Source organism: Cannabis sativa, chromosome 7, assembly GCF_029168945.1.
Source record: "Cannabis sativa cultivar Pink pepper isolate KNU-18-1 chromosome 7, ASM2916894v1, whole genome shotgun sequence".
Classification (NCBI taxonomy): Eukaryota; Viridiplantae; Streptophyta; class Magnoliopsida; order Rosales; family Cannabaceae; genus Cannabis; species Cannabis sativa.
In genome coordinates, this window is record NC_083607.1 from 55,701,277 (window position 1) to 55,769,129 (window position 67,853).

The 67,853-nt window shown below is 30.8% G+C and overlaps 3 protein-coding genes and 3 long non-coding RNA genes across 6 annotated transcripts; all 6 read left to right on the forward strand.

Moving 5' to 3' along the window:
- The first annotated feature begins 23,847 nt into the window (after positions 1-23,847).
- LOC115706657 (uncharacterized) lies at positions 23,848-29,025 on the forward strand. The gene is made up of 2 exons (XR_004009616.2): positions 23,848-26,209; positions 28,659-29,025. It is a non-coding gene; the product is annotated as an uncharacterized LOC115706657 (long non-coding RNA).
- A 2,644-nt stretch (positions 29,026-31,669) lies between these two features.
- Positions 31,670-33,858, forward strand: LOC115697226 (L10-interacting MYB domain-containing protein-like). Its single transcript, XM_030624153.2, has 3 exons — positions 31,670-31,679; positions 31,999-32,324; positions 32,422-33,858. Exons 1-3 carry the CDS (start codon positions 31,670-31,672, stop codon positions 32,620-32,622), a joined length of 537 nt encoding a protein of 178 aa, XP_030480013.2. The 3' UTR covers positions 32,623-33,858.
- Positions 33,859-47,381: 13,523 nt separating this feature from the next.
- On the forward strand, positions 47,382-48,248 carry LOC133039758 (uncharacterized). Its single transcript, XM_061118703.1, has 3 exons — positions 47,382-47,588; positions 47,690-47,864; positions 48,190-48,248. Exons 1-3 carry the CDS (start codon positions 47,382-47,384, stop codon positions 48,246-48,248), a joined length of 441 nt encoding a protein of 146 aa, XP_060974686.1.
- A 5,577-nt stretch (positions 48,249-53,825) lies between these two features.
- On the forward strand, positions 53,826-55,264 carry LOC115698180 (protein BZR1 homolog 4-like). The gene is made up of 2 exons (XM_030625365.2): positions 53,826-54,375; positions 54,473-55,264. The coding sequence occupies exons 1-2, from the start codon at positions 54,136-54,138 to the stop codon at positions 54,854-54,856; spliced, it is 624 nt and encodes a 207-aa protein (XP_030481225.1). The 5' UTR covers positions 53,826-54,135; the 3' UTR covers positions 54,857-55,264.
- A 4,219-nt stretch (positions 55,265-59,483) lies between these two features.
- Positions 59,484-60,560, forward strand: LOC133039900 (uncharacterized). Its single transcript, XR_009688848.1, has 2 exons — positions 59,484-59,749; positions 60,386-60,560. It is a non-coding gene; the product is annotated as an uncharacterized LOC133039900 (long non-coding RNA).
- Positions 60,561-63,909: 3,349 nt separating this feature from the next.
- Positions 63,910-64,986, forward strand: LOC133029238 (uncharacterized). The gene is made up of 2 exons (XR_009683387.1): positions 63,910-64,175; positions 64,812-64,986. It is a non-coding gene; the product is annotated as an uncharacterized LOC133029238 (long non-coding RNA).
- Positions 64,987-67,853: the final 2,867 nt, after the last annotated feature.

Here is a 67,853-nt window from a genome sequence, read left to right on the forward strand (position 1 = left end):
AAATTAATTGGAATTTTGAGAAATTCACTGCGAATTTGTTTTCATTCTGAAATTGGAACCCAAATTCTACATCCTCTGCTTCAATCATCAAAACCCTAAAATTGTACAATCAAAATATCTGAAGAAATTTTTATTTTTTGAGAAAGAATCTGTTATTATAAATTAAAGAGAGCCGTTTACAATAACAGAAAAGATAGCCGATCAGGGTCATTCCTCAAGCCAAATATAATCATTATCCGCACTAAAGCATGTTTCGCTAAACCACGAGCAGCATGATTAGCATTTCGTCTAACATGACAAACACAAGCTAAAGGGAGATTGGATAAATGATAATGAATATCTGCAACAAAATCATAAAAATAAGACTTAATGGGTCTTGGATTGTTAATTGCATCAACAAGAAGCAGAGAATCTGTGTTAATGAAATCCAATTATAGGTTCAGACTCCGAGCAAAAATTAGACCATAAAACATGGCCTTAGCTTCCATTTCTTGAGGCCTATAGCAACCGCGCACTAATTTTGACTTTGCAGCATTGAAACACCCAGAAGAATCTCGAATAATTATGCCTAAACCAATTCTTTTTTGGGAAGAATCAAAGGCTGCATCAATGTTCATTTTGAGGCAATGCACAGGAGGAGGTTGCCACTTAATTGGAGCTGCAACACCAACCAAATGAGAAGCTTTCACACCAGTAGAGTAAGAGTGTGCACCAGTAGCGGATTGTACAACACCAGTAGAAGTAGAAAGATCTGCTACACCAGGAGATGGTACACCAACAGCACTATGACCTGCATCAACAGCTTGATAACTTGCAGCCGAGTTGATTTTAGCAGCAGCATTTTAGAAATTGTGAAGATAAGTTAATGCCTTGGAATGGATTTCAATTAATGTTTGAGGTGATTTACCATGAAGAATATTGTTTTGATCATACCAAATAAACCACATAATGCAAAAAATTATTTCCAACTCAGATTTGTTATGAACTTGTGAGAGGTGAAACAAAAATTCCTCTGGTTTTAAACCACTAGCAGATATCAGATTAAAAAGAAACCCCGAATGAAGCCACACTGATCTTGCATGTTTGCAGGTAAACATTGCATCCAAAGAAATTAATCCTTCACACAAATACAAATATTAAATATATATCTTATTTTAAATCTTTATAATATCTATTTATATAAAGTGTTCCTATATAACTAAAATTCTTGGTTTATGAGAAATTTATGGGTGACTTTTTATTTTTATTTAATAAAATAATAAAATATTATTTATATATAATAAAATAATAATAAAACCAATCTCATTAATATTTGAACTGATATTTAAGATTCTGATGTTTGTTTTCTTTAATCTTATACTTTTAACTGAATTTAAATGTCTCAAGTATATATATTATATAATGACATATAATTTACTCTCACTGATTAATCTTTTATTGTTCCCCATAAATATAATAGTGTGCATTCTTTTTTATTATTATTATAAATTGTTGTCGTTACATATTGAATTTGTATTTGACTTGACTAATCTAAGTGATAGTGTGGTAGTGGCTTTCTTGCAACAATGTACTTGAGGTCGATAGACGATCAATGTGTGAGTAAAGAGCGAGTACAAATAGTATAGGTATTCTTTCTTTTCTCTTTATCTCTTCATCTCCTATCTCTTTGAATTATATTTGTATTTATAATTTTTATTAATTTATTGCAAATTTCAGTGATGATAACATTAGGTTCGAGATGCTTGAAGTTGTATTTTGTTGAAAATACAATAAAGAATAAGAAAAATTGTTACAAATGTTATAAAGAAGACATTTATTTAGTGAATCAATTATAATTTGTGTGGAAATCTCAAATTTTGAGTTATATATATACTTTCTTTCCATGTATAGTTATTCTTCATTAATCTAATCCTTATATTTATAATGATTATATTTAGTACTATTCATGAAATCTCCATTCTCCCTAAGCAATACATAGTTTATTTGTTTCTATAATTTTGTGCTAATTTTATTTTATATTTTTTATGTGCCAATTATAAAGTGGTAATATATATCTCATATTTTCTTAAGGTAGAGTTTATATTCAATTTCATATATTGGCTAATTGTTGGTACTATCTGGTTCTATTTTTTCGTAATTTTTTGTCTTATTAAACTAATTATTATACTTTAAGTTACTCATTGAGTAAGGTAAAATAATTACCTTAACCTCTGAAATTTATACTTAGTTATGAAGATTTTGACAACAAAGCTCAATACAATTTAAGTAAAATCTTATTTTCAAGTTTAGCAACAAAATTCAAAATGAAGAAAAAAAAAGGTTTGAGCATGAATTTAGTGAAGCTATGAAAATTCAAAACATATACTGCTAAGATATTTTTTGAAACAATAATAATCAATTCTTATTTTTCAAATTAAAACAATAATTCAATTAAAAAATTATGATAATAAAAAATTAAATTAAATTTAAATGTAAACTATACTTAAGATATTTTTCAAAAAATATATAACTTTTATTTTTTCTCAAATTATCTTAAGAATTATTTTAGAATATGTATATATTTTCACATTATATATGTATGACTAAGTTTTTAAATTAATTAATATAGCATATTATTATTAATAAATTAACTACGTTAAATAATAGGTATGGTTATATATGTAGAATATTATTAAAACAATTATTCTATAGATTTTAAAATAAATATCAATAATAATTATTATAATCTATAAAATTGATTGTTATATCTATTTTCTACCTAAAGTGTGCTTATATAACAGAATTCTTAATTTATGAGAAATTCATGGATGACTTTTTATTTATATTAAAAATAAAATGGTTTATTAATAAAAATAATATAGTTTATGAGAAATTCATGGGTTACTTTATATAATGAAATAAATAAAATAAATCTCATTAAATCTAAAAAAAATACAATTGGGTTTTTGCTTTATATATTATATATATATTGCTAAATAATTGTTTTTTTTTGGGTCGATCAGGTTATAATTGTTTGCCTCCACATCTAAATCTGAATATATAAAATGTGGCTATATAAACGAATTTTGGTTTATGAGAAATTATTGACTGACTTTTTTTAAAAATAATATTATCTTTTTTTATATATAAAATGTGGCTATGTAACAGAATTCTTGGTTTAATATTATTATTTATTTTTCTGTCAAAATATTAACAGAATATTCTAATACTTGACAGAATATTCTGATTAGAAAACGTTAATTATAATTGATTAATTTTAGATAAATAATCCTACCAAAATTTAATCTAACAAATTTTTCTCTCTAGAGCAAAAATCCCAGCCTCCAACATATAACGTTTACCAGTTTATAACCTTAGTTATAATTTCTTAAGTTATATTTTATAATTTTAATTTTCATATTAAAATTTGAAAAATACTAATGAAGACAACATGCTACATGCTATTATACAAAAGTATTGCATTTATATATCCCACGATGTTTCAAAAATACTTTTGAAAGTTCATATTTAATTAATTATTAATATGTAATAAAAGATATTAGTTATTATATTATTACTTCAAACAAAGGAAAGTTCTAGCGGTGCTTTTACTTTCTAATCATCTCTTGGTTTCGGGCAGAAAGTCATATTCATGTGTTATGTGTACGTTAAATTTTTGTTAATAGGACAGGGAAGAGAGTATAGTCTTACAAAACTTGAAATGTGAACCTGAGTTGTCAGCATATACATAACCTCAATTTTGGCTTCTTTAACCAGCTGCCACACACAAGTTACTTACTCTAAATTTATAACCATTTACAATTTTTTAACACTCAAAAAGTTACCAAGTTTGTTTTCTATAGCTCTACTTATTAAGGTAGAAAAATATTTTCAGATTGACTCCTCTATTCCGTTTATTAAATGAATTATTTTCAAGTTGACACATTAACTTAAAAATGACACAATAATGACCTACTACAAAGTATACACTTATATTCATTCTATTTATTGAGAATCAAAACTTCAATCTTCTCCACTAGATTAGCCAGACACACACAATATTATTTGGACATAAACACAGGACACAATATTATAACTCAAACTCATAAACACTTAGTCGAAACTTGAACGAATAATGCCACTCTTTTAATTTTTAATTAAGACTGTATATGACTAGGCAATTTTGGTTATTGTATTATCATTGCTGCTACATAGTTGATCATTTTTAGATTTTTGATGTGAAATTTTGTATTGTGAGCTTTTTACAGTTTCTAATAGACTTCAATGAGTAATAGATTTATATAATTATACTTGGAATAAATTTTGATAATGTTGTTTGGTAGATTCCTATTTTGTTATTAGGTAACATAATATTATTATTCGTTAGGTCTGTCACAATTATTAGAATGAATCAATTTAAAATCCTTTCACTATATTGAAAGGTGAGATTGACTTTAATATGAGCTTAATTATATATTTTATTTTGTATATCTATTCTTTTATTTGAAAACAGGTGAATAAATGACTACACTATATACAACAATTAAGGACATCACTCTAACTACAGAAAGTTGGAAGAATAAAATGAGAGTGTTAGAAAAATTTGAAAAGCGGACAAATAAGAGTTCACCACTCAAATATCAAATACTTAATGTTAGCAGACAAAAAAGTATACAATCAGTTAATTTACTGTTAAAATTGTCAATACTCTACTAATAAATGCTATATTTTTCGAATTTTTCCTGTACACTCGTTGCAACAAATTATTATTTCATAAATATATATTTTTTTTTAAAAAATGAACACAGGGTAATGATGTTGAACCTAATAACTAATAATATATATATATATATTATTTTTAATTGTATTACTTTTTAATAACGTAGAAAAAAACTAACATAAAATTTAGTATACGTGCCTCGCACGTAATTTTTTACTAGTAGTAATATATATACATATAATTTCAGTTATTTGTGTTTTGTTATTATGTAGATATTATTTTAAATAATTTATTTCAAACTTATAAACTTTATAGAATTAGAATTGGAGTAGGATTCAGATAAAAATAATAATAATAATAAGAATTAAAGTAGGATTAGATTTCTCATTTTTAATTATAAATAAGTAATACTTTCACTAATTCTTTCTGGTGACTAAAAATTAATCTATTATTGCATTATTAATCAAGAATTAATAAGTGCTACTATTAGGAGAGAATAAAGAAAGACAGACTAAACATCTATTATACAAACACACCCAGAGATATCTTAGTGTTAATTTTAGAGAGAATAGAGTCTTTGACTGATTATTTGCGATTTGGAGCTATTTGTTCAGAATGTTGTTGTGTAATGAAAGATAATCAAGTTCAACAAACCGAAACATTACATAACCAAATATCGATATCATCAAGTTTCTAATTTTCAATTTGAAGTTTTTTTTTCTTTTAATTCAGTTTGCATGTCGAGAAAAAAAGCTTGGAAAAAAGTATTTATTTTTTATTTTTTTTATAATCATCTCAAAAGGTTTGGTTTAGCTTGTTGTTAATCCAAAAGAAAAAATGTGAGGTTTAGCTTGTAGTACGGAGATGGCAGCGATGGGTGTAAAGTGCGTGCTAAGATGGCACGTTACAAGCTAAGTGATACCCATAAGTTGGCCAAGTGGTGATCAAGTGGTGGCGCATGTTGTGCTGCATGCTGGTGGCATGCTAATGCTTAGTTTATACGATAGTGGTATTTTCGTAAATATCTTCAATTTTGTCCAGAACGGGACGGGACTTGGTATTCGCCATTTATTTGGGTCTACAAATACAATGGTGCAATCGGTTTGGCGAAACTATGTGATTTGGTATATGGTTCGGCCATATGTCTACAGAGCCAAAATTATATATGTTCCTGGTAGAAGGCTAAAAGCTCAGAATGCTCTTTCAGGGGTACCCTAGTGTCAGCTCTGCATCACCCCTTGCACCTTGGTGCTAAGTGAGCTACTACTGGTCAGTGGGGCTAGTAGGACGGGCATATGAGGACCACAAGGGGACTCATAGGTCTCCATGAGTTAGAGTACTCATGGACATTATCGGGCCAACCCGGTAGTGCGTTTAAGAAGCTGCCAGAGGTTAACGGGTACGTTCTCTTTGGCTTGTCGATATGCCGCTTGCACGGGACGTGGCCCAAACCTACTAGAGACGTTGTGGTGCGCCTTGGCCACGAGTTTCAACACGAGATGACACGGATAGTCATTCGTGGGCTAGTTTGCATATGCGCATGAGATGGATGCACCATGTTGGAAAGAGACAGAAGTCTAGCGTATGCTGCTAAGTTTGGTGGCTTGTCTCGAGGGCCTACCAACATGCGTGGAGGCATGGTGCCTTGAGGATTGGTCCATGGACGTATGGGAGTCCTTGGGCGACGAGGGAGATTGTTCGGACAGTATCGAATGGGGCATGATAGAAGCGTTGGCACGTTAACTTGGTGTTGGCATCTTGCCACAGATGCTACCTTGGTCACGAGTGACAGGGTGAGCGTCGGTGTTGGATTTGCCTTATCATAGTGGGAACCTACGGACAGTGCGAGTATCTTGGCTATAGAGCCTCAATGCAGCGATGCACTCATGGATGCTTGCGAGCATGACTCGGCGGGAGTCGCGCGAAAAATGAGCTCGTTGTTACTCGGATGGTTCAAAGGCTAACCTTGGCTTAGAGAAGTCAAGGTTCCGCACGGGTGTTTCGCTGCCTGAAAAAGGTGAGCCGATGACAATGGGCATAATTTTCTCTTGCTTTTTTTTGAAAATTGTACAATAAATAACTTAATAGGATGCTACCTAGCCCCTTCTAGCTAGAAATTAATACAATTATTACTATTATAAGTAAGTATATATAATTATTATCATTATTATATGTTCATAGTTATGTACATAACATCTTGATATCTATCTTATTGCTTAAGATCCCCTTGTTCGAAGTAGTAGCCATGTCTGAGATAGTGAACGAATTTTGGCAAAAGTATCTTAACCAACTTCATCTTCATCCTCTCAGGATCAAGGTACTGTTTTTTCTTTAAGTTTCACCAGTTAATTCTGAAACTTATAATTAATAATTTGATTAAGTATTGATCATCTTGATTAATTTCAGGCCATCACAGCAGGGATTTTGGTGAGATGCAGTGAGGTAATAGCCCAGAAGATCTCTAGGATCAAAAAGCTTCAACTAAGAAGATTACTTCTTATGATAATAATTAATTAACTATTTCCTTACTTATAGGAAGGTACATTCTACACTACACTCTATTGCTTGAAAATTCCTTTTAATCACACACTTAATATAAGTGCACCTATGTAATCTTGGATCTAAAATAAAGATCCTTGAAATTTATGGTTTAATGTAAATTTGAAAATCTCAAGACATCTTATCATTGAGTCTTCTCTTTGATTGTATATTACAATAGGTATGATTTCTCTTTAATTTATGATCTGAAATTACTTTTGTTGGAATCATGTCATTGAAAGGAAAAGAGATGATCTTAAGGCTCATTTGAAGGTTGTTCGCTCTGTACAATTTGCTGAACCCAAAAAGAGGAAGGGGAGGTTGGTGGAATATCTTAGATGTTTGGCTGTGTTTTCAGTTTTCAATTTTTAAAATTGTGTTTTTAAAAGTGAGAATAGAAAACGGTTTTTTGTTATTTTAAAAATTTAATGGTGTTTGGCACAAATTTTTAAAAACTGTTTTTTAGATTTTTTCTTACGAAAAAAAATCAATATTTTAGCACCATACCATGACATTAACCCATCCGGGTCTAGGTTCGGGTATAGTTTCGGGTCTAAGATCCGAGTATGTGAGCAAAATATAAAATATAATATGTTAGACAAAAAAAATTGTTTTTGAAAATTGAAAACAGCATTTTGATGTGTTCTGTTTTCTAGTTTTTTAAAACTCAATTTTTAAAAAACAGTTTTTAAAAATTTTTGTCAAACGACTCCTAATAGTTTTTAAACTGTAAAGCCAAACAGCCTCTTATTGTTTCTTTGCTCTAAATTTTACAAATAAGAGTTAATCAATTGGTCTTTTCTTTCAATATTTTCTTTATAGATAGAATGTGCATTTTTTGGTATGGTAATAGCAAATGCACTCTTCAAGTCAGTGCCAAACTCCAAAAGCCTAACAGCCAGATAATTCTTTGCATAAAATTCCATAGTTTTTACAGCCTCTATTTATATGAAATAACAAACTCTTCAATAACGAAATTGCAAAGTAACAGAATAACAACTTCTACAAATTAGTATAGGCTATTCTTCAGCTCCTCTCCAGCCTAACGAAATCCTTCAGCCAGCTGGGTCTCATCCGCACCCTCTTCTCTTTCGGCTCCAGTTCCTCTTCTGCGTGAGAAGGGCTTGCTGTTTCCCTTGAGCTGATGCCAGCCGAAGTCTCCTTTTTCTCAGCCATCACACTTGGGTCTTCTTCCTGAATCCAACCGTGGATCTGCTCTTTTATGCTTCCCTGGTCCAGCTGAATTGGGCCTAGCTCTTGGGCCGAACTTAAGTCCGTAACATATGGTTCTATCAGTTGGTCATTTTTGTTTAGCAACTATGTTGACATGCATAATTTTGTGCATGAACTAATTTGTTATCAATGATATATACATGCACGAATGGTTTTAAGACTATTGCAGTGATACATAGAAGTTCGGCCTTGTGTATGAATATGTGGGAGTGGGATTACCATTATCTATTCTTACTTATATGTATAATTATAAGCTTCTGCGCTTTGTGTTAAACTTCTTTTTCAATAAAAACATTTGCATATGATCAGTGGAGTGTGTGCAATTATCCTTTTGATTTTTACCTTCAACAGCAACACATTTGGGTTTGAAGACGAACCACAATTCCATCCTCAAAAACTGTAGCTTTGCCTGCAACATTCTCGATCAGATGAAAACAAGTGTAATCTAAACTTGAAAAATCAATTAACCAAACTCATTGAGAATGTCTCGGAGACCAATTCATTGCCGAGAACCCTCCTTCATCCATTTATCGTCTCACATTAAATCAATTGGAATTTTGAGAAATTCACTGCAAATGTGTTTTCATTCTAATATTGGAACCCAAATTCTTATCCAACACATCCACATCCTCTGCTTCAATCATCAAAATCCTAAAATAAAAATATCCAAACAAATTATTAATCCTTCCCACGAATACAAATATTAAATATATATTTTATTTTAATATACATACATATAATTTTAGTTATTTCTATTTTTTTATCATATAGATATTATTTTAAATATTTTATTTCAAATTTATAAACTTTATAGAATTAGAATTGAAGTAGGATTCCGTTCAAAATAAATAAATAATAATAATAATAATAATAAAATGAATTGGAGTAGGATTAGATTTCTCATTTTTAATTATAAATAAGCATTATTTTCACTTATTCTTTCTCATTCATTTATTATTGCATTATTAATCAAGAAATTAATAAGTGCTAAAGAAAGGCCGACAAAATATCTATTATACAATGGATTTAGTTGGTAAAAACCAACGACAAAATATCTATTATACAATGGATTTAGTTGGTAAAAACCAATAAATTAAGCAGTTTGTAGATTGGACAAACACGAAGATATATCTTACTGTTAATTTTAGAGAGAATGGAATTATTTGCTATTTGGAACTGTTTGTTCAGAATGGTCTTCTTTGATGAGAGATAATTAATCAAGTTTAATGAACCGAAACATTACATAACTAATATCGATATCATCAAGTTCCAATATTTCTAACTCCTTCTTCTGAAAGCGATTCTACTACTAATTCTACATGGAATATTTATAATATTACCAATAATAAAATTTTAGAGTCAAAAATTGTTATGCCTTATGATAAAAGATTTTGTAGCTTTTCAAAAGGTTAGGTGATTACTGTAAATAAAGATTGGACGGTAACACTATATAAACCTTATTCTATGCTTCAAGGGAATAATAATAATACTGGAGATCATACCTGCATTATTCAACTCCCTACCTTATTTCCTTCTGGGTATGATAATGATGATGTTGTCGATGATGATGATGTTGCTGCCAATGAAGAAGAAGAAGAAAATGATGATGATGATGATGATGATGATGATGATGATGATGATGATGATGATGATGATGATGATGAGGAGGAGGAAAAGGAGGAGGAGGAGGCTAATATATGTTTTACGAGGATACTGATGATCCAAATAATATCTACTGCTTAAGTATTTACAAGGCTTTACTCACAGAGGATCCTCTAGCAAATTCAAATAAGGAATGCATCCTTCTTGTATAATATTTAGTGATATGAAGGAGTTGGCTTTCATTAGACTTGGAAATAATAATAACTGTGTGACATAACTTGGACTAAAATACAACTTACAAACTATTTTAATCCAGATGATATTCTGTTTTATAACGAGTTATTTTATGATGTAATAGTCCATGGCACATTGATATCTTTTAACCTTAGAGACTCTTGTGTCAACTCAACCATAAAAGAACTTGGTCATAAGATTTCATATATCCAAACTCTTATTAAGATTTAATACATTTAATTAAAACACTAATGCATGCAATTATATTAATTTTCCTAATCCAAACTCTTACTAAGATTTAATACATTTAATTAAAACACTAATGCATGCAATTATTAATTTGCCTAATCCAAACTCTTACATTTAATAATTAGTAGTAACATTATTAAAGATTATAATTATTAGTAACATTTTATAAAAGAATAATGTACCTGAGAGTTTATGTAATAATCATGTGGGTGGAATGATGTAGGATCGTAGGGCTTAAATTTCCTCCCACATAGAAAACAATTTACTTTATTTTTGCTCGCCTATGTTTTATAAGGGCATCTTGGGCATCTGCCAGATTCAGGACTGAGAATAAAATGGATAAAAAGAATCATAAATACATCAATAAAGAGTAGGAGTTTGCGTCGGTTATTATACGATGCTAAAATTTAAACCGATGACAAACTTTAATTTTTTTTTTAGAAAAATTTTTTATGCGTCGTCTACCAACGGACGCTAATAATGCTTGCGTCGATTGGAAATTGACGCAAATACTATGAGCGTTTAATAAAAACAGTCGCTAATTAATTAGTTTTTTCACAAAATCCCTAATTCTAACTTAGACATTTCATTTTCAGAAAACCTAATATCTCATTGCTCTCTTCTCTCTCGCGCCCAAAACTCCATGATCCTCTCTTTGCCTCAAGCTCGATGAACGAAGACTCTCTTGACTAGGCCAGCGGCGCACCACCGAATCTTGAAGGCCATTTCAACCTTCTCCACTCTATTTCCCTCTCCGTTGGATCTCTCTCCCCTTCGCCTTCTTCTTCGCAACCCGTAGCCCAAACAACCACCACCACTAGCCCTACTTCTCCTTGTTCGAAGTAGTAGCCATGTCTGAGATAGTGAACGAATTTTGGCAAAAGTATCTTAACCAACTTCATCTCTATCCTCTCAGGACCAAGGTACTGTTTTTTCTTTAAGTTTCACCAGTTAATTCTGAAACTTATAATTAATAATTTGATTAATAGTATTGATCATCTTGAGTAATTTCAGGCCATCACAGCAGGGATTTTGGTTAGATGCAGTGAGGTAATAGCCCAGAAGATCTCTAGGATCAAAAAGCTTCAACTAAGAAGATTACTTCTTATGATAATAATTAATTAACTATTTCCTTACTTATAGGAAGGTACATTCTACATTACACTCTATTGCTTGAAAATTCCTTTTAATCACACACTTAATATAAGTGCACCTATGTAATCTTGGATCTAAAATAAAGATCCTTGAAATTTATGGTTTAATGTAAATTTGAAAATCTCAAGACATCTTATCATTGAGTCTTCTCTTTGATTGTATATTACAATGGGTATAATTTCTCTTTAATTTATGATCTGAAATTACTTTTGTTGGAATCATGTCATTGAAAGGAAAAGAGATGATCTTAAGGCTCATTTGAAGGTTGTTCGCTCTGTACAATTTGCTGAACACAAAAAGAGGAAGGGGAGGTTGGTGGAATATCTTAGAGCTTGTTTGGCTGTGTTTTCAGTTTTCAGTTTTTAAGATTGTGTTTTTAAAAGTGAGAATAGAAAACGGTTTTTTGTTATTTTAAAACTTTAATGGTGTTTGGCACAAATATTTAAAAACTGTTTCTAGATTTTTTCTTACCAAAAAAAATCAATATTTTAGCACCATACCATGACATTAACCCATCCGGGTCTAGGTTCGGGTATGGTTTCGGGTCTAAGATCCGAGTATGTGAGCAAAATATAAAATATAATATGTTAGACAAAAAAAAATTGTTTTTGAAAATTGAAAACAGCATTTTGATGTGTTCTGTTTTCTAGTTTTTTAAAACTCAATTTTTAAAAAACAGTTTTTAAAAATTTTTGCCAAACGACTCCTAATAGTCACTACTACAATCTAAGCCTTTAGCTTCCCTTTTTTCAATCTAATTTATAAAAAGGGAAGCTAAAGGGGGTAAAAATATCTGCATTGACATTTAGAGGCGGTTTTTTGGTAAAAACCGTAGGTATAGAGTGTATATATATCTATGCCGTCGGTTGGGGGTTGGGAAAATTCAGGGTTTTTTTATATAACCCTATGGCGTCGGTTATTAGGTATTAACCGACGCCATAGGTGCCACCTTTATTCGACACGTGGCACCTATGGCGTCGGTTAATACCTAATAACCGACGCCATAGGGTTATATATCAGAGTCTGTCTGCTTCGTCTTCCTCACTTCCTCATTTCACACCTTGTTGAGCACGAAGAACAGCCACCCACAGCAGCCCCAAACCCACGAAAAAACCCTCGCCAACCACCACTAAAACAACCTCATTCTCCCTCATTTCTTAACCATTTTACCCCATTTTTGTCTTAAAATCTTCTATTTTCTATACCTAAACCTATACTGTAAAAAAGTTTAGTTTTTTTCCCCTCTATATATCAAACCGAACCTATTACAAAGAAAGGTGGTGGGTATAACTCCGGCCACCGATTTTAGCGGAGAAAACGTTGAGTCTCAACGTCCATTAAGGTATAAATATGCTTTCTATTCATTTTATTTATGTACATTGGTATTATTTCGTTTTTGTAAATTTTTTTAGAATTTTTTTATTTTATTAATATTATATTGTGTGTGTTCTAGAGGTGGTCGGATTTTTGTAGCATTTTATCGCCGGATTGCGTTTATAAGGTAAATATTTATTAACTTGATATATAATATATATGTATATATTTTGTGTTTTATTATTGAATATGTGTTTATATATATCTTGTGTGTATATACTATTTGTGTATTTTGTGTATTTGTATTGTATATATATTTGTTGTGAATGAGAATGAGAGGTAGTAGGAATTTAATTAGTTTAGAGATAAAGTTTTTAAAATAATGGTAGTGTGAATATATAATTGATTATATATGTATATATATTTATATGTTATTTTTTAAAAAATTAACTATTGAAATTAGTAACTAGCTAGTAACTTGCTACTTTGTTTAATAACTAGTAAGTAATTTAATAATTAAAATTTTAAATTGGTTGTATATTGCATTATGTTATTGGTTGTGTGCTAATATTTGAGGGTCGACATATTTCGGTGTTGATCGAATTTGCAATAGGTATATCCATCCACTAACCTTTTGTTAGTATAAATAATTATCAATGCATGCTTAGTTGAGTTTGAATATCTTAAATATTCATCCGTAGTGAAGTAGGTTCTGCGAATACATGTCTTTGCGGTCGGATGGGTGGATAAATTTTGTATTGTTTATGTTAGTTTCTTTGTTACGTATTGTTATATTTGTTTTGTTTGTTACTTTAGGCACTTTTAAAATTTTTGGGAACGTCCAATTACAGGTAGTTATGCTGCCAAAATTTCAGTAGAGTTTGGATCAAATTTTATTATAAAAAACATAAATGTTAAAGGAAAAGTACATAACATAAATAACTAGGTTATTACTCGCTAGTTGTAAGAAATTAGGTGACATAACACATTCATATTTGACTCAAAACATGTTCGTGTTAGTAGGTCTTTATATTTGACTCAAAACATGTTCGTGAAATTAGGTGACATTTGTTTTGTTTGTTACTTTAGGCACTTGTCTTGTATAATCTAATTGATGTGTCTATGCATTTATTATACTTAGTAGGTCTGTATATTTGACTCATAACATGTTCGTGTTAGTACCATGATTATCAATGTCAAAGTTCATATTTGAAAGGTTCTCAAATTTTGTTTATTAATGGTATTAGGAAAATGTTATTAATAGATTTAAATTTTTTGGAAACGTTCAATTATAGCCGTTATGCTGACGAAATTTTGGTAGAATTAGGATAATATTTGATTTTCGTTTCTCTTAAACTTGGTTGTTAGGATTTTATCGGAAGTGACTTTATCGGAAGTCAAGTACATAATTTTTTGGTATAAGGTATGTTTTCTTTAACTTACTTTTGTAAGAATATTTTTTATATATATTTAGATAATCCTTAAATACTTAGAGTAATTTTCGAATAATATTAATACATAGGATAGATATTGTTGAGTGTTAATGATGGATATAGTAAGCTAAAAAAAAAAACAAAAATATTGGGATAATATACTAATTATTATACAAAACATAACTTAAAAAATTATAAAAATAATAATAATATACTAGAAAAATACAACCCCCTATTATAAAATTTAAATGTATAAAAATATTAAATTACATAAAAATTAAAATATTACACATTATTTTATTATTCAATAAACTAATTATTATACAAAACATAACTTAAAAAATTATAAAAATAATAATAATATACTAGAAAAATACAACCCCCTATTATAAAATTTAAATGTATAAAAATATTAAATTACATAAAAATTAAAATATTACACATTATTTTATTATTCAATAAACTAATTATTATACAAAACATAACTTAAAAAATTATAAAAATAATAATAATATACTAGAAAAATACAAACCCATATTATAAAATTTAAATGTATAAAAATATTAAATTACATAAAAATTAAAATATTACACATTATTTTAATATTCAATATACTAATTATTATATAAAACATAACTTAAAAAATTATAAAAATGATACTAAAATACTAGAATACAAACACATATTAATTATAAAATATAAAATATTAATAAAAAAATACCTAATATACAAACATATAGAGCAATGTAAATTTGTATTTATTTAACTTTTTAATTTAATTTTATTTATGCATTAATTTAATTTAATTAATAATACAAAAATAAATTTAGATTTTTAATAAATGTAAAAAAAAATATATTAATGAAAGCTGAAAAAAAATTTAGAAAACCCCTATGGAGTCCGTTATTTTATAAAAACCGACGCCATATGTACCCCTATGGCGTCGGTTATTTAATAATAACCGACGCCATAGGGGTCCTATGGCGTCGGTTATTTCATAATAACCGACGCCATAGGGGTACATATGGCGTCGGTTTTTATAAACCCTTTAGCGTCGCCCTGATCAGCGTCGGTAGCGAATTTCGCGAAAACCGACGCTGAAAGGGCTTAAAAACCGCCTCTAAAGGGGGTTTTTGTAGTAGTGAGTTTTTAAACTGTAAAGCCAAACAGCATCTTATTGTTTCTTTGCTCTAAATTTTACAAATAAGAGTTAATCAATCGGTCTTTTCTTTCAATATTTTCTTTATAGATAGAATGTGCATTTTTTGGTATGGTTCTATCAGTTGGTCATTTTTTGTTTAGCAACTATGTTGACATGCATAATTTTGTGCATGAACTAATTTGTTATCAATGATATATACATGCAGGAATGGTTTTAAGACTATTGCAGTGATACATAGAAGTTCGGCCTTGTGTATGAATATGTGGGAGTGGGATCACCATTATCTATTCTTACTTATATGTATAATTATAAGCTTCTGCGCTTTGGGTTAAACTTCTTTTTCAATAAAAACATTTGCATATGATCAATGGAGTGTGAGCAATTATCCTTTTGATTTTTACCTTCAACACCAACACATTTGGGTTTGAAGACGAACCACAATTCCATCCTCAAAAACTGTAGCTTTGCCTGCAACATTCTCGATCAGATGAAAACAAGTGTAATCTAAACTTGAAAAGTCAATTAACCAAACTCATTGAGAATGTCTCGGAGACCAATTCATTGCCGAGAACCAGGGCCGGCCAGAGGGTGGGGCAGCCGGGGCCTCGGCCCCAGGCCCCATAATTTTGGAGGCCCCGAAAAAATTAAAATTGATATAATTACACATTTAAAAAATATATAATATATAAATATTTAGCTTACAAAAGAATATGAAAAACACATAGCACAAATGGTAAGTGAATTATTTATTAGTAATGAGGTCAAGGGTTCTATTCTATCCCTTCCTCAGTTACTTTTTAGACTTAGTTATTTGTAAAAAGCTGTATAAAAAATGTCTTTTAGTTATTTGTGATAGGCCTATAACTTAAAGTATTCATATTAGACTATATAAAAAATGATTGAAGTTCTTGATACTATTAATAATATATTTATTATTTATTTTTTAAAAAAATATATAATTTAAACACATTTTTTTTAATGATACTATTAATAATATATTTATTATTATTTTTTAAAAAAATATATAGAATTTAAACACATTTTTTTTCAAATGTGTTAAAATATATGGTACTTTAATAGAGATACTCTTAGTAATTAAATATTACTTGATCGAGTTAGCTTACGTTGTAAAAAATTATTTATTACATCGAGATAAAGAATTAAAATTAACATTGTGTCAAAATTTAATTAAAATTTATTTTAATTTTATAAAAAAAAAAAAGGCCTCATTTTAAATTTTGCCCTAGGCCTATCATCACCTTAAGACGGCCCTGCCGAAAACCCTCCCTCAATCAATTAACCAAACTCATTGCGATTTGGAACTGTTTGTTCAGAATGGCGCTGTGTAATAAAAGATAATCAAGTTCAACGAACTGAAACATTACATAACCGATATCGATATCATCAAGTTCCAATGCTTCTAATACCTTCTCAAAGCGATTCTACTGCTAAGTCAAAAGTTGTTATGCCTTATGATAAACCATTTTGTAGCTCTTCAAAAGGTTGGGTGATTACTGTAAATAAAGATTGGACAGTAACACTATATAAACCTTATTAATTCTATGCTTCAAGGGAATAATAATAATACTGGAGATCATACCTTCATTATTCAATATCATACCTTATTAGACTTGAAAATATAAATAACCGTGACCTAACTTGGACTAAAATACAGCCTACAAACTATTTTAATTTAAATGATAGTCTGTTTTATAATGAGTTATTTTATGCTGTCACAGTCCATGGCACATTGATATGATCTTTTAACCTTAGAGACTCTTGTGTCAATTCAACCATAAAAGAACTTGGTCATAGGATTTCAAATATCCAACATTTAACTAGTAAGAGATATTTTATATGGACTGAGATTGCTCCTTAAATTGAAAAAAAAATAATAAAATAAATTCTTTACCAAAAAAAATAAATAAGATGAGTTTGACTTAAATATTTTTTTATATAATATAAAAAAAGATACTTTTTGATGTATTTTTTTTTTTTTTGATTAAGTAGCTAAATTAAATATAAAAATTTAAATTTTTCTTCTATTATTTGTTATTGGATCAAAATGGTAATACCCAAGTGTTCCATATATAGATATATTAACCAAAAATGATTTATGACCAAAAAATTAAATATATTAACAAAGTAACAATGTACTAACTTATCATAAATTGTTTGATTTACGATTAAATAAAGGGGAATCAAAAGATGGAACTATAGTTTGTAAAATATTACTTAGAATTATAATAAACTATCAATTATTCTCCCACATCAACAACATCATAAACTACTACTACTACAACCTATATAACATCATTCATCTTCTACTAGGACTACTATTACTTATCATATATTTTTACGTGTACAATACAACATATCCTCCAGAGGTTTGAAAGTTTTTCCGCATTGTGAACATTTTGTTTTGCTCTGCATTTTAAATTGAGAACCGATCACACGAAGAAAATATATAAATAATTGAGAAATGAACTAAAAAAGTGATTAATATATATAATAAAACGAAAATGAGCAAAAAGACATATCTAGAGGTTTCGATGTAGGAAAAATACTACCATTGACATTTTAGAACACATGAACATGAAGCACATGATTTGATTTTGTCGACCACTTGTTCGGAAAGGATTTATATAAATGCCTAAATGGTATGTATTTTTTAGTAAAGGATATGCATTTCACTTAAATTTATGCAATTTTTTTTAGTGTCCTTTGACAAAGTCAATAAACATATAAATGTTAGATTTTTTTTTAATACAATTTCCTTTTATAAGAGTAATTATTATATACAATTTCCTCCTATTTATTATTATTATTTTTTTTTAATAAAAGATCTACTTATTTTCTATCTTCTTTTAAAATATTTATTATTTAATAATACTACCCCACATCACTTCTTCAGATTTTTTTAAATAAAATAAAAAAAAATAAAAAAACTAAAAGGCTAAAAGGCTTTCAAAATAGATAATTTAGTATTTATCATTCTCTTACTATTTTTACAAATAAAATGATTTCTTTTAAAACATTTATTATTTAATAATACTACCCCACATCACTTCTTCAGATTTTTTTTAAATAAAATAAAAAAAAATGAAAACTAAAAGGCTAAAAGGCTAAAAGGCTTTCAAAATGGATAATTTAGTATTTATCATTCTCTTCTTCATTTTGTATTTTACATTTATTACATCAATTACTATTTTTACAAATAAAATGATTAAATTATATTTTTTTTTTACTATTTGTACAAATAAATCTCATTAAGATAAAAAGATAACATGTATTATCAATTAGTGGCAGTTTTACAAGAATAAATTGAAGAGCAGTCCACATAAAAGAAGAGTGACTGATTTCAAATAATAAATAAAGGTATTTTATAAAAAATGACATATACATTTTAATTATTCAACTTGAATTCTAATTGTCTTCTTTCTCCTAAATAATAAATATTATATATATACAAATAATTGATAAAATTTTAACTTTATATGTTATTATTTGTATGGTTGCATATATAAATTGAGTATCTTCCCTAAAGTGAAAAAAATAATTCTACTAATAATTTTTTTTTTATTTCGGGTGATAGTTAATGATATAATGAATATAAAAATATATCATATGCACATTTTATATGGGAATTATTTCATAAATATACAAAAATGATAAATTTTATATTTTTATGAATTTACTTCTTTCTTTTTACATTTTTATGAATTTTTTATGGATTTTTCTTACAAAATTGTAGAGTACTATTTTTTTGCTGCTTTAAAAAAAATGTTGTTTGACGTTGCAAGAAAAATAATATTTTTTTTATAACTATACAGAGTGTTGTTTTTCTATTGTTTCAGAACAATGTTATTTTGACGTTATTGTTATGGGAAAATAACGTAAAAATTACATTTTTTCTAGAAAAAAAATTCTAAAATAAAAATTTGTAAAAATGTCAATAAAAAAAGTCCGTAAAAATATATTAAAAAAAATCTACTTTTAAGTGTATTTTGTAAATTTCTTTATCATATATTTGGCCCCCCCAAATTTCTTATCCTGGCTCCGCCCCTGGTCATCAACAATTCTTCTTTGTAACGCACTAGTTAGAAACTAATTAACAATAGTAGGAATAAATGTTTCTCTAACTTATGCATTTTTTTCTTTTTATTTTTAGGAGTAATTTGATTTATAAGTAGATACAGTTGGATTGGGTAATTTATATTTAGTAGGTATAATTGGATTAGATGGGGTAATTTGGAATGAATTTGAGACACCAAGGTACTTAGCACTACTATGAAGTGGCATTGGGTAGCGGTTTCGTATAATTTTTATTAAATTAAAATAAATTAGTTAAAATATTAAATTTCATCAATAGCAATATTATACCTCACAAAGCTACTATGCACCATAGGTTCCTTTTAACATTTTTCTTTAGATTGGGAAAATACTATTTTACCTTTACAATACAACTAGTTTGAATTTTTTTTTAATGAATCAGCTGAGAAATTCATTACTAAACTTGATCTTATACAACATGTATGTACCTTCAAATAGGTTGGATTTTTTTGTGTTGGCAAAAGTTCTAATACCAGTGTTGATTTGCCAACCCTTTTTGTCAACACATCAGAAATAAATTTCATTTTACCAGCGCAATACCAAATATTTGCCAGCACAAAAATGTGCTGGCAAAAGTGACATTTCTTATAGTGTAGTGATAGGATGAGTCATTCTCTGCTATATTACTGTTGAAGTATTCTAATACTTAAGGTGTTTAGTTTCAGTTTTAAAAAAACATGTTCTGGAAATTTTGATATTTAGGTTAATTGATGGAATGCATAAATAAGATTCTTGTAAACAAAAGGCAACCCGTTAGAAATTAGACCATTAAATTTTAGTAGAAAACATGCATGACCAATCATTCAAACATAACATCTAACATTGATCTATGCATACGAGAAAAAAATTACACATGAAATGCATTTTACATTACATTAAACTAATACATCAATTTGCAAATGAGATGTGGAATAGGCCACAAGGCATTTGCCTAGTGACACTTAAATTCTTAAGAGAGAAGGTAAAGAGCATTTCAAGGAAATCATATTGTGGTCAATGTGGTGTGGCAAAAATCTGGAGTTAAATGAGGAAAATATTACAAGAAAAAATGAACCCACTTCAATCAAAAGTAATGTGGAAAAAGGGGACAAAGCTTGAGCTTCTCATATGTCAAAAGATGATCCTAAAGAAAATGTTTCACAAATTCCTCAACAAATCTACCAGGGAAGCTAATTACAAAGCCACCTCAACCCTTTCGCCAAAGATTTCAAAAGCATCATCAAGATGACTAACTTTTCGATTACTTGATGTTCTGAAGGAATTTCACATTAATATACCATTGGTGGAGGCTATGGAACAAATGGACAACTATGTGAACTTCTTAAAGGAGATTTTTAATAAGAAGTGGAGGTTTGATGAGGTTGAAACTGTGGCCCTAACTGAAGGGTGTGGTACAATGTTAACGAGTAAAATTCCTCCCAAGTTAAAGGATCTGGGTAGCTTGACAAATTTCTATTAGGGGTGGAGATGTTGGGAGAGCTCTTTTTGAGAGCTATTATCAATTTTATTCCATGCACATTTTCAAAAAATTAGGAATTAGATAAGCACGGTCTACAACTATCACTTTGCAATTGGTGAATCATTCCATGGCCAATTTGGATGGTAAGATTGACATTGTCTAGTAAAGGTGGATAAGTTCAACTTTCGACAAACTTCATTCTTCTTGACTATGAGGAAGTTAGAAAAGTTCCAAACATCTTGGGGAGCCCATTTCTTGCTACTAGGAGGATGTTGATAGAAGTTGAAAAATGAGACCTTACTATGAGAGCTCAAAATGAGCAAGAAACTATTGGGTTTTGTGCCCTAAATAAAACTCATTTCAATATAATCAAATTTACTTACTAATAAAGATCAGAAATAACATTTTATGTTGCATGGTTCACATGATTTATTTCATGATTATATACATATAATGTATGAATTCTATTTAAGTCCAGAACCTATGAATTTGTTAATGATTATAGTGTTGTCAGCACAGTGTTGATTATATGTTCGAAAGCTTATTTCCTGATTTGTCAGTTCACTAGATTTAGACTGGCATGGTAATCAGCGATAGGTATTCTTACACCTTGGATAAGTGGTATGTCCTTTCCAGGGCATTAGCAAAGTTTACCAGTACGGATGTATGGAGTATACATCGGAAGGGACCGATATTGAACTTTGATTAGATATATTAAAATTTACTGTAATATCTGTTCAATTCAATATCACATGTTGATCCTAGATCAAATGATCTAAATCCTGATATGGTTAGGTTCGATCTCAAGAGTATTATACATGTTTTTTGATTTGTTAGTTAAGCCTACTTTCTGGTCAGGGTGATACGTACATTTTGGGAACATGATAGTATAATTGAGTGGGAGCGCTAACATAAATATGGAGTCTATAACTTCTATAGGAATTTAGAAGTGAAACGATGATATCCTTCGAGCTTGGCTAAACAGAGATAAATGGTTGAGATCTCATTTCACTTCGCTGAAATATCATTTATACGGAGCCAAGTATTTTAAGGATAAAATGGGTGTAACGGTAATTTAGTCCCTATTCAATGTAGATCATCTATTAGAGGGTCATTGATCAAATTAGGATTATAACAATGGATAATTAATAGCGTATCTATATCGTGGAACATATAGAGCGTTCTATATAAGTGAGAGTGCAATTCCAAGTTCTAAGAGTGGATTCAATAAGGAATTAATAAGTTAGGAAATTTACTTGGTAAATTCGGTTCGGCTTATTGGAAGCTCGGTTATATAGGCCCATGGTCCCCATACTAGTTGAGACCATACTGCTTGTAAGACTCAGTGAATTGATTTTGATTAATCAATTATAATTCTAAAATTAGACTATGTCTAATTTATGAATTTTCACTAAGCAAGGGCAAAATTGTGAAGAAAAGAGATTCTAGGTTTTATTTGTTAATTAAGAGACTTTATATGTCTAATTAATAAATATATGAAATGACAATATTATTTAATAATTAATTTTTAGTTATTAAATAATTAGAATTGGCATTTAAATGGTTGAATTTGAAAATTGGCGTTTTTGAAAAAAATGAGATGCAAAAATGATAAAACAGCAAAATTGCATAAGTGAGACCCAATATCCAAAGCCCATGGCCGGCCACACTTAATGGCTTTTATCATTTATTTTTTTCATTATTTTAATGCCAAATAATTCTAACCTAAACCTAGGTGGTTACCTATAAATAGATAGTGATGGCTCATATTCAGACTTGACTCTGTCAGACGAAAACTGAGCCTCTTTCTATTTACCCTAGCCGCCACTTTCCTTCTCTTTTCTTCTTCTATTTTCAAACCTTGAGTGAATGAGTGAGTGCCCACACACATCAAGTGGTATCTCAATCATAGTGTGGAAGATTGTGAAGAATCCAATCAACAAGAAGGAGAATCAGCATCAAAGAAGGAGAGAAAGAGATCCAGGTTCAGATCTTGGTGATGCTCTGCTACAGAAAGGAATCAAGGGCTAGAGATCTGAACGGAAGGAGTCATTATATTTCGCTGCACCCAATGTAAGGTTTCCTAAACTTTATATGTGTTTATTTCATTGTTTTAGAATTCATATTAGGATGTTAATGAAACATACATGGTAGTAAATCTAAATCCTGGTAAAATATTTTCAACAGAAACATTCAGAATCTTTCACCCTATACACTCTCAAAAGGCATTAGGACAGTATTTAGCAATTGAAGTCATACTAATGTGGTAGAGGATTCCACATTTCAAAATCGCAAGAGAGTGAGGAAGAATCTTTCCCTTGATGAAGTTGTTAAAGATGGAGAGCCATAGAAAAGTACAGTTAAGGAGTCATTTCACCCTCCAAAGCCACCTAAAAAGAAGAAGAAAAAAAACTTAGTAGAAAAATTCGGTCACAAATATTTGAAGAAAAAAAGTCATGAGATAAAATATCCTTAAACACACGATATTTTCTTATTTTTGTAGTCTCGCGTGAGATTATGTAAATTTTCCTTATTTTTATCACTTTTCTTGTTTTTTTTATTTTTTTTGTTTCATAAATACTATATTTTAGTTTAGACATTCACAAATTAAGAGAATATTTTTAACATAAAATATATCACAGTAATTCTAGATATGAGCTTAAGCTTTCACTTTTTCCAAACTTGGCACAAGGCTGTTATTCTTCGTGGGTTTCTGAGGTGGAAGAATCGAATTTTCAAGCAAATTCTAAGGATACTATACTTGGAGCAGATTCAAAGCGAACCTGGTAAGAATTCCATCCACAAAATTGGATTTTAATTAGCTGATAAAAATGGCGGTCAACTTATTTCTAAGGTTGATTTGGAAGAGGTAGAGATTGAATCTTTCTCTTTTGCAAAACTTGGTTATTTATTTTTTTTTTTTTGGTGTGAATCCCTTATTTCAAGTTTTGAAGGTTTCATTAAGAGAATTTGGACAGAATCATTAGAATGCATTATGGCTTCACATTGGCCAGCTTTCAACTTTTCATGACGAAGCAACTCCTAATTTGATTCTTGAGATGAGAGTACTTCATTGTGACAAGAAACATGTGCTATTACATCTCTGGTGTAGTGATCTTCGTACGATTAATTTTAGTGTGCTCAATTCTAATTTGGATTTGATTGAATGGGTTGGGGCTTCAGTATTGGAGGAGAAATACCCTTAGGTGGCATTTGGTTGGAGGTAATGAGATGGAATAGAAAGGAAACCATTTTTATTCTATTCCTTGTTTGGTTGCATTTTAAAGTATTGGAATATCATTCCAATGGAATGGCCTTTCCACCATTTTAGTGGAATAAATATTCTATTTTGAAATGGAATGAAAGACCATTTCAATGCAAGATTTGAAAAAAAAAAAATAATTATTTTTTTTATCAATTTTTTTATGCATTTTAAATTTTATTCTATTCCATTCCTATTCCAATTCCCATTTCTATTTCCATTCCTATATTTTCATTCCTCCCAACCAAACGGCACATTAGTGCTCTTGTTAGCACAAATGAAAAACCTACTGTGATTTATAAGGTAGATCAAGGATTACATTTGCTCGAGTATTTATTAAAGTTTAGATTTCAGATGAGCTGCCCAGATCAATTAGTTTCTTTAATGACCATATTCAATTGATGAAACAAGCTATAAAGTATGAATGGCTCCCATGCGTGTGGTATTAATTCTTGGTCGTAGTGTGAGAATTGGCAATAAAAAATTACTAGGTCCTGGTGTGACAATTACGGCTGCAAGTAACTCCTATGAGGTGCTTCAGGAATAAGTGGTTGCTGCTTTGAATTTTTCTAAAGTTGTTGTAAATGGAAATGGTGCAATATATAAAAAGAGATTAGTAAACAAATATCTATAAATTCGAGTTTGGTGTGCTTTTTGAAACAAAAGTTCATGGAGATAAGGTTAGTGTTATGATGAAAAATAATGTGTCTGATTGGGATTTTCTAATTTTCTTGTCTTTGCAAAATTATGCTATTGAGCTTTTTTACAATAGATTTTATCTTCATTTTTCAGCTTATTATTGCAAGAGGTAGTATAACACACTTCCTTTTCTTCTATTTTTTTTCATTTTTGGGTTTTGTTCTTTCTTTCTCTGCTTAATCTTTTTTATTCAACCAATATAATTTGTAGAAAATAATAGAACATTTTAATATAAAATAAAATAGAAGAAAAGGTATTTTTAAAATGAAAAGAAAAGTAAGAAATGATTTTGAAAATTGGGGAAAATTAGATTGATTAGATTTATAAAATAATCATATTAATATCAACAACTAAAACAAAAAGATTAATCGTAAGATAACAACATAGTTATTTACGACTAGCTTGTAATTACATGTAATTTTTAATTAAAACAAATATAGTATAAAGGGATTAATATATATGTATATATTGAAAAAAAAAATATAGTAATAAGTGAAGATGGAATATTCCTATCTAACATAAACGTTAACAAATAAATAAATCCAATAATTAAACCCAAAAAATTAAACCATCTTTTTATGAGGAAATTACACATGGGATTTTAAAACTTTTTATGAAAGATATGGCAGTTTTATGTTTGTCCATTTTTTATGGCATCTTTTGATTTTTAAATTGTTTTATGGTATTTTTTATGTCATATATGTGTAAACTTAATTTTAAATCCCATATTTAATGTTTAGAGACATTATTACACAAAATTGAAAGCTATTTCTTCTCCTCCATTCAAGCATTGTACTTCCTCACTCCTTAACAGTCTACTTACCCAAATCTATTCACCAGCAACACATCCAGCGATCGGCGGCGACGACCCACACATTCGGCGACCGGCGGCGGCAACCCACACATTCGGCGACCGACGACTCAAATGGACCCTAAATATGAGATCTCTACCAACAAAACCCCAAAGACTCGAATAGATTCCATGGCCGTTGGAGATCTAAATCTACACCGTAATTGGAGCTCAACCGCTTGGTCCCGAACTCGTACATATTCTGAGGTGAGCTTCATCTTTCTTTTCGAATTGATTTTGTAGATTCCATGCTCATTTTGTACTCTTCATCCCCTAGTTGTGTTGTTTGAATGGCAGATTTTTTTTTCTTTCTTTTTAAAGAAATGAAAGATCTATATATGGGTATTGCTTTAATTTTTGTGCCTAAAAAATTACAATATCAGTTTGGTGAATGGCATATCTTTTTCTTTCTTTCGTTTTAAAAAATAGAAGATCTATATGGATATTATTTTATAATTTTTGTGAGAGTCAAGATCTATATGAGTGTTTGGTAATTTTGGTAATAAGATGAGCTTCCATGTTGAGAAGAAACAATCTCCACTTGTCTTATGTTGGCAGCAGAAGGAACTAATCTTATTCTCAACTATTTTTTATTTTAAATTTATCATATTTTTTTATATGATGGAAACTGATTTTACAGATTTAGCAATCACAATAGTTAGAAGGCAAACATTACTCTCTACTTCTTTTATTTTTACGAAGTGTTTCATCTTTTAAATTAAGTTTGGATTATATACATATGTGTTGTTGTACTTGATCAAATTTACTATACGGTTTGATTATATTTGTAGTCATGCTTTGTTACATCTATCTTTATATAATGGGAAAGTATTGTCGTTTGATCTTATTTGGTTCTGTTGATTAGGAGAGCTAATGATGACATTAGCTTCTTATATGTTTTTGTGCAAACTGGTTTTAATATTTTTATTTTTGGTGTTATGTTAATGGTGTTTCTTAAAAATTAGTTTCAATCTTTTTTTTAATCAGATTTGTCAATGTATTATATTTTTCTTTCAAAATTAAGGTGGTATCATGATATACAACTTTACTATAAATTTTTGTTATGCTTGTTGATTTTTATAAATTTTATCAATGTTATATGTAACTATTTGTTGTAAAAATTGATTTTATTATTGTTCTCTGTTTGGTTTGTCAAATAATCTGATGAAGTGAGGAAAGAAAAAAGGGGTAATTTGTATTCAAACAACTTCATTATGATGTCAGACTTTTGGTACTTTTAATAATTGTTAGTTGATGATTTGGGATTTTTTTTTCATTTCATTTTTGTTATGGTTTTGTACGAGTTCACAAGTTTTGTTATGGTTTCACAAATTTTTGTTATGATTTTTCATATGGTCAAAACTGGTTTTATAGGGTTAACAAGTTCGAAACTAGTTTCACAGTTTCGAAATTGGTTTCAGCGGGTTCATAGGTTCGAAACTAGTTTTACATGTTTTGAGGTGCTCCATTTTATGATATTATTGTATATTTTTTATTTTCATTTTCTTTTTTTATGATTTTATTTCTAGGTTCGAAACTGGTTTTGATTATATTTTGTGATTAGTATTTTGTTATGCATGGTGTATTATTTTGCTTATATTTGTAATTAGTATTATTTTTTTTTTTTTGTGTATTTTTTCTTTTTTCATTTGGTTGTTTGGTAAAACTGGTTTCTGTTAATTTTGTTGTTTAACATTTCAATTTTATGATAATTTTTCATAGGGTCGAAACTGGTTTCACATGTTCACATGTTCGAATTTGGTTTCACTATAATGGGGTTGCTCCATTTTATGATATTATTGTATATTTTTTATTTCAATTTTTTTTGTATTATTTTGTTTCTAGATTCAATACTAGTTTTTATGTGTTAGATTTTTAATAGGTTGTTTGATATGGCTGGTTTCTATGATTTAATTTTATATAGATTTGTTAAAAATTCTTTTGTGGCATGTCTTATTATTTTATTGATTTTCATAACTGGTTTTTTTAAGTAAGTTTTCATAACTGATGAAACTAGTTTAAATTATTTTTATTGTATATCATTTATGTTTTGTTTCATAATCTTCAATGTTGTTGTGTGACGATATTAGTTTTTATTTGCTATTGCTTTCATAATATTCATTGTTGTTGTATGATGAAATTGGTTTCGATTTATTTTTTGTGGTTTTTTTCGAATTAAATGTATTCCTCCAATATAAATGCAATGGAAGTCGTTGCTAAAGATTTTAAGTGTTCACTTTGAGGAGAAAGTAAATTGATCCAAGTTTTAAGGATTCATCTTTGGTATATTGTCATTTCTTTTTTCTGTATGTTCATTTTTTTTTTCAATTTATCTTTTCATAATTTTATATGTTTATTTGCATGAAATTATTTTTTTAGGTATTTTATGTTTGTTCAATTTCTTAGTTAATTATTTATAGTTTTTGAAACTGGTTTTGTTTAATAGAAAACTGGTTTTTTGTAGGTGTCTTATTAATGTTCAGTTTCTTAGTTAGCTATACTAAATAATTGATTTTCGTGTTTAAATGGTAGGTTTTTTTTTTTAAAATGTAATTGAAGTTTAAGTGTTTTTTTTTTTTTTTTGTGTTTTAAAAAACTGGTTTCATTGTTCAGATTTGTAATTAGCTAATAAATGTAATTGGTTTCTGTGAGACAGATTCTAATGGCTAACTCCAGTGACGACTTTGGCATCAAGTTGACAAACTCTAGTGACAGCGATAGCTCCGAAATTTTTTTCGATAATTTTTTCCAGTAACGATGCCGATTTTGACGACTTTTTTTTTGGCACCGTTAGAAACTCCAGTGACTTTCCGTCAATGTTAGCAAATTTCGACTACTTTTTTGGCACGACAATAACTCTTGTGACTAGGTTGGTGGTCAAGTCTTAGAGCTTCTAAGAAGGATGTAAAATTTATATAAGTTTTAGTTTTTGTATTTGTTCTTTTATTAAGAAACTCGTTTTTGATTATATAGAATTAATTGGTTTATTAAAATATTGTCTTAATAAAATTATTTTAATATTATTTCAGTTTTTATAAAAAAATATAATAAAAAGAATGTTCAGTTGACATCAATTTTTTATTCCAGTATTTTATTTTATTTTTTAAAAAAATACAATTTTAAAGTTTTTTATGGCATTTCTCTTTGTATGTAATAATTTTTCCCATATTTTAAGTTTTTTTTGAAATAAATGCCATATTTTGTACACTTAAGTTTTTATGCCATATATATCATAACTTGTATTTATTTTTCCATATTTTTGTAAATTTAAAAAAATATCTTACCCACATATCTCTCTAACAACCCTTTTTGAAATTTTTTTACGCTAAATTCAAATTTCAGAAAATAAACCCAATAATTAAACCAAAAAATTAAATAATATTTACTATTAACTTACATATCTCTCTAACAAACTACAATTTTTGAAATTTTTTATTTATTTAATATTCTATTATATAACAGAATATTCTTAATTAATTTTTAAATACATTATTTTCAAATAATATCTCACAAAAAAACAGATGACATTCTTGCGATTCTTTTTTCACGATTTTTCTACCTTCTCCCTCAAACCTATATTTTGATTCTTCTTTCTTCTCTCTCTCAATCTCTCATATCGATATGAGGCAGCCATTTCTTAAATTTCTATTAAATATACATATGTATATGTTTATTTATGTAACTATTTGATTCGACCAATGCTAGCTCCTTTTTATTTCTTGTCTTCTTCTATGTATTATATATTTTAATTGACTACTCAGATGATAATGATTTTCACACTAATAATAATATTGTCATATTCAACCTGGAATCGCCAAGTTTACATACAGAGGGTTGTAGAGCGTTTAAAATGGTTTTCAAAAATATCATTAATAAATCTATTCAAGACGATGGTTTGGTAAGCTATATTTTATAATTTTTATTTTCTTTCTTTTCTAATATGAGAATAATGATGTAAGATGGGTGTGCATAGCATGACCTGGTTCTATCAGGGAAGAAGTTATTGTCACAAACAAAACTGGCTGAAGAAGACGCTGAGAGGAATGTGAAGAAGAACATCAGGAGGGAAAAACACTTGGTAAAATGACCTTTGTGTACATTACATTTGTATCTGTTTTTGTTTTGTGTTATTAATCTACATGTCTAATTTTATAGATGAGAGAAAAGGGACATGAGATACCAGCAAATTATTTGGATGCACTTGAAAAGTTTTAATTGGTGTTACAAAAGGAGGTAGTGGTTTCTTACTATATATATAGATATATGCAGTAGTTCTCACTGTAAAGATTTATTACGTTGTTTCTCTTACTATTTATGTATTGTATTGGTGGTGTTTTAGCGTCATGCTGTTTAACTCATGCTTTTAAATTTTAGGGTTGTATTTGGCTAAACAAATTTGGTTAGTATATTATCATTGCTGCTACATAGTTTATTATTTTTAGCTTTATAATGTTAAATTTCTTTTTGTGTACTTTCCAGAGCTTCTAATAGTCTTCAATGAGTTATATATTGGTATAATTAGACTTGAAGTAAATTTTAATATTGTTGTTTGGTGGATCTCTATTTTGTTATTATTTTAGCTAGAACTCTTTTTAAATTAAGTGTGTTTATTATGTGCAATACTTTCTATTATTAGCTAAGAGAAAAGAAAATAATAGAACATATTGATGAAATATTATAATTATATATGTGTTACTTATTTTATATTATATTACAACATAAGTTTTTGAAAAATATTCAAAATTATTTTTATAAAAACATCATCAATTTGTTAAAACTATCCCTGAAATTATTAACAAAAGAAAATGAACAATTCAATTATAAGCACACCGAAAAAAATGAAAGTGTGAACTACGAACACTATTTGACCATAAAAACTAAAAAAATATATATTATTATGTCCTCATTAAACTTTAGGAATTATTTTTCTCAAATTTTTAAATTTTTAAACAATATTTTTCTTTATTTTTTTAAAAATTTATAAATCGTTTTCTAACTTTATAAAATTTTAACATTATTGTTTTTGATACATCTTGCTAATATTTCATGTCTAATTTGCTTCTCTTAAAACTTTATATAGCATTTTTATTTAATTTTCTTTTTAAAATAATTTTATGTTTTTAGTATTGCTTATTTAATAACATTCATAAATTAAAATACAACTAATTATATAACTAAAATACAAATTATGTAAAAAATAATTAAATATATAACTAAGTATACGTACATTGTACGTAACATTTATCTAGTATATATATAAGTGAAAATGATTTGTTGAGAGAATGTATAGGAATATATTGCTTAGTGGGATGATAATGTAGAAAATGCGAGAAATGTTAGTATCAATTCAACGTTATGTTTTTTTTTATATAACATATATATAAATATATATTTATTTTATTGTAAACACACAACACAAGTGTAGCTACTAGCTACATGCACACTACTCTTTATGGGACATTTTCCCACTATTTCTAGCTTTCTTCTACAAATTTTTTTAGCTCCACTATTTTAACATTATGCTAAATCTGTGTAACAATACTTATAAATTTATAAAAGTGAGATTTCTTTCCTAACACACGGTAGCTTGTCCTTCATTTTCTTGAAATTTTTGGTTGTGTTTTGCTTTGTCTCTCTCTCTCTCTTCATTATAGTTTAGAGGGGGATATGAAAGTGGGTGAGGTTTAGACATCTTTTGGGGGGTTTCAAGTTGCCCTATTTGGATCTAAGTGATCCAACTAAGTTTTTGTAAAATTAAAATTAACATGATTAATTAGGAAACTTGGATATTTTTGCTTTTTGCTTGAATAAATTTTAGTGTCCTTTTTTTGGACACTCTCAACATTATTGTTTATCCAAATTAAACTTTATGCATACATATTATACTTTTGTTGTTTTCATGTTTAAATTTAAATATTTATTGAAATAATATGACTTCGTAGCATGTTTATAGAACTTTATGAGTATTATTAGTGGCTCAATGTTAATTTGATTAGATGGATACAAAGAATTCAGACACATTGAGGATCATGCTTCTTGGCTCGAGTCTATTGAATCATATTGTATTGGCCTTTTGTATGAAGAGGCCAAAAAAAAATTACAAACAACAACCTTGGACAAAAAAAGATGGCTAAAGATAGAGAATTGCATATTTAACAAATTTGGAAAGAGGTATAAAATAGATAAATTGAAATCAAAATTCAATCGATTGAGAAAGGCACATCAAGAATATTCTCATCTTTTGCTACATACTGGAATGAGATGGGAACCTAAAACTTGTACTGTTACAGCAACTGATGAAGTTTGGGATGCTTATCTAAAGGTATTAAACTTATATTATAATGGTGTTGTTGATTATCTGTATTTTTAAATTCATTTTATATACTAATACTAATGTTGTGTTGTTTTGGATTTTGTAGAAATATCCAAATGCAAAGAGATATCGAAAAAAGGGATTGCCACATTATGATATGCTTGGAGAAATATTTAATAACACAACAGCCACTGGTGGGATGAGTTACGCCTCCACTCAACCTCCGCCTACTTCAGTTGAGGAATGCCAGCAAGAGCGTCACTTTATTGGTATTGGAGCACATATTGATGTTGATGTTTGGTATTGAATGTGATGGTAAAAATTTTGGAGAGGAAGAAGAAGTTATTGGTATACGTCGTCGAGCTACTTCTGCTCCACCTGATGCACCCAGGCCAAAGGAGAAAAAGAACAAAGGGGCTAACTCTGCTATGGAACATGTGATGGAGCAACTTGCAAAAAGTATTGCTGCTAAAACTGAGGCATCACTAGTACGAAGTGAGAGTATGCGTAAGTATATTGATTAAAGGGAAAAGAGAATTAACGAAGAAGCTAACAATATCACTGGTTCGATTAATATAGAAGATTGTAAAAACATTTTAGATGGTCTTCCAGATCTAGATGACAAAAGGTACCTGAAAGCATTGTGTGAGTTTGTTGCTTTCAAATTAAACTGTTTTCAAATTCAGTTAAACCAATCACATATTCTAGGGGTGTTCGCGGTGCGGGTGGTGCAGTTTTCGACTATTTTTTCAAACCAACCTGCACATGCGGTTTTCCGCACCGCGAAACTAAAAAACCGCAAAACCCGCACCGCAAAAAATGGTGCGGTGCGATGCAGTTTTTGCGGTTTGGACTATCACTAAATAATTAAATTATCACAAATACAACAAAGCTTGAGCAAGACTTGTCAAAAATACCATAAGGCTTGAAAATGAATATATAAAAAAAAGTTTCAAGTTTTAACAATACAATAATTAGTGGGCATAGGTTGGGCCTTCACATATTGGACCTAAATAAATATAAAAATTGGTATTTTTATAATATGCGGTGCGGTTTGAACTGCATATTAACAATTCAAAACCGCAAACCGCAAACCGCACCGCACCGCGCAGTTTAGGAAAAATTTAAACCGCGACCGCACCGTAAAGAATTTCAAACTGCATTTTTTTGCGGTGTGGTGTGGTGCAAGCGGTTTGAGCGATTTGATGAACGACCCTAACATATTCTGATACTGTTATATTTTCAAATTCTGTACCAATCACAGATTTAAAATTTAAAAAATTTAAAAACAGTTTACAAATGCTGAACCAATCATATTTTCATAAACATATTTTCAGTCACAATTTTCATATTTTCATTTCAGAATCACAATTTTTAAAAATACAGTTTTCAAATACTGAACCAATCACCCCCTAAGTTTCTGCTCTACAGTGTGGTGATTGTTAAAATAAAAAATTAGCCTCCTTTGCTTAAAAAAAAGGTAAACACAACTCTAAAATAAAAATTATATTTGGAACATTTCTTAATTTATTTGTCGCACTAATTATAAAAAAAAATACGAAATGACAAAATATTATTATTATTATTATTTTGTGAAGAAATTCTTACAAATTGAGTTGTGCTAGCATTTTCGACAATAACAAGGCGCTTATAGAATGTTATTTTGTTATTTTTTTTTAGAAAAATAATCTCATTAAAACCTACCTTAAGAGTAAGTCCAGTAGAAAAACTCTTAAGATGGAAAAGAGTGTGAGGAAATGTCATTAATTTATAAAATTCTTTTTGCAAATAAGCAGGGTAACTATGCCACCAACATAGAAAGGGTTAACTTTGCCGACGAGTGAGCAACACTGTTGACAACCCTAGCACAATACAAGAAAGAGAGTAGAAAAATTGTAACAGAAAGCAAGTATATCTCCAACAATACAATCTAGGTAAGATGATGAATAGACTTAATAACACCATTAGAATCTGATTCCATAACCACAAAATTGTACCAAGGCGAACCGCTAGCTTCATTCTTGAAAAAATACTCAAAGCTTCAACGACGACATGAGGAAAGCAACCAGACCAAGTCCATGATAATTTAGCATTGTTGAAATGATTCTCAAGAAAGCCAACCACCAAATAAACAAAAGACTATTAATTCTACCTTCTCATTAACCAGCTTTTCAAACATAGTAGTAATAGGCATGCATGTAATCCAAAACAGGTACTGAAGAAGATTATGGATAATCACCTAGCAAACCATATCACAACTTCAGAGACAGACAACTTCATAGAGCATGGTAGGATGACTTAGGACCCAAAAAGCAGTATGAATACTATATTATATCACTTTCCTTTATTTTTCTTTTGTTTCATAAATACTATATTTTAGGCTTAGACATTCAGAAATTAAGAAATATTAAAATGTTGGATATTATTTTACCAGGATCTTAGATCTACTCACAAGTATGTTGTTTAACACCCTAAATATGAACTTTCTAAAACGATAAAATAAACACATATAAAGTTAAGAAAACCTTACATTGATGCAGCGGAATTAATGTCTCCTTCCACTCAGATCTCTAACCCTTGTATCCTTTCTGTCGCAGAGTATTATCAAGATCTGAGCCCGAATGTCCTTCTCTTTGAGTTTGATCCTTCAGAGTCTTCCAATCTATGATTGAGTGACTACTTGCTGTGTGTGGGCACTTACTCTCTCACTAGGGTCGAAATTTAGGAAGAGGAAAAGAGAAGAGGGTTTCGGCCAAGGTATAGAAAAGGGGAAGGCTCAGTTTTTCTGAAGAGAGAAATTTCTGACAGAAAAGGTTATTGAAAACTTGTGTTTTGACTGAGCCATCACTTTCTATTTATAGGCAACTACTAGGTTTAGGTTAGGAATTATTTGGCATTAAAATAATGAAAATATCAATTTAAAATTCCACAATAAGTGGCCGGCCAAGGTGTAAGTAATGGGTCCCACTTGATTTTACAGTTTTAACAAATTTTATTTCTATTTTCTCAAAAACGCCAATTTTCCAATTCTAACATTTTAAATGCCAAAACTAATTATTTAATAACTAAAATAGATTATTAAATAATATTGTCATTTAATTTAATTATTAACTAGACATATAAAGTCCATTAATAAATAAATAAACCTAGAATCTCTTTTCTTTACAATTTCGCCCCTGCTTAGTGAAAATTCACAAATTAGACATAGTCTAACTTTAGAATTATAATTGACTAATCACGAATCAATTATTGAGTCTTACAAGCAGTATGTTCTCGACTAGAATGGGGACCATGGATCTATATGCGGAGCTTCCAATAAGTGAACCGAATTTACCAAGTAAATTCCTACTTATTAATTCTTCGTTGAATCCACTCTTAGAAATTAGAATTGCACTCTCAGACTTATATAGAGCATATTATATGTTTAACGATATAGATATGCTATCTCATTTAACCATTGTTATAATCTTATTGTGATCAAAGATCCTCTATATAGATGATTTACATCGAGATGGGATAATTTTACCGTTCTCACCCCTCAATGTATTTTGCCCCTTAAAACACTTAGCTACCTGTAAATGGTGTTTAGTGTTCTAATAATTAGTCAGTTAAACAAGAGCTCATCCATTTATTTCTATTTGCTAAGCTCGAAGGGAATCATCACTTGACTTCTATACACCAGTAGAAGCTATAGATTTCATATTTATGTTTAGCACTCCCACTCAATCATACTATCATGTTCCCAAAATATACGTATCACCCTGACCCAAAAGTATGCTTAACTAATAAATCAAAGAACATGAATACTCCTGAGTTGAGCCTAAGCATATCAAGATTTAGATTCTTTTAATCTTAAGATCAACTACTGATATTGACTTGGAAAGATATAACGGTAAGTTTATAATATCTTAACTAAGTTGCAATATCGGTCTAGTCCAATGTATACTCCATACATTCGAAACTAATATACTTTACTAATGTCCTGGAAAGAACATAACACTTACTCCAAGTGTAAGTATACATCATCGCTGATTATCACATTAGTATAAATCCAAAACACATGAAACAGGGACTTAGTCTTTTGATTCATATGATCACAATCACATTCCACTGTGTTGATGATACTGTAATTGTGAATAAACATATGATCTGGATTTAACTGATTTTGTGTGTGTGAATGTAATAAACATATTAAACTATTAGCATGTAAAATTCATGCAAACATTAATCACTTCAAATTTCTTATATTGATTACTAATCAGATTGTAAAGAGTTTTATTTAAGGCATAAAAACCAACATAAAATATATCAGAGTAATTTTAAAAATACATATATATATTTACAATTTAATTTCTTTCATAATAAACATGTATTAATCATTTTTTTTTAATTATTTTATGAATTCTAATCTAAAAATAAAATTAATTTATAATTATATAAAATTAGGCATTTAATTTGGTTAATACTCGAAATGAGCTCATATAAGTTTATTTGCTTTTAAACCGTTGTCTGTCTTAGTAGTGATGTTAGTAAAATTATTGGCGCGTTTATTCTTGAGTATCATTCTCCGCGAAGATTTACTACTCTGGCTTTTGGACTTGAACAATCAAACAAAAGAGGTTGAATTCCAATCTAGTAGGTATGTCGTGATACATTTACGTCAAGTTACATTTATGAGATTTTCTTTAATGAACATTAATTGATTCTTCTTTATTTCTTGTAATTTTTAGTTATTGAAGATTCTCCCTATCCATTTAGGGTTTTATCTTGATTAAGATTTACTACTCTGGCTTTTGGACTTGAACAATCAAACGGAAGAGGTTAAATTCCAATCTAGTAGGTATGTCGTGATACATTTATTTCAAGTTACATTCTATTATGTTTCCACACATTAGCAATGTGGGACTCTCTTACATCCCCTCAAGATGGTAGCTATTTTATATGCTCACCACCTTGGACAACTCGATCATAAGCGGCTCTTTTTTAGCTCGATATCCCTGATCACAAGTGGTTCTTTTGCTCTACTTTTTGGATTGGTATTTTTGAATTTTTGGTGGCTCTCTTTTTTTTTCGCTCACTATCTCCGAATCACAAGTGGCATTTTTTGACTTTTGGCTCTTGGATCAATTTTTTTTGGATTTTCGGTGGTTCCTTTTTTTGACTCTACTTTGATCGGTTTCTTTTTTTTTTTTTTTGGTTGAATAGTCACTAGAGATAAGATTTACTCTAATCACTCTGAGATTTTCTTTAATGAACATTAATTGATTCTTCTTTATTTCTTTAGTTATTGACGATTCTCCCTATCCATTTAAAGTTTTGTTAATATTATTCTTCAGTTCGATTGGGACTAATATGCATGATAGTTTTTTCTTGATTTCTTTTACAGGCTCGGCTCTGCTCTGCAGATCAATACATACAATTTAATTTTCTGGTATTACCTTCTTTGTGTATTGACATTTAAAAGTTTGTATAATTGTGATCTTTAATTATTAGTTTAAGTGTTGTGTTTTCTTTTTTTGGCCCTTGAATCAGTGTAAAATGGAATAAGTTAATCAAGGTAACCATAACGACAATGGTGTCCACCCAACACTTAACCTCCAATGCAGCTTATGTTCTTTGAAATTTGACGATGAAGATGACTTGAAACAACATCGGACTTCCCATATTATAGATTATATTGCTCTAGAAAGGTAAACATATATTAAATTCCATGTACGAGGCTTTTCAGAATATTTAAATTGTTTCTCAGCCACAACTACTCAATGAAAATTAACAAATAAAATTTTGTAATGTAAACTTGACAAAAGAAAAAAGATGGAGTTAATTTATATACAATAGAGCATAATTAACTTTCCACAAACTATAGAATTTGGTTACTGTTAACATGAGTACACAAGTTTCCTCAAAGTGAAAAAACCAATCCAAATTATAGACAACCTCAAAAGACACATGTGGACAGAAACTTGGATTGATATGCATGCTTCAGTGATGATGGAACCAATTTTATGGATTTAGTGGTGAAGAGGATTATAGATTTTTTTTTAGATCTGTGTTTGCCCTGTTTTCTGGGTATACTTACTGCAATTGGTATAGTTTTATTTGTTCAATGCCTTAATAGGTTTAGTATGCAGTTTTTGTGTGGAACAATATGTGAGTTTCTGTTAATTTTTCAGGACCCTTTCTTTTGATTAAATGAGTTTTTTTTTTATTCATAAGTGATTGTAGTTATTGTTATTCTATTTGCATAAACCCAAAGAAGCAATTATGTTGAACTAATTTCTAATGGAGAGTATCGGGAGGAAGTGATGTAACTGATGAACTAGATCCAAGCTTCATAAACTTAATGACTACTGAGATAAAAAAGAAAGTCAGAATTGAGTAACTGTTACTTTAGAGCTATAATCCAAGATTAAAATAACTAAGAACCCCAATGAGGAATACTAATAAAGAAGTCAGAAGTCAGAACAAAGCATAAATAAATGTTATGTAACACAAAAATAGAGAAGATTCAAACACCATTAAAATATTTTTCTGGTTCAAGTCAAATGTTATCTTTACAAAAAGAATCTTAACAATATAAATACATAATTCAGAGCACAAATGAAACATCACATTCGTTCACCAATTTTCCATGATCAGAAGGAACAATTACAAAAAATGAAAGGAGTTCAAAGGTGAGAAAGAAAGGATTAGCCAAATGAAAAGACATATACAGTCACAACGACCTAAAACAGAGCAAACAAGCAATCAAACCTTAAATTGGATTGAAGGGAATATTTAATTATATATAAATAAGCAAAATAAAATGAAATTAAAGTCAAGTCGTAGTAAGTAATAGAAGAAGCTCAAGGCTGGAGAAAAATTGCAGAGCAAAGAAAATAAAGGCAGAGCACAAAGAAACAGAGGATAGCCAAAAGAGCTTAACCAGAAATGGTTAGCAAAAGATCTTATTTATATTGCACAAGATTAGAAAGCAAGAAAATCATAACAGAATCTTTAACAAACTAATTACAAGACTAAACTATCTTAACCGAATAACAGAACTGCTAATTAAGGCACGTGTTCTGGTTTACATCCCCCCTCAAACGGAATGGCGACATTGCCATATGTAGTTTGCCTTTGAGATAGTTGTAGCGATCTGTAGTTAAAGATTTAGTAAGAATATATGCAGTTTGATCAAGAGAAGGAACAAATCGAACTGCCAGCTGCTTTGTAAGAATAAGATCACGAACAAAATGCAAATCAATCTCGATGTGTTTGCATCGAGCATGAAAAACGGGATTGGCAGCCAAGGTTGTTGCACCCTGATTGTCGACCCACGGAACAGGAGGTTGGGACAATGGAACTTGAAGTTCGGATAGAAGATGAGTGATCCATTTAATCTCAGCTGCTGCATTAGCCAAAGCGCGAAACTCGCTTTCAGTACTAGACCGAGCCACCACTTGCTGTTTCTTGGCTGACCACGAGACCAAATTTTCACCAAGAAACATGTCATACCCCCCCGTTGATCTTCTATCATCCACACAACTAGCCCAATCAGCATCACTATATCCATGAAGAGTGAAATGGTTAGAAACTTGAAGCTTTAACCCGTATGAAATAGTCCCTTTGAGATAACGAAGTAAGCGCTTGCATGCTTCCCAATGAGTGATGGTAGGTGCATGTATAAATTGACTCAATTTGTTGATTATGAAGGCTACATCAGGCCGAATGAGACTAAGATATTGTAGAGCCCCAAGGGTACTCCTATAGAGAGTAATATCACTAAACGGATCTCCATCATGCAAGCTGAGTTTCGTGGTAGAGCTAGCTGGATTGGGACAAGATTTAGCTCCGTCCATATGTAGCTTGGTTAATAAATCAGCTATGTATTTGCTTTGACTGAGATACATGGAGGTAGCATCCCTGTAAATCTCCACACCAAGAAAATAGTGGACAGGTCCTAAATCTTTAAGAGAGAAAGCAGTGTTGAGATTAGTGATGATAGAGTCAATAAGAGAAGAATTAGGACCAGTTATTAAAATGTCATCCACATAGACTAGAAGATAAACAAGGTTGTCATGAGAACCATGGATGAATAAGGATGTATCTGATTTGGATGCATGGAAACCCCATTGGTAAAGTGTTTGTTTCAGCTTGTCATTCCATGCCCTTGGTGCTTGCTTAAGCCCATAAATGGTTTTATGTAAGAGACACACATGTTGTGGTTTGTCTTTGTCAACAAACCCTGGAGGTTGTTGCATGTAAACAGTCTCTTGGAGAGTGCCATTAAGAAAAGCATTACTCACATCAAGTTGCTTGACCGGCCATTGGTGAGTAACAGCAATACTTAGCACAATTCTAACAGTTGCAGGTTTAACCACGGGGCTGAAAGTGTCCTCATAGTCAATGCCATGAGTTTGAAGAAATCCCTTGGCTACCAAGCGAGATTTATATCGATCTAAGGAGCCATCCCTGTTGAGTTTGACCCGATGAACCCACTTGTTTGTAATAGCATTCATATGAGGTTCATAAGGAACAAGTGTCCATGTCCCTTGTTTCTTTAAGGCAGTAAACTCAACATTCATTGAAGCAAACCAATGAGGGTGTTGAAGAGCATCTTTCAAGGACTTGGGTTCTTTGGGTAGTAATGACTCAGGAAGAGGGTGTTTGGTGGCTAAATAGGCTTTGGGTTTATAAATGCCACTTTGGGATCTGGTGGTCATTGGGTGGATTCTGGGTGTTGTGTTTCGATTAGGAATAGATGGGAGTGATTGAGATGAGTTGGAAAGAGGGAGAGATGGATGTATTGGTAAATCTGGTGGAGTTATATGTATCTGGTTTGACTCATTGAGAGGGACAATAGGATGAGTTATTTCGGGTAATGGAACAGTGATGGCAGGTGGTTCAGAATGTGGTGGGTCATGTGTAGAAGGACCACTTGTATGAATATTATTTTGTGGAGAAACAATAGCACCAAGAGCAGGTAGTGCAGCAGCAGGAGCACGCTGTGACCTGTCATTTTCAGCATAGTTCACACCAGATAAAGAGGCAGCAGTATGGTTCTCAGTGGCAACAGTTGGACCAGCAACAGTGGCAGCAGGCATGGATTGTGACACATCATTAACAAGACCAGCAGGTATGTCCTCAATAGCAACAGATGGACCAGTGGTAAAGGAATTGTTAGTACATGTAGGTGCTTGAGGACAAAATGAAAAATTGCAAGAAAAAGGTGTATGGGTGGGGGATAATACCTGCGAGTGTGTTGCTGAAGTGTAGGCAGAGGCAACTTTTTGAGGATAGAAATCCTCATTAAACACCACGTTTCTAGCAATATATATTCTCCCTTCAGTATTTTCACAGAGATATCCTTTATGATGAGAAGAATACCCTAGGAAAATGCATTGCTGAGTTCTGAAATCAAGCTTGTGTTTATTGTAGGGCCTAAGGTGTGGAAAGCAAGCACACCCAAAAAGCTTTAGAATGTTGTAATCCGGCTTGCTGTGAAATAGAGTCTCATAAGGAGTAGCAAAATTCAAAACTCTTGTTGGAAGCCTATTAATTGTGAAAACGGCTGAACTGAATGCATGCCACCAATATGACAAATCAAGACCAGCATTGGCCAATAAAGTAAGGCCGGTTTCATTGATATGACGATGTTTCCTCTCAGCACGGCCATTTTGCTCATGAGTATGAGGACAAGAGCTTTGAAAGTGAATTCCTTGATCAAGTAAAAATCTTTTGAATGGCTTATACTCACCACCCCAGTCTGCTTGAACAGCTTTGATTGGAAGATTGAACTGCTTTTCAACTAAAGCTTTCCACTTAATGAAAACTTCAAAGGCTTGACCTTTGAGAGTTAAAGGAAATATCCATGTGTACTTGCTATAATCATCCAAGAAGTGAACATAATACTTGTATCCATCTTTTGAAAGAACATGAGAGGGTCCCCACAAGTCAGTATGAATTAAAGCAAGAGGTTGGGTGGCACGGGTATGGGATAGAGGAAAGGGAAGAGAGTGGCTTTTGCCTTGTTGACAAGCATTACAGAAATTAAGATCTTTAAGTGTGCCATTGTGAGGAAGGTGATGTAATAATTTGCTCAAGTCTTAGGCATTGGGATGACCAAGTTTGCAATGCCAAGTATTAATATTTTTGCTAACTGCAGAATGAAAAAGAGATGGATTGCTAAACATATAAGATGAATGTGGAGACTTATTATTATTGTCATCAGAATTACATGAGGTTTTTACATCAGAATGTAAATTGGGAGAATTGGAAAGTGAAAAAAGTTCACACAGCAAGGCCTTTTTGGGTTTTGAAGTAGATTCATCTCCAAGCATGTAAAGTCCATCTCTAACCTTCCCTCGAAGTAGAACCTGGCCAGTATCCTTGTCCTTTACAAAGCACCAATGTTTGTGAAATTCAAGAAAAACATTGTTGTCTGCAGTTAGTTTAGAGACACTCACAAGATTTTTAGTAATGGAGGGGACTTGAATAACAGATTGTAAGTTTAAAGGACAGTTATTAGATGATGGCAAAGAAGCTGAACCAATATGAGAAATGAGAAGTCTCTTACCATCTCCAATAGCTAGAGTGTCTTGGCCAGAGTAGGGAATAGCAGAATCCATGGTGCTAAGAGAAGAAGTAACATGATCCGTGGCTCCCGTATCAGCAAACCAGATGGAATCATCACCAAAGTCAGGCAGAATGGTGGTGGATGAAGTGAGGGGATCACATTCCGATTCATGTTCAGCAAGAAAGGCACGAGGATTAGATGCTGGAATCTTGGGAGTAACCCAATTTTTATCGAATCTATAGTGGCACACAGCTGCCGTATGCCCAGATTTTAAACAAACTTGACAGATAAGACGAGAGGGAGGAAAAGAGCCACGGCCTCTGCCTTGCACACGGGTTGATTGATCAGTAGTAGAACCACGGCCAGGTGGTTGATAAGATCGTGAAGAACCAGATCTTGAGTTGTTATATGCAAGATTAGCTTGCATTTTGAGAGTGAGATCGGTTAAAGAATTATGATGTTCAAGCCGACTTTCATGGGCAGGAAGTAGAGCTTGAATCTCCTCAAGACATAGTTGATCACTTCTTGAAGTGATGCCAGAAACAACCGAGTCATAATCCAGGCCCAATCCATTAAGAAGTTGCAAGATTATATCTTGTTCATCAACAGTTGAACCAGCAAGGCCAAGAGAATCGGTGATGGTCTGCACTTTATCAACATAGTCAGAAATGGATAAAGATCCTTTATGAATGTTAGAAAACTGACCTTTGAGTTGCAACAAACGAGCTCTAGATTGACTGGAAAAACGTTGTTCCAAAGATCTCCACACAGAATAGGAGCTGGTGAATTGAGCAACAGATCCAAGGACTCCTTCAGTCATGGAGGATCGGAGCCATGACAGGAGGAGCTGATCAAGGCGTTTCCACAGCTGATATGCTGGGTTTGGAGCTCCGGTAACCAAAGTCTAAGGAGGGGAAATACCAGCAAACAAAATATCGTCGAGGTCATGGCCTATTACAGTTGGTACCACCTGAGATTTCCAAGCAAGGAAATTTATTCTGTCAAGTTTGATGGTGAGAGAGGCTGAAAGCGAATTAGAGAAAGGGTTCCATGGGGGTGCGGTTTGATTGGTAGTAGCAGGGATAGGGTTTGTAGTAGCAGGGGTGGGATGAGGGTTTTGAATATCGGAAGCAGAAGCATTATCCGGGGAAGCCATTAACGACGGTGGTCAAGGGCATCTGATACCAAGAAGAAGCTCAAGGCTGGAGAAAAATTGCAGAGCAAAGAAAATAAAGGCAGAGCACAAAGAAACAGAGGATAGCCAAAAGAGCTTAACCAGAAATGGTTAGCAAAAGATCTTATTTATATTGCACAAGATTACAAAGCAAGAAAATCATAACAGAATCTTTAACAAACTAATTACAAGACTAAACTATCTTAACCGAATAACAGAACTGCTAATTAAGGCACGTGTTCTGGTTTACAGTAATAAATAATATAAATGCATATATTGTTCTATAATTTTCATACCCAAATTTGATTAGGGTTGGGGATGGAGGGGAGTTGAGACTTGAGAGAGAGAGACAGAGAGAGAGAGAGAGAGAGACAGAGAGAGATGTAATGTGGCTGGTAAGTGGTGGTAAGTTTATTTTCCAAATAAATAAATTCAAACTAATATTATTAAGGAAAAAAAACAGGAAAATACAAAAAAAAAAATTACAAAATTACTATGGCCCGGTCCATTCAATATTTATACAATTCAAAATCAAAAAATTACAAAAATAACACCTGGTCTATACATTAAGCCGCACGGAATGAACGAAGAAGATGAACATACCTCCATCGTTCAAATCAGCAACACAACCAGAATGAAACCAAAACGAGGGTAATACAATCATCAATTCCGGGAAAATTTAACTGGAAAGAAGAACTGTAATGATCTAAACAGAAAATTATGAAGAAAAAAAAAACCAGAAAAACTGGGAAGAAACTGAAATTAAACATTTGATTTCGGTTTTAATCATTCAAAATAACTCCCTCTAAAATCGAAAATCCAGATTCATGCAATGTAGATTTGTATTAAACAGATCTGGAGCTCCCCCTCGAATCAAAACAAGATATGATATGAAAATTTTTTAAATACTAAATCTATGTTATATACAGTTGCATTTTGGTTGATTCCTGGTTTACAATGGGCAATTCAGCTTTTTAAAACACAATAACACGATCTAATTCTAATTAAGGAACGACATGTTACGAATAAGTTCGTTTTTTATTTTTTGTGGTTGCCTTATAGTTGCATTATCGTTTTATAATAGTTTATAGATTATGCAGGAATTTCAGTTGACGGGTACCAACAAATAGCAGTTATACAAGGTAAGATTTATGTAAATAGTTGCAAATTAGTTTTATAATAGTTGAAAATTGATCTGATTCAAATAAAATTGATGAAAAGCACAGGGATCACAACTATGTTAATTAGAGTTAAGTACCATACTTTTTCAAGTTGATTTACAGTTGCATCATCATTTCATAATAGTTTAATTCAATTTTTGTAGGAATTTATTTTGGACAGTAGAAAAAAGAGAAAACACTTCGACAAATGGTTAGTTTCTGAAATAAATTTAAACGTTTCTTAATAGTTTCATTTCAGTTTTATTATAGTTTAATAACAGCAATAAAACAAAAAATGACAAAAACAAGGTTTAGAACTGGAAATACAAGGCTTGAACAAAGGAAAGGAAATAGAAGTAAGTTTCTATTCTATTTCATAAATATAATTTTTTTTTTTTTTTGTTATAAAAAATAGTGTCAAAAATGTTAGTCTACAATACTAACATTATCAATAACAGAATCAAAAAAGTTTCAAAATCGTTGCCTTGCGCTAATAATAATTTCAAAATCACAGGAAAAAGAAGACATTTTATTCCTAGTTTTCTGCAATGGACAATTTGATGATCGAATGAATTATGAAAATTATGAAGCTAGTGGACATTACATTTCAGTCAATTGTAAGTATGAAGAATTACAACGGAAGCTGAAAAAGGTCCTGGAATGCAACCAAGAAAACACTGTTTTGCAACTGAAATATCAAGTCAAAACAGGATACCAACCGTTGAGGATAAAGGATGATCAAAGCCTGCATTTCTACATACAACTAAAACTAAAGAAACCCGACTTCACAACATATCCATTGTGTGTGAATGTCATCAACAACCCAACAACAACCATCAATCCATCGTTCTTTGAAAATAGTAACGCATTAGTTCCACATACAAACGCATTTGAATTGATGGAATACAATGCAGCAACAACAGAAGACTCAAAAAATCAACAACATACAATTGAAGCTACAATACTGGAAGATGGAGGAGAAAAATTCGACTTCATGGACTATGCAAAACTTGTGGCAGAGGAAATGGTTGAGCAATTGGAAAACAACAAAAACAGGGAGCCAGAAATCACAGATTATGACGAACTACTAATCACAGATCCGCAACATCCTGAAATAGAAGAAGCACAAATATATAAAGACAAAGAAACACTCCAGAGTGTGCTTGGTTTCTATGCAATTAGAAACAACTTCCAATTCAGAGTGAAAAAGTCATGTGCAAGAACATACAAAATTTGTTGCTTGGATCCAAAATGCAAGTGGGCACTAACGACATCTAGAAACGGACCAACGAAGTCATTCATAATTCGAAAGTATGACAGAAAGGTGATACACACTTGTGATCTAAACATAAGATTTGCCAACAAAAGACAAGCTACAACGAAGTTGATTGGAAACTACATTAAGCCACGGTTTACCAACATAAAAACAACTCAAACGCCACAAAACATCAGAGGAGAAATGAAACACAAGTATGGGGTGAGAATGAACTACATGAAAGCATGGAGAAGCAAAGAGCATGCGTAAGAAGAATTACGAGGAAAAGCCAATGAATCATACAAGCTGCTGCCAAGTTTTTTGCACATGCTGCAGAAAGCTAATCCTGGAACTATCGTGCACATGCAAACAGAGGAAGACAACAGCTTCAAGTACTTGTTTGTGGCACTAGATACTTCAATAAAAGGATGGAAGAAGTGCAAACCTATAATAGTTGTTGACGGAACTTTCCTTAAATCAACATATGGAGGTACATTGCTCTCTGCTTGTACACAAGATGGAAATGGGCACATTTCTCCGCTAGTTTTTTCTGTTGTGGATTCAGAAAACAACAACTCATGGCAATGGTTTTTCACAAAACTAAGAGAAACATATGGGATCAGAGAGGAACAGTGCTTGATCTCAAATAGACATGAGAGCATAATTAAGGCAGTTGCTCAAGTATTTCCAGAAATAACACATGGCTATTGTGGATACCATCTGTTAAGCAACCTTCAAGAAGAATGCAAACAAGCTCGATAAACCATTCTTTGTAGCAGTAAGAGCATACACAGAGAGGAAATTTGAATACCATATGAGCGAGCTGGAAAGCTTGGACATTCGTGTCAGACCATATTTACAACAAGTTGGATACCATAAATGGTCAAGATACCACAACAAACACAACAGGTATTCAACTATGACTTCAAACATTGCTGAATCTCTAAATGCAGCAAACTTAGCAGCTAGAGAACTACCAATCACAACATTGATAGAATCATTGAGAGCTTTGATACAACAATGGACATACACAAACAGGAAAAAGGCACAGAAAACAACAACATTTTTAACACCTACAGCAGAGAAGAAGCTAGTCAACAACTTTGTGGACTCATTGACAGAAAATGTAAAATCTCTTTAAACTTTAAGTTGCATTATAGTTTTTAAATAGTTTGTTTTCAATTTCCTGTACAGAATGACAATTGATAAAATTGACCTAATTTGCAGGTAAAGACAATAAATGAGAGCATGTTCGAAGTGGTAGAACTAACAAGATCATGGGTAATCAATCTAAAGGAGAAAACATGCATTTGCAACCGATTCCAACTTGATGAATTACCATGTGTTCATGCGCTTGCTATGATAAAAGAGATGAACTTGAATGTTTACAACTATTGTTCAGGTTAGTACACGACAAGAACATGGCTTGAAACATACAACGGCTCAACATATCCGGTACACAATCACACAACATGGGATGTATCACAGAACATAAAAGATATTCTTATTCTTCCACCAAACCAGAAAATAAGATCTGGAAGACCAAGGAAAAGAAGATTTATAGCTGATTGGGATACAAAAAAACAGAATAGGTGCAGCAAATGTAGTCAACACGGACACAACCGAAAGACATGTAACAATCAAGCAATAAAATGGGTACAGCTGAATTATTTGAATTGTTTAAGTCTCTTGAGAATTCACACATGTTGATATGTTATATTTGATAGACTGTTATTATTTGGCAAAGTTTAAAGAGTTTGCTAGTAGTTGCATAATAGTTTCATGACAGTTTTGACACTTGTTAATGTTTAATTACGAAAAGAATTTTAATATTACAATTTTTAAAAAAGTCATATATGAATTTATAAAATATGATTAATAACGATAATAAAGAAGTTGCATAACAGTAAGGAATACATTGAGGTAATATGACACAATTAAAATTACAAGTATGCTGAACATTGAAATTAGTTTGTATACAGTTGCATAATAATTTCTATAAAGTTGTGCGACTTTATAAAAAAACATAATAAATTGGAAAAAACATAAAATTGATGCTGATACAAAACATAAAAAAATAACATATAATAATGTTTAATGTCTAATATCCTAAAAGTTTATAACCAGATCCAGAATATAAAACAAATATAATACATACAAACATAAAATAACTAACAATTGTCTGAAAAGAAAATCAACCAAGAACAACAAATTTTCACTAAAAAAAAGACCCTACTTTTTCAATTTAGAAGCCTTGAAAGACTTGTTTTGCTTCTCATCCTTGCTATCAATACTTTCATCATTTTTTCTTTGCCCGTATGAGAAGAAGAGGGCAGCAAGTCGAGTACGATAAACTTCAATGTCAAAATCAGCAGGAACATCTTTTCCATGGATGAAGAACTCGGCAAATGCAGCCACAAATGCTCTGCAATCACTAATAACCAGAAAAAGAAAAAAACAGTTAAACAACTAAAATACAACATAAAATAAACTTAAAAATAACAATTCACTTTTTCTACTGAGATGGAAGACCAGCAATCTCCACAACTCTTAGAGGAGCTTTAGGGTGAGAACCTAATCAGGAACACGAGACCTATTCTTCCAAAATCCAAGCAGATCAAAAAACAAAGGGAGTAAAACAGAACAAGCCTTCATTGCATTCCTAGCTGCAGAATTCATTTTGGCAGTCCTCAAGGAATTATAAAGAAATAAAATCCCCTCATTCAAATCAAGACGACCAAAAACCCAATGACTTTCCTTCCTAAGATTTATGATGAATAGGACATGATCGGCTTCATACCAAGTCTTAGAACACGGAATTCGTGATCCTCGTATATAATGCGCTATTGGGTGAGCAGCATGTATGTGGGACATCTTTGTTTTCATTGCCTTGGCTTTGTTGAACTTGTGGTATAACGCTTGAATGGAATCATCGAAAAGGCAGTCAGTTGTTGCGAAATTTAGTGTAACAGCAGAAGAATATTTACATTTTTTTTCCTAAGGTAATAGAATATAGTGTTCACATGCTGAAACAAACAATAAAGAAACACAAAATAGAAAGTTTAAAAATATTTAAGAAACTTAAATACAGTAACTAAACTAAAAAACAATGATAAAACAACTGAAAAACAACTATCAAAATTTTTAAAAGAAAACAGAAACTTTACCGAGTCATTGATAACATGTCACATGTAGCCAAATGATAAAATCAGGTTTTATCTTCAACATAATCAACACCTAATCTACACCCTGGGAAAAATTTCTTCGCACCATCCACATAACAATTGTAATGCCTAAAACAACAAACAAGCAACAAACAAACAACAAAAAAACAATATTGAAATCAAATACTTGCAAAAATAACAATAAAATTCAAACAAAAAACAGAATACAAAAACAGAAAGAATAAAATAGTCACCTAGGATGTTTTAGCAAACCTTCACCAACCCAAGCATCAAACTTTGCCTCAATTTCAGGAGAGACGGGATCAGCAAATGAATCGTTAAGAGCGTAAAGGCCTTTCACATAAGTAACCATCTTAAAATCCCTCTCATCTCCTCCTGATTGAGAACCTGATGACATTACCTCCATTAGAGTGCTCCTCACATCAGCCGACCCAAAATCAACAAAAGGCGATTTCAATGGTGGTGCACGCTTTCTCTTATCCAAAAGAGGAGTATCAAAAAAATAGTGTCCTCAGCTTCTTCATCAGAAGGAATGGCAGCTGCTTTTTCGACAGCAACACTTGGATTGGATTCTGGGACCTGAAAAAATTAAATTAGAAAATCAAGAAAAGAAAAAGTTACAAAACAAACATAAAACTGTCAAGCAACTAAAATAAAACATATTTTACTAGCAAACAAATTAAGCTACACTTAACTACACTTACATTGATTTTACGAAGAGCCTCTAAACCAGCCAACACAACGGTCATCATCAATTTCAAGTTGGCTTAAACCATCGAAAAAATCATCCCCCTTTAAACTAGACTCTTTGGCCTTAACGTTCTCAACATCCTTAGCACTCTCTTCACTGTCTGCAACAGTCTCAAATTGATTCACGTCATAAGCAAGAACATCACTAACAACCTTATCAACTCCAACAGCATCACCACCATCTTTACCCAACTCATCACCATTATCGGAGTCGGAATCAATATTCTCAGGATCAGGTAATTCCTTGTCATCTTCATCAGCATCATCATCAGATTCTTATGTTACTAACTCGTCAGATGATTTACCCTGAATCATACAACAGTATTGCAACTAAAATAAAACAGGAAAAAACTAAAAAATAAAAGCAGTTAAAAACTGAAACAATAAAAGTATAATTAAATACTTCATCAAAAGGTCGACGATGAATGACATTAACTTTTTCTTGAATATCCTTAATTACAGTCATGACAGACTTGAAATTAAGGTCAACAAAATACCTCAAAGAAATAAAGTCTTCGGGCAAGGATTCTTGATTCGAAATGACCAGCTCCAACTTAGATTTCAACAATTCAATGTCCTCTGAATCAGACTTCTTAGAAGATGAACCACTCTCAAATGTTTGCTTAGATATACCGCGGTTATCAATAGATTCATCTAGAAATAAACCTTCCAATTGTAGCTTCTGCCTCTCCTCATCAGTAGGACAAATGTTTTTAATCTTTAACTGAAAATCATAATCAAAACAACAAAACATGAAACAAAAATAATTAAATAACCAAATATTAATAAAATAGCCCAAAAAAAAACAGTAAAGAAACTGAAAAATCACCTTGTTCAACGGCAAATCAAAAATCTTGCCCTTCAAGTCTCTAAGAATTAGATTTTTGTTCACAATGTTATTGCTCCAATTCAGAATTCTTTGAATCCTGGATGAAACTCTTTTGCAGAATGTGTTTACCATGACATGAAAACATTCATAAAACCAAACAATAAACACCCACGGATAGCCCAACACTCTATACCAACCATCATACTGACCTCCCTTCTCTTCTTTCTTATTTTTTATTTTAATCCCATGGTGTATTCTACCTTTGAATGAATCAATAGTCAATTCAAAGGACTCCCTACCCCAACAATACTCATCCCAACGACCACTATCAACAACATCTAGATCAAACCTAGAAACTTCTTATCTGGAGTATTGCTACGAAGAAAATATTGGATGAAATATAGCACAGATAGTTTCAAACCAAGAGACTCATCCTGACCCCACCTACTACCTAAAAAAGCATCCTCTATAGCTTTATGATCTATGGTTTTTACACCACGAAAACAAACCTCAATCAACTAGTTTGATTCCTGGGAAAACAACAGTTTGTTGCAATCACCAAAACAATCAATACCAGTAATCAAATAAAACTCATCGGCACTGAACCATATACAACGGTCAGCAACCTTAGCCCAAAATTCTTTTAGATTGGGCTGGTATACTTTCCTCAATAGTAGGCTATGGACAACTTGAGGGTGGAAAACAAAATCATGTATATCCAAAAATGACCGAATTGGGTGTCACGGAACATAGACAACAAATTCACAGATAAAGTATTCTTTATATTGTCAATAACAGAGAAATTACTAGTACGAACACATTTGACTTGTAAAAATCAGAGGGACTGAATTTGTAATCCCAGACCTGCAATTTAACAAACATGGCAAATATAAACAAGAATGGTAAATAAACAAGTATTCAAACTATAATAAAACTATTAAAAAAAAAAAAAAAAACATAAACAACTCTTCAAACATATACTACAATGATCTAAAATCAAATTGTTACCCATTGATTACTTAAAAATGAACAACAAACAACTAGACCTAATAATATTCCCAAAAGACAACATACATAAACGGATTACACTATTGAAAAACTATGAAAAAAACTAAAACAAAATGAGAAGAGACATTAAAACGAAACTGAAATTTAAAAATATTTAAAAAACTGGAAAACACAAATAGAACAAAAAGGACAACAAAATGAAACAAAATTAAGACTAAACAAACTAAAATGCAAAACCCACAAAAGAACAAATAAAATTGATCAAGACAAATTGAAGCCCTAAAAATTCAAACAAAACCAAACGAAATATTGAAATGAAAAACCTAGAATATCACAAACCAGAAACACAAAATCGAGAAAATGAAAAATACAAGAAAATCCAAAAAAAAAAAAGGGGGAAACCAAAAAGAAACTGTAAACAAATCTTAGTTCGAAGAACACCACAAACATTATCTTTTTTTCCAGCAACATCTTGAGCCATTTTTTCTTGGGCACCCACCTTCGATTTCTTCTTAGGAGGAGCTTGCCCACTCTTAGATAATGGAAGAGCAAATTTAGAGTCATCCTCCTCAATAATAGGTCGTTTACCCTTGGTCTTATTAGCTAATGATTTCAATCCCATTTTAGAGCTTTTCTTTTGAACAAGGGAAGGAGATGATGAAGAACGGGTCACAGCCATGTTTATATATGGATTGAGAAACAAAAAGAAAGAGGGAAAACGGTTATGGGATCGGGTTAGTGGGAGTTGAAAAAAATTTTGAAGAACGAAAATAGGAGGGAAAATGGATGTGGGATCGTGGATATGGAAGTTCAGCAGTGGATGTTACTAATTTTTTAAAAAAAAAAAAAACTGAAAAGAAATGAAAAATCAAAGGAAAAAGAAGAAAAAAAGAGAGGGAAGTGATTGATGGTTAATAGATGAGTGATAGGGGTGATGCGATGTATGGGGAGTGTGCATGTGGTATATGTGTAATAAAGTAAAGACTAAAGAGTAAATGTAAAAATGTTGCTTTAAGCGTGTGTAAATATTAATGTAATAAAAATTCTATTTTATATTTTTGGTATAAAAATTTCATTACTAAATATATATTTTTAGGTTTAATATATTTATATAATTTTTTAAGAGTAATCATATTAAAAATTATTAGAATTTTTATAATTTAAATACACACTTACAAATACTTAAACTTTTATGTCATACTTTATAAATAAATCAATATATAGTGCTAATTTTATATTTTCTAATAATTTAAATTATAAAATTATAATATTCACTGTTATATTAAAATTTTATTATTATATAAATTTATTTATAATTAACAAATACATATATCATTATTAAATTATGGGATTTTTAATGTTTTGTATTGTAATTTTTAAATTTCTTATGTATCATACTTTTCAGGCTTGTTTATTCGTATTTATATATTGTGGCCTTTGTACCCTCTTGTGTTTAATCACATATATTTTATATCATGTCATACCAATTTATAGCATCGTATGCTCGTGTTTTTCGAGCTCGTGCTAATTTCGTGTCTTGTCAATATACCAGCACATATTTATAGCACTACAAAATAAATCATGTTTAAAAAAAAAATCAATAAATAAATAAAAGCCACTGAGTCAGCCAGCCAGTCAAGCTCTAAAGGTGAAAGACGAGTCCTAAGAGAAAACATGCGATTCTCACTCCTACCTTCTCTCAAGTCATGCAAAAAGAAGACCACTCCATCTAATCCTCTACTCTCATCTCCACTCTAACTCACATACACTTCACTAATCTCAACCCTCCATTCCCATCAACCATCCACCTCTCCTATCCGTACGATCATTTCAAACTCTTGATATATAAAAACATTCCTGATCACTGCACTTCAATTATACCAAGAGAGAAAACAATACCAATGAAAGGAGCTGTAATGGCGGCGAGTGGAGGAGGAAGGAGCGAGACTGAGAAAGAGAAGACTAAGATGAGAGAAAGACACAGAAGAGCTATAACCGGTAAGATCTTCCATGGTTTGAGAAAGCACGGTGGTTATCCACTCTCTCCACGCGCCGATATTAACGAGGTTCTCCGTCAGCTCGCCAGGGAAGCCGGTTGGATCGTCGAGCCAGACGGAACTACTTACCGCGCCGCTAATCTAGTAATTTCACTCTCTATTTTCTTTTTCCCTCCACATTTTCTCGGCAACCAAACACTCCTAAATTCTTTCTTCTTTGTTTTTTTTTTAAAATCGGAAGGTCGGAATCAATGGCTGTCCGGTATGCGGAGCGGCGAAAACGAGCGGAACGCCGACGCCGACCAGCAGCGTCGTCATTGTCGGCGGAGCCGGTGGAGAATGTTCGGCGACGGATTCTCGAAGCGGCGGTTTCCACGTCGGAGATTCATCATCCGGAGCGCTTTGTAATTTCTCCTCCGGCGGCAACGACAATATTCCGATGGCGCTTTATGAGATGTACGGTGGATTCTCCGGTGGTGGTGGCGTTTTCGAAGGCGGAGATACGGCGGTGTTTCAGGAGGAGCAACATGAACAGAGGTTGAGGCTGAGCCAGTCTCACCCATTGTTGGAGTCTCGAGCTTCAAACCAGAACACTCCTGTAGCTTCGCCTCTACATCGACCTTAGCTTTGATTAGATTTAGGACTATTTATTATATATATATAAATAATTATATAGCTAACAAAATCAAGAAAAGAAGAGTAGTAAAATTGGAAGAAAAATATATAGTAAAAGCTTTGGGTTGGTAATGTGTCAAATTTTATTTATGTTTTCATATCAACACTTTATGAAATGAAAAGTTATGTACACATTTCGTAAATGAACATGGCTGTTAGACACTTAAGCACCTTTTTAACATATCGATTCGCTAGCAATACTCGATATTGATACATAGGAGCTGATAAGCAACCCCTTTTAACATTTTTTTTTGTAAATTCAACCAAATCAGGATTATTGGCACTTTTGAAGAAAAAAAAATCATAATGTACATCTTTGTGGAACTAGCAGTTCCTAGCCACCTGGCGGCTCTGGATTGGTCCGTGATTTTTCCACGAGCTATTATTGTAATGGAGAATGAGATAATCCTTATTTTCTTCATTTCTGAACAACTTTGGAAATGTATAGGGGTGTTTGGTAAGGACGTTTAGAATTTTGGGAATGGTAATGTAAAATCAAACGAAATGCTTATGATTTTATGGAGTAAGTTTAAATTTTTTTTACTACTTATTTTGAGTGAATTGCTTATTATGTTTGTTTCGTTTGGTGAAATGCGTACAACTTTTTTTTAGGTAATTTCAAGTTCTTTAAATACTTATTTTGAGATTCTCTTAGGCTATGTTTGGTAGGAAGGAGAGAGAGTAGGAAGGAGAGAGTATGATGGATGGAGAGTATAGAAAGGATGGAGAGTAGGAGGGATGGAGAGGATATTTGTTCTTCTTTGTGTTGTTTAGAGTAAAATAAATATTAAAATTACTATTTTATCATTTTTGTTATGAAATAATATAAAATAGATGAGAAGAAAGAAGAAGAAGATGAAGAGAGAAAGAGAAAGTGAATGAGAATTTTTGAGTTGTTTATTCCAATGGGGTGAACCCCTATTTATACAAATATAAGATTGAGATATTAAGAAACTAAGAAAAATGGAAACTAAGGAGAAGAGGAATGTTGATTACAATTAATGACAATAAATAAAAGATTTGGACATCCACATAATTAATAATATTTATAACACTCCCCCTTGGATGTCCATAATAGCTGCCTTATTAAAAATCTTGCTGAAAACTTGGTCAAATGAAAAAGAGTATAGTGTAAACTAACTCCCTCCCCCTCATTTAGGCATTTGTGGAGATCTTCTAATCGACGAATTTCGATCTTGTATGCCGTCTTCTCAAATGTTGATGTTGGTAATAACTTTGTGAATAAGTTTGTAAGATTGACACTTGATTGAATATGTTGAACACCAATATGCATTTTCTTGAAGCGTATAAAGAAAAATTTCGTGAAATGTGTTCTAACTCTATCTCCTTCAATGTACCTCCTTTTAGTTGAACGATGCAAGCAGTATTATCCATAGAGAATTGCTTGGGTTGATACTTCTTTATTGAGTGCAATCCATATGTTTCCCGATATGCTATGACAATGATCTCACTCACACACATTCTCTACTTGCTTCATAAAATGCAAGTATGTTAACATGATTTATAGTTGCCTCGTTAAAAACCTTGCCAGAAAAACCCAGTGGGACAAAATCTGAGCTAAGGAAAAAAGAGTACAATATATATTTCATATTCATAACTATTTGCAAGTTGCCTCGTTAAAAACCTTGCTAGGAAAACCCAGTGGGACAAAACCTGAACTAAGGGAAAAAGAGTGCAACATAAATATGTCTCCCCCTCATGCACATATGATCCATAATTCTTTTGGTGATAATAGATCTCATAAGATTATTGTTATCACTTTTAAAATATCACCATATACAATCTTTGATCATATATTTTCTATAACTCTTCCAGAGTATGTATAGATTTCTAAATTATAGATGAGGGGTTCGTGGAACATTAGTCTTTATCCAACTAATTGTATCATTCATGTGTGTATACAAATTTGTGTTATATAAATTAACAATTAACCCAAGATCTATTTGTATATAACATAGAACACAATAATAAGATATAATAATTAGGTATGTGTACCTGATTGATCCATAGCAATTATCTCTGATTGATCCACAGCAGTTACTCCAATTTGATAGTGCAATACTATCAACTAAGTCTTCCTCCCTAGATCTCTAAATCAGAAGCAGTTTATTTTCTCTGATTATCAAAAGGTATACAATTGTGATGAGACAATATGTATTTATAGAGTTAGGGAGGGGACTTAGCTACAAAACCCTAGTTGGGCTGGGCCTGCTCATCAAAGGCTTCAGTCAACTAGAAAAGCCCACACTTCTGCTTCACCTAGACTTTACTCACAGATGCTAAGCCCATTAACAATTGATCACCAACAACATGGGCTAACACAGCAAAGAACTATCCAATCAACCCAAGTTTTAATAAAACCAATAAAATTAAATTTAAAATTTCAAGTAGATATGAACATAACATATTAATGGTACTATAAATTTTCATTTGTGACAATGATGGTACTCCAAGACTGTAATATCCTCTTTCTTGAAAGGGTAATTTTGTAATTTTTTTCCTTTTGTCGGTACTTTGTTAATTTGCATATTAAGAAAATTTATTAAACATATGAGAATGTTGAGTAAATAATTAAATACTTGTGATAATTTAATTATTTATTTTGTGCATATTATTATTGTGGGTATAACAATAATAATTATGTGAATTTATTTTATATTATGGTGTAATATATTTGTTATATTATTGTTGTCATTTTATTAGAGATATAATATAGTAATATTAATAATATTGTTATAGAATGGTGTAATTGTTACATATTTTATTATTATAATAAGTATTAGTAACATCCGTAACAAAATCCCGATAATTGTGGAACTATGAATCGTTCCACAAAATGAGTTTGTTACGATCTTTTATACGATTATTTTGAAGCCTAAAGACCCAAAAAAATTCGTAGGTGAAGAAGTCCTGGAAAGAGAGCGAGAGAGACCGATATAGATTTACATGAAACTTAGAGAGAGAAAGAGAAATTTTGATCTTGAAACACTTAGAGAGTTTCTGGGTTTGTTTGATCGTTTTGAGTAGCTTTTCTACAATCTAAGGAAGCTAATAGTCATGCCCAAACGGGCTAAGAGCAGAGGTTTCGAAATCCACCATTTTCATGCACATTCAAGCATGTTCTTGAGCAATATCGAATTTAAACGTACTTGAACCATTTCTGGGTTTAAAGAACATTGTGTTTAAGCTTATAGGACCCCAAGAATCTGTTTTGACGTGGAGAATCAAAGCTTTAAAGCCCTGAACGAAAATTGCCATTGTTGGACTCCATTTTTAAAGGTACACCGGCAACGAAGAAGACAACGATGTTGGACCGTATTATTTGGTGATTTATGGTCGGCTTGAGGTTCTAAGCACTGTAGGAAGCTTTTCCAATCAAAATAATGCGTGAAAAGCAATTGTATAAGAAGTTGGAGGCTCGCCGTCGCCGGAGAAGAAGGGCTCGCCGGCGTAACTCCGGCGAAGCTCCGATCAACACCTTCTGAGGTTTATTATTTGGATTTTCTTGGATTTTTGATCTTACTTAGGTATTTCTAGGTCTGCTATGAAGTTTTAGAATTTTCTTGCAATTATTTTATTTATTATGAATTAATTGATTTATTTTATAAATTAATTATGAAAAATAGCTAGGCTTCCCAGAAAATTCTAGAATAATTTTATATGGCTTAATATGGATTATAAAATGTTAGAAAATTGATAGATTAGATTTTTGATCGATTTTGTATTTTTCATGAATTATTTATGTTATTTATTAAATTAATTATGAAAAATACTTAGGTTGCTCATAAAAATCTAGATTTATTTTATATGATGGACTATGATATATAAACTGTTATAAAATTGGTAGATTGAATTTTTAGGTGATTATGTATTTTTCATGAATTATTGATGTTATTTCTTATTTTAATTATGAAAAATACCTAGTTTGCTTAGAAAATTCAAAGAAAATTATTTATGACTTATTACAGATTATAAAGTGTATTAGAAGAGTTAGATTCGGTTTTTAATCAATTTTGGTATTTTTCATGAATTTACTTAATTAATGCTTAAGTTAATTATGAAAAATAGTTAAGTGATGCTAAAACAGTAAAATGTATTTTTGTAGTGCTATTTACTATCTATGGTACAAAATAAAAAGGTTCTTATAATTTATTAGTTGCTGTAGGTATTTATTATAATTATTTGTGACTAATTAACTATTTAATTGAGTTTTAGATAAAGTAAATATTAAAAATTGTGTTCACTGTTTGGGAACTGTGAATATGATGTTACAATATAATTCTAGTCTATGAAATAAATTTAAGACTAGGTTGAGATGTTTTGTTATTTTATTTATTTAAATAATTAGTATTTTATATACAGTTTTAAGTGTAAATTAGTACATAAATATGGATAATAAATTGTATGTGTTTCTTGATAGATTAAATATGTTTTATAATCTGTATAAATGATTAAGATATATGCTAGCTTCTGATTTTGGTAAATAATTACATATTTGTATATTTTGTTAATAAATGGTATTTTAGTGAGGTTTCACGTAAAGAGTGTGTGTATGAGTTCATATTTTACGTTAAAAATGTTCGTTTTAGTACATTATATGTGTTGGTGTGAATCATAGTGATAAATGATTGTGTTTAGTGTGTCATGCAAGTGAAATTAACCTACGTGTTGTGTAGTTTGACGTAAGATTTCATTGTTAATCTTAGGTTATGCTTGAATATATTTTAAGTGTTATTGTGTTATTGGATTTAGGATCTTGTTCTCAACAAAGAAACTCGGCAAGAGGTTCGAGGGAGAGAAAAGGATATACTTAGCAACTGAGGTAAGAAGAGTGGACATCTGTGCACAGGGTGTATGTTGAAACATACAACTGTATTATGGGTTTGTATTTGCATGTTTTATTCTATGGTAGATTGTTGTTTTATGCTAATGTTGTTAGTGTGTGATAGTGAAAAGGCTTTTAACTGATTGTGTGAGAATAGCACTTATAAGATAGGTTTTCTGCTGCTGGTGTGAGCATAGCACTACAGGATATATTTTTGGCTGCTTGTATGGGTTTACTTGCAGGTTATCCTATCATGGGTGAGTACAACTTGTGATAAGGGATTTCCCTATTGGATGCCGAGTGTGAGAACAAAGACAAGGCGGGGGCAAGTTACACTTCATGTCTGATCAACATGAGTGGGAGTAGATTATCGTATATGAGGACAATGTGCGATAAGATACTATATGTTATGTGTGTGAGTATCGCATGCATTAAGATTACACTGTGATATGATGTTGTATTGTATGTGAGAATAATGTGTGATATGACATGTTGTTATATGTATGCAAGTATGGTATGAATTGATTTGATGTTGTGATATTGTTATACTTATGACTATGTTATCTAGTTGGGGGGTTATGTCCTACATAGCTCTTCTTACTGGGCGTTAGCTCACGGGTACTCTGTGTGCAGGTAAAGGCAAAACTATACAGTGAGGGTGGCGAGCTCGAGGCATGGATTACATGTTAGGGGATTGTCACGATGTTTTGGTTTAAAAATATTTCATTTAAGATTATGATTCAAATAGTTTTTGTAAGGCTTTATATTTTAAAGTTATGAATAAATAAATGTTTTGTTTTAAAAATAATGAGATCTCATGCTTAGTTATTTTTTTATTTATTAAAGAAGTCTTTTATTGTCTTTATCTTAAATGGTTTTAAACGCACTAGCTAGTGTGACGTCTCGGGAAATCGGGGCGTTACAATATGGTATCAGAGCAATACGGTCCTAAAGAATGTGGTTAGCCCTAACATGTAAAGTTCATTGCCACGAGACGACCTCGACTCACTGTACTGTAAGTTTTAGTTAATCGGTTCATGTTAGTTTTGCATGTTTTATGCTACGTTACATCTTGGGTGTACGAATTTAGTGTGATTAAAAATTTTCTTTGTGTTTAGAAGAATAGGTCTTAGTATTTCATCGATAGGATTATATCAATGGGATAGCTTTTGAAAAAAAAAAAAAAAATTGTTTCAAGGTGTAGCTATATTACGTAAATTAAGTTTGATTTTGATAGGTTATACTTATTTTCATAAATTAGGAGTTTAAGAGTGTATCTCAAAGAGAATTGTGATTAAATAGAGTATGACATGATAAAAACAAGTTTAGTCGTTATATTAGCATTTCTAACGAGATTGTATGTTTCAGGTTTAATAAATTAGGCTTATATAGTTATTGGTACGTTCTTAAGTTTGATATATATATATTTTTTTTTTATTTAAGTGTTAATGTATAGATAATTTTAAGCTCTATTATTTTATTAGAAATAACTAAGTTAAATTTTGGATCAAAGGGGAAATCTAATCATTAAGGTTATAATAGAAGAAAAGATTAAGCGAGTAAAATATATATATATATATATGAGAATCAAATTAAGCGATTTTTGTCCTTATGTTATTCTTAGAGAGAGTGATTTTGATAATAAATTTTATTCCTATTTCATTAGTTGGATGAATTAGTAAATGTTTCTTTTATAGTGATATGCATGTAGCTCATTCATGAGAGTATGTTAACTTGTGAGCTTCTAAGGCTAGATGTTGGCTAGTTCGCATGTGTAAGGATACCTTTTACAATCTTTAGCTTACATGCAGTTCATGTAATTTATAGAAGACATATGGTCTGTATGAATGACATCAGTTGTTGACGATATATTGGATCATTATGTGTAGGGCTACATTCTTAATTATTATGCTACAAAACATAGAATCAGGTAGTCTATTGATTGCATTGAATTAGATAATTTCGATGATGGAATTCATAATTTGAGAGGAACAGTTGTGTGGACTGAAAATGTAAAAGTAAATTTCGAGGACGAAATTTCTTCAAGTAGGGGATAATTGTAATATCCTCTTTCTTGAAAGGGTAATTTTGTAATTTTTTTCCTTTTGTCGGTACTTTGTTAATTTGCATATTAAGAAAATTTATTAAACATATGAGAATGTTGAGTAAATAATTAAATACTTGTGATAATTTAATTATTTATTTTGTGCATATTATTATTGTGGGTATAACAATAATAATTATGTGAATTTATTTTATATTATGGTGTAATATATTTGTTATATTATTGTTGTCATTTTATTAGAGATATAATATAGTAATATTAATAATATTGTTATAGAATGGTGTAATTGTTACATATTTTATTATTATAATAAGTATTAGTAACATCCGTAACAAAATCCCGATAATTGTGGAACTATGAATCGTTCCACAAAATGAGTTTGTTACGATCTTTTATACGATTATTTTGAAGCCTAAAGACCCAAAAAAATTCGTAGGTGAAGAAGTCCTGGAAAGAGAGCGAGAGAGACCGATATAGATTTACATGAAACTTAGAGAGAGAAAGAGAAATTTTGATCTTGAAACACTTAGAGAGTTTCTGGGTTTGTTTGATCGTTTTGAGTAGCTTTTCTACAATCTAAGGAAGCTAATAGTCATGCCCAAACGGGCTAAGAGCAGAGGTTTCGAAATCCACCATTTTCATGCACATTCAAGCATGTTCTTGAGCAATATCGAATTTAAACGTACTTGAACCATTTCTGGGTTTAAAGAACATTGTGTTTAAGCTTATAGGACCCCAAGAATCTGTTTTGACGTGGAGAATCAAAGCTTTAAAGCCCTGAACGAAAATTGCCATTGTTGGACTCCATTTTTAAAGGTACACCGGCAACGAAGAAGACAACGATGTTGGACCGTATTATTTGGTGATTTATGGTCGGCTTGAGGTTCTAAGCACTGTAGGAAGCTTTTCCAATCAAAATAATGCGTGAAAAGCAATTGTATAAGAAGTTGGAGGCTCGCCGTCGCCGGAGAAGAAGGGCTCGCCGGCGTAACTCCGGCGAAGCTCCGATCAACACCTTCTGAGGTTTATTATTTGGATTTTCTTGGATTTTTGATCTTACTTAGGTATTTCTAGGTCTGCTATGAAGGTTTAGAATTTTCTTGCAATTATTTTATTTATTATGAATTAATTGATTTATTTTATAAATTAATTATGAAAAATAGCTAGGCTTCCCAGAAAATTCTAGAATAATTTTATATGGCTTAATATGGATTATAAAATGTTAGAAATTGATAGATTAGATTTTTGATCGATTTTGTATTTTTCATGAATTATTTATGTTATTTATTAAATTAATTATGAAAAATACTTAGGTTGCTCATAAAAATCTAGATTTATTTTATATGATGGACTATGATATATAAACTGTTATAAAATTGGTAGATTGAATTTTCAGGTGATTATGTATTTTTCATGAATTATTGATGTTATTTCTTATTTTAATTATGAAAAATACCTAGTTTGCTTAGAAAATTCAAAGAAAATTATTTATGACTTATTACAGATTATAAAGTGTATTAGAAGAGTTAGATTCGGTTTTTAATCAATTTTGGTATTTTTCATGAATTTACTTAATTAATGCTTAAGTTAATTATGAAAAATAGTTAAGTGATGCTAAAACAGTAAAATGTATTTTTGTAGTGCTATTTACTATCTATGGTACAAAATAAAAAGGTTCTTATAATTTATTAGTTGCTGTAGGTATTTATTATAATTATTTGTGACTAATTAACTATTTAATTGAGTTTTAGATAAAGTAAATATTAAAAATTGTGTTCACTGTTTGGGAACTGTGAATATGATGTTACAATATAATTCTAGTCTATGAAATAAATTTAAGACTAGGTTGAGATGTTTTGTTATTTTATTTATTTAAATAATTAGTATTTTATATACAGTTTTAAGTGTAAATTAGTACATAAATATGGATAATAAATTGTACGTGTTTCTTGATAGATTAAATATGTTTTATAATCTGTATAAATGATTAAGATATATGCTAGCTTCTGATTTTGGTAAATAATTACATATTTGTATATTTTGTTAATAAATGGTATTTTAGTGAGGTTTCACGTAAAGAGTGTGTGTATGAGTTCATATTTTACGTTAAAAATGTTCGTTTTAGTACATTATATGTGTTGGTGTGAATCATAGTGATAAATGATTGTGTTTAGTGTGTCATGCAAGTGAAATTAACCTACGTGTTGTGTAGTTTGACGTAAGATTTCATTGTTAATCTTAGGTTATGCTTGAATATATTTTAAGTGTTATTGTGTTATTGGATTTAGGATCTTGTTCTCAACAAAGAAACTCGGCAAGAGGTTCGAGGGAGAGAAAAGGATATACTTAGCAACTGAGGTAAGAAGAGTGGACATCTGTGCACAGGGTGTATGTTGAAACATACAAGTTTGTATTATGGGTTTGTATTTGCATGTTTTATTCTATGGTAGATTGTTGTTTTATGCTAATGTTGTTAGTGTGTGATAGTGAAAAGGCTTTTAACTGATTGTGTGAGAATAGCACTTATAAGATAGGTTTTCTGCTGCTGGTGTGAGCATAGCACTACAGGATATATTTTTGGCTGCTTGTATGGGTTTACTTGCAGGTTATCCTATCATGGGTGAGTACAACTTGTGATAAGGGATTTCCCTATTGGATGCCGAGTGTGAGAACAGCACAAGGCAGGGCAAGTTACACTTCATGTCTGATCAACATGAGTGGGAGTAGATTATCGTATATGAGGACAATGTGCGATAAGATACTATATGTTATGTGTGTGAGTATCGCATGCATTAAGATTACACTGTGATATGATGTTGTATTGTATGTGAGAATAATGTGTGATATGACATGTTGTTATATGTATGCAAGTATGGTATGAATTGATTTGATGTTGTGATATTGTTATACTTATGACTATGTTATCTAGTTGGGGGGTTATGTCCTACATAGCTCTTCTTACTGGGCGTTAGCTCACGGGTACTCTGTGTGCAGGTAAAGGCAAAACTATACAGTGAGGGTGGCGAGCTCGAGGCATGGATTACATGTTAGGGGATTGTCACGATGTTTTGGTTTAAAAATATTTCATTTAAGATTATGATTCAAATAGTTTTTGTAAGGCTTTATATTTTAAAGTTATGAATAAATAAATGTTTTGTTTTAAAAATAATGAGATCTCATGCTTAGTTATTTTTTTATTTATTAAAGAAGTCTTTTATTGTCTTTATCTTAAATGGTTTTAAACGCACTAGCTAGTGTGACGTCTCGGGAAATCGGGGCGTTACAAAGACCATATATTTGTTCCATCTTGTTGTATGATCTTAATTTCCATATCAAATGATCATATATCTATAATTCTTGATACATATGAAGTACTTCAGGACATCAATACTAATGAACAAACTTTATACATTAATATTTCTCGAAATACAAAAGAAATAAAAGTTTGTTCTTCAATTAATCAAAAACTCTTCAAGAGTCTATCACAACGTATAATTTACGTATTTATATTGCATAGACAACCATACGTATTTTTCAAACAATAATTTACTTACATGTCTTTATTTCATACAAAGATCTTTGTCATATAGTGCGCGCGACTTTGAATTTATATCACTTAAGACATGTATTAAATTCTTCTAGAATTTTTAGATAAGGCTTATTTCAAATTCTCACTACATTAGGAGCTCCAAATAAATAACCTTTTGTTGCAACATTTATGTGACGCTTATAAATCCTCATAAAATATATTCCAGGCTATAATCAAAGCATGATTATATTTTCTCAATATTTAAGCCTTACTTCAATCAATCTCATGTCTATGCAAACTTTGTACAACAATTCATTATGTACAAATACATATATGCAAATTTCTCATTAGAAATATTTATTTGCACACCCTACAGGTCTTACTTCACTTTATGTGAGTAAATTTGCCTGGATTGCGTCATAATATTTTGGCCAAAAATCAAAATGTAAGTCGATGATTCTCGACAAATCTAATACCATGATCCTTGCTATCTCATGTTAGTTTATTGCATATGCAAACATTCAATATTTATTGTCGACAAAAATGATAATTTCCTCCCATATTGACATAACTTATAGAGATCTCTTTAAATTATATATTTTTCAAATATGTTTATCATTTATAGGTACCTATATAGAATCACTTCAGGGATTCAATTATGATCAAATGTGTTATGTCTAACTTCTTTTGGGAATCTCTTCAAGTATCGTTTTCATCACGGTTATCATTTTAATACTTTATAACATTAAGGTATCTCCATGAGTACCTCTAGATTTAACAACTTCAGGGCAAATCAAATGAACATTTATTAATAATTTCTACATTGTTCATTTACGCTTCAGGCGTTTTCAACTCATTCTATCTCAACTTTGAGTAATATTGATTTGCAGTTGGTATATATCATTTTGAACTATATTGTTCTTATATACTTTGTGCAAGGATCATTTTTCAAAAATTATCATCCCAACTGCTTCTCCCCCCCTGATCGAGAGAATTTTTAAAAATTGTGATATCTAATAATATTAATATACCTGTAGGGATTTCAGTATATCACAATGAATCAATATTTGTTTAAACTCATATATACTATATGACATTGAACTTTAGGTTCAATAAACTTCAGTTTCAAGTTCAATCCTTATGAACTTAATTCATTTCTAAGAATGAGTCATACGTGTATAATTAGAAATACATAAATTTACACATTTTGTAAATGCATGATTATATAATCTTATCACATCGATAAGAAACTATGCAATAAAAATCTAACAATAGCTCAAGATTGTTAAGAAAATATAATTTAAATATTTTCTATGTGCAAATATATGCACATTCTTCTTTTGAGCCTTATAAATAACAATGAGAAGAATCTTCTGGTTCTTCAACAAAATTTAGTCAAATTCTTTGACAATTTATTGCATATGATTGATCATGTCAAAATAATTCAATTAATGAACTTCAGGTTCACTATAATTTGTATTTCAATGAAACTTTCAAAGGTAATGTAAATTCATTACAACATAATCATTATAAGTTTCATTTTTATATACACGAATAATATAATTATATTATTCTCCAAAACATATATACTCTTCAAGAGTCACTATTATGTTTATCAAACTTTATATTTCTTCAGGAATCACTATCATCAATTCAATGATGTGTATAATATAAAATGTACATGACAATTCATCATGTTGTTATAATGGTCAAATAGATATAACCATAATATATCATTCATTTTTCCTGGTATCTTTTTAACAAGTCGTCTAATTTATTAATAGACTATTCATCAGTCTGATTATCATGACTTGATAATATTATATATTTAAATGTACAACTAGTACATATAATAAGTTATTTCTTCAGGAATCTATTCAAATAATCATTTTGTGATTCTTTATCACTTTGATTATATTGGATCACTAACAAATATTAGTAAATTATATATCCACTTTTGGAAATATGCAAACTGAATTATATAGTAACTATATATACATATCATGTACCAACAATAGTTTGAAACTATTGATTTCAAGAAATAATAAAATATGTATATATTAATTTGCTTCTCGCATTACCAATATATGTGAAATCTATATTCTTTGAAATAGAATATTCATTCTCTTTAGGTAATGATATTTAAATATTCTAAATGTACAATAAGTTTGTACAATTCACATTCTATTAAATAATCAAGTATACTTTTATCTTGATTATAAGTGTGTCCGTACTACAGGTACACGACCACTATTATTCAATTCCACACATGATATATAGATTTCATGCACTTTGATTGTGTGTGGTATCTCATGTTTTGGTTGTTTCCACTTTTTTTTGGAAATATTTGAGTAGTAAATAATGTCATTGATTATTTAAAATCATTACATTCACTTCGGGGAATGACATTGAACAAGTAGGACATTATTATAAATTTCTTAAAAATTTATTACTTGTTCATCCATAAAAATATAAGAAATTATTTAAAAATTTCTTTTACGATATTT

What these genes read in the sequence shown, in the direction of transcription:
- LOC115697226 (XM_030624153.2), top strand. An exon ending in TTTGGGATGCTTATCTAAAG is followed by an intron (nt 32,325 to 32,421) that starts GTATTAAACTTA and finishes TGGATTTTGTAG; the next exon opens with AAATATCCAAATGCAAAGAG.
- LOC133039758 (XM_061118703.1), top strand. Translation starts at nt 47,382, where the DNA reads ATGACTTCAAACATTGCTGAATCTCTAAATGCAGCAAACTTAGCAGCT. An exon ending in TGGACTCATTGACAGAAAAT is followed by an intron (nt 47,589 to 47,689) that starts GTAAAATCTCTT and finishes CCTAATTTGCAG; the next exon opens with GTAAAGACAATAAATGAGAG. An exon ending in TGTTTACAACTATTGTTCAG is followed by an intron (nt 47,865 to 48,189) that starts GTTAGTACACGA and finishes TATATTTGATAG; the next exon opens with ACTGTTATTATTTGGCAAAG.
- LOC115698180 (XM_030625365.2), top strand. Translation starts at nt 54,136, where the DNA reads ATGAAAGGAGCTGTAATGGCGGCGAGTGGAGGAGGAAGGAGCGAGACT. An exon ending in CTTACCGCGCCGCTAATCTA is followed by an intron (nt 54,376 to 54,472) that starts GTAATTTCACTC and finishes TAAAATCGGAAG; the next exon opens with GTCGGAATCAATGGCTGTCC.